General features: G+C 42.5%; 1 protein-coding gene across 1 annotated transcript; it reads right to left on the minus strand.

The window, feature by feature from the left end:
• Nucleotides 1–3,268: 3,268 nt before the first annotated feature.
• Myh13 (myosin, heavy chain 13, skeletal muscle) lies at nt 3,269–56,444 on the minus strand. The gene is made up of 39 exons (XM_013013159.1): nt 56,241–56,444; nt 53,587–53,730; nt 53,340–53,496; nt 52,201–52,228; nt 51,751–51,862; nt 49,842–49,934; nt 49,084–49,147; nt 48,896–48,994; nt 48,691–48,794; nt 45,544–45,682; nt 43,632–43,750; nt 42,801–42,950; nt 42,519–42,689; nt 41,214–41,523; nt 39,353–39,426; nt 39,167–39,254; nt 37,761–37,878; nt 36,903–37,026; nt 35,822–35,958; nt 34,234–34,489; nt 31,955–32,197; nt 31,248–31,424; nt 30,005–30,150; nt 29,804–29,894; nt 28,351–28,740; nt 26,438–26,564; nt 26,229–26,347; nt 24,147–24,343; nt 23,371–23,554; nt 22,442–22,607; nt 21,686–21,810; nt 20,367–20,675; nt 20,067–20,270; nt 15,523–15,648; nt 15,051–15,221; nt 5,836–5,940; nt 5,612–5,707; nt 3,751–3,885; nt 3,269–3,283 (listed from the first exon to the last, which is right to left on the minus strand). Exons 1-39 carry the CDS (start codon nt 56,442–56,444, stop codon nt 3,269–3,271), a joined length of 5,817 nt encoding a protein of 1,938 aa, XP_012868613.1.
• Nucleotides 56,445–67,474: the final 11,030 nt, after the last annotated feature.

Here is a 67,474-nt window from a genome sequence, read left to right on the forward strand (position 1 = left end):
ACTCGTACATATACTAGATATTGCAAATAAGGGAAACCATGGGACCTATGTTTCTTTGGGCCTGGCTTACTTCACTTAATATAATTTTTTCCATTCTCATTGATTCATTTAATCATCAGGCTAATGATGTAGTATACAATACTGTGATGATATTACAGGGTATGATACTACACCACATATGATACAAGGAAGGACTCAGGAATGTTTTCTTCTCTTTTAATTCAGAGACTGGGGGGCCAAGAACTACTTGGGAAAAGTGAAGAGATACTAAGGGGTGAGTTTTTCTTAAGATCTCCATGTGAATTGAAGAATATTTGAGGAGATGGAATGGGGATAATCTGGTTCTTTGGGAGTATCATGAAGGAGTGAGCCCATATTGGTCCTTTTATGAACCCTAGCATAGTCCTCATGACAGAGCAAACCCTTGAGAGACCCCAGACTGAAGTCCAGCTAGATTGCTGTCTTGTCTTTCACTCAGCCCTGGGGGCCATGCCTCAACCCTCCCCTTCATTATAAAAGATTATTGCTGTGTGGTAGGCTGTAGACCAAAGGAACTTCCTTCATGTTCTCATTTACTTCTCAGCTCCACCCCCTTCCCCATATAAAGTAATTTGCTATGCTTTATTTAACCTGTGAGGAAATGGAGGGTTAAGTCATAAAGTGATTGGTCCCTGGGTAGTGAGAGGAAGCAAGGGCAGGTTGGGGATGCTGGTAGAGAGGGACTCAGGGCTCTTAAAGCCACAGTGCAGGGGCTGGGAAGGTGGCTCAGTGGTAGAGTGCTTGCCTTGCATGCATGAGGCTCTGGGTTCGATTCCTCAGCACCACATAAGCAAAAAGAAAAAAGCCAAAAGTGGCGTTGTGGCTCAAGCGGTAGAGCATTAGCCTTGAGCTGCAGAGCTGAGGGACAGCGCCCAAGCCCAGAGTTCAGGCCCCACAACTGGACCCCCCCGCCAAAAAAGCCACAGTGCATCCTCAGGCAGAGAAACAGCCAAACACTGAGGTTCTGTATTGTGTGGGGAGGTGAAACACCGCAGGCTCATCTCCTCCATGAATTACCAGGCAGATCATGAACTCCAGAACCTGGAGGCATTGTATCTTCCTGGTCTCCTGACAGGCTTCCAGGATACTGGGATTGTAAAGCGAAAAACGAGTGCACAAATAGCATCATTTGAAATTGTTCCGTGTTTTCAAAAAGAAAATAATATAATTGCTCTTATTGGGTGCACCATGGAATTCGCAGGAGCGTGGATTAGAGTGGGAAACAGCAAGAATGTGGCTTTTCCCTTTTGGCCTTCTTGTCTATGAGACTGAAATTCAGAATTTTCTCTGTATCATCATCAAAGTCTCTCCTTAAGTTCTCTCAGACAAAAAACAGTCATTTCTAATGGCCTTTCAACAAGGATCATGAGACTATTGATAGTGGCGATGATGATGATGAAGATGGTGGTGGTGAGGATGTGGTCATGATGGTGATGAAGATTGTGATGGCCGTGATGGTGATGCTGATGCTGGTGGTGGTTATGGTAACTGTAATAATAATGATGGTGGTGGTGGTAATGATGGTGATGATAATGAAAATCATAGACTTGATGATGATGGTAATGGCGATAAAGAATGGTGATGATGATGATAGTGGTGGTCATGTTAGGGGCAGGTAATATCAGGATGGTTTTCTGCTACTACTACAGCTCTAATCCTCCTCAACTACCAACTTATGGGGTCAAAGGCATTTGGGGGTGGGTTGGTGATGAGATGAAAAGGAGAATCTAGAAAGCCTGAAAGAGGGCTGATGATGATGGACGTTAGGTGGTTTGGGCGTTAGTGGTCTTATTCCAGTGTCTGGCATGTAGTAAGCCAGTTCTTACTACTAGGTTGTGGAAACTATGAATTTTAAAAACAGTTTCATCAAGATGGTATGCACACACTATTTAATTGATCCAAAGCCTCTGTCTGCCTAGGGTGAGTGAGCATGAGTGTACCCGCTAATTGCTCAGATGTTCTTTAAAAAACTGTGTGTGAGCATGACAGAGTTGTGTAACACAGCTCTCCAGAGGGATGCATGGAGTCTGGGATGTCGGAGGCCTATTTACTCTGCCCTGCATAATTAAAGTCAGAGCGCTTCATCTATCTGGATCTCAGTGTCCCTCTCTCTAACTTTAGGGAGAAAATGGGGAACTGAATTTGCAAAAGTTATGGAAAATGGGGCATCATTATGCAAAAGGATCCTTCTTTCCTCTTTGAACTTCCCAGCATGTAATCCTTTTTTCAGTTTTACTGAAGTATTATTGACAAACAGGTGATATACATGTGTAAGGTCTACCACGTGATTGGTGTATGTGTGTGTTTATACTGGGAATTGAACCCAGAGCTCCAGAGCTTCATGTATACAGTGCCTCATAACCACCATGCTGAACATCAGGTCTCCAGTGACTACCTTGCATAACTGAAACTCCATACCCTTGGCCAACTTCTCTCCATTTCCCTCAACTCCTAGCCACTGGCAACCATCATTTTTATCCTTGCTTCTGTGAGACCTATTTTAGATTCCACGAATAAACCGTACAAAATGTCTACTTCTGCATCTGTTTTATTTTACTTAGCATGATGTTTGTAAATCCCTGTTGCCTTAAACAGCAGAATTTATTTTATTTGTTTTTTAAAGTTAAACTTCTATGCCAGTGCTTGAACTCAGGGCCAAGATGCTGTCCTTTAGCTTTTGGGCTTATGGTTAGTGCTCTACTCCTTGAGCAACTTTTGGCATTTTTGGTGGTTAATTGGAGATAAGAATCTCACAGACTTTCCTGCCCTGGCTGACTTCAAACCATGATCCTCAGATCTCCTCAACCTCCTTTGAGTAGCTAAGATTACAGGCATGAGCTACCAGCACCCAGCTATTTTTATTTTTTATTGTATTTGTTGTGCTCAAAACCAGGGCCTGTTGCAAGCCCAGTATAAGTTCTACCACTGAACTCTATCTCAGCTCAGTGATTATTTTCACAGTGTTAATGGAAATGTGATTTACCCGGCCATGAGTTGGATTTCACCTCTTTTACTTGGGGCATGGAGACTCCCATTTCACATGCCTTACTTCCTAAACATTTACCACACTGCAAGTAAGACTTTAAGAAGCAAGTCCATGAAACATGAGCAGATCATGATCACAAACACAGCAGAGCCAGGAATCTGAGTATGGAGGAGGCTTTATTTCTCACACATTTCCCCACTATTCTCCTGGTGGTGTCCGGTAGCAACCAGCCTCAGGAGAGTCTCATTCTTCCATCTTCTGTGGGGAGAAAAAAAAATTGTACACAGGAAATGAGTCAAACTTGATGGGAGGCTGAAGATTACTTTGAAGTGGAGCAGATGGAAAGTTTGGAGCTTCAGGAAAGTGACATTAAAGAATGGCTTTGTTTCTCTTTGCATATTGTGAAAAGATGAACCGGTGAAGTTACTGAAAATAGAACAGGTCCTCTTAAAGGCAGGGGCTTCCTGAGCGGTGTGCCTTTCCTCCTGCACCTCATTGCTTGTTCTTGTGAGAATCTGGGACACGGGAATCTGTGTGTGTGTGTGACAGACAGACAGACAGAGAGAGAGAGAGAGAGAGAGAGAGAGAGAGAGAGAGAAAGAGAGAGAGAGAGAGAGAGAGAGAGAGATCCAGTAGCAGGAATAAAGAGATCAAACTCTTCCTGGGTAGTTCCTAGGCTCCCCTGGATCTCTGGGGGAAAGCCACCTCGAGGTATTCACTCTTACCTGGCCCCCTACATCACGGCTCTTGGCCCTCAGCTTGTTGACTTGGGACTCAGCAATGTCTGCCCTCTCCTCAGCCTCCTCCAGCTCATGCTGGACCCTCCGGCACCTGGACAGCTGTGTGTTGGCTTGCTCTTCCTGTGTAGAAGATGGGGGGGGGGTATGAAGCTGTGGAGCTTCTCAGTAGAGTTCTGGGAGGTTGGAGGACCAGGAAAATATGGACTCTAGATTCTCTGCCAGCAAGTAGGGAAGATGGGTGGAGTTCTCCGGAGTGTGAGGACAGGCAGCTCATGTAGATGGCCTGGGGTCACCTGGCAGGTGCTGCTGCCTCTCCAAGGACCACTCACCCTCCCTGGAGCCCTCTTCCATATGACTCCTAGAGCTCTTTGGAGGATATTCAAGTCCAGAGCTCTCCCAAGGCACCTGACATATCAAACACCAGTGAATGGCTCAGGTGCTCCTTGTCCAATGTCTCTGCCCATTACTTGTGTGGAACCAAGTCACTGTATGGGCCTATTTAAAGCTCATCTAATGTTTCCTTTTTTTTTTGTCAGTCGTGGAGCTTGAACTCTGGGCATCTAATGATTCTTGGGTGGCCTGCTGCCTTCCCTCATCCCCTTGCCCAGCCAATCCTGGACTAAGCCAGCATGCATAGTCCCTTCCTCCACTTAACCAGCTCAAATGTGCTTGCTGGAGGTTAGGATGGAAGTGACCAGACTCTTGGGCAGGGGCAGTCAAGAGTACTGGGAGGAGCCAAGTGCTAGTCATTTGTCTGGGGCAGGGCCTCCTAAATTTTTGTTGCTCAGAGTACTAGTCCTGAGATTCTCCCAAGGCCAGCTGAGTGCAGAAAGTGCTACTTTCTAGCATGCTTCTTCCACCTTGGAGAGCTAATTGAGAAATTCTTGAATTAAAGCAACCAATTTAACTTTATGTAATTCAATTTTCCCTTCCCCTCCTCCCTCTCTCCCTCCCTCCCTCCCTCCCTCCCTCCTTCCCTCCCTTCCTCCCTCCCTCCTTTCCTTCCTTCTTTCCTTCCTTCCTTCCTTCTTTTCCTCCTTCCTTCCCTCCCTCCTTCCCTCCTTCCTTCCCTCCCTCCTTCCCTCCAGCCTTCCCTCTCTTCCTGCCTTCCTTCTTTATTCCTTTCTTTCTTTTTGAGAATGTAACCTAGGCTAGTCTTCTGCCTCTGAGTGCTTCTGAGTACTGGGATTTTGGGCTTGTCCCAACCCACCCAGCACAATTTCTTTCCAATAAAGGAAAAAGCCACTCCTTCTCTCAACCCCAGCTTTCTGCTATCCATAACCCTCAGACCTAGAGCCCCAAGAGAAGACACTTTGTAAACCACCCTAAAAGGTGAAAAGGAAGAGTAGGATACTGGCTTTAGCTTATTCCTTTTTTTCTCTTGTTGATTTCACAGATATAAGGGGGGGTAAGAGGCAAGGGGAGGGGGTTAGGAGGAAAGGAAGGGCTTCTGGAGGCTGGAGGTGATGGGGACCAGGGAGAACAGAGGGTGGAGGGATGGTGTGCAGGCTAGGAGGCAGGAGCCTCGTGGATAGGCTTGGGTGGTTCGAGGCCCATAGGGTGGTCTAAGCTGCTCTGGGGTGGGTAGAGTGAGTGGGGATGGGGGTAGGATAGACTGAGGTGGACAGATTGAAAAGGGATGGAGGCGTGTGGGAATGTGAGGCAAGATAAGAGGGCACAGAGGTGGGAGAGCTGGCAGGGACTGAGGGCAGGTATCTGTGTTTACACCTACAAAGGCAAATTAAGGATGAGGCTTCCTGGCTGGTCCTCACCCAATACCCATTTCACCTCTGCCCCATAGGATACCCAGGTGGGTGAGAGTGTCCTGGCGACCTGTTATACTCACCGCTTCCTCTGCCTGCCTTTTATAAGACTTCACTTTGGCCTGCAACTTGTCCACTAGATCCTGGAGCCGGAGGATATTCTTACGGTCCTCCTCAGCCTATAAACAGAGCCTCTGTGTCAGGGGGACCCTCCAAATCCCCCAGCCCTACCCACCCTCCACTAGTCCATGGCTGCTATCCATGAGATTTGGAGCCCATGCATTCACTGCAGTTGAGAGACATGTACCTGGTAACTCATTTCCTTGACTTTTCGTTCATATTTGTGGGCCCCCTTCAGAGCTTCAGCTCCTCTCTTCTGTTCAGCATCCAGCTCATTCTCCAACTCCCGCACCTGAGTAAAGCAGAGAGAAGACAGAAGTCAAGTCACATCTCCAAGCCTTCATTCATGATCATGGTCACCCACTGTGGTCCCAATGGCCACAACCCATGGTGGGGAGACACCTGCCCCTCTCCCCAGGGAGTCCCAGTGGTTACAGCGAAGGTGATGCTGGCCTTAGACAGTTAGGATAGGTTCACTGTGAACACTGTTCTTAAAAAGAGTCCCACCTTCTTCATGGATCAGGAAACTCTCCTAGCAGGCCTTATAACACTCTTTCCCCTGTGATTGTTGTCTTGATCTCTGGAAAGGTTGTAGAGCTCAGAGAACTGGGTGTGTGTGACTGGATGACATGTTTCCAGGAAGAAGGCGGCAGAGGGCTCCCAGCCAACCCAGGAAACAAAGAACCCTTGATAGGAGTAGGGGATCCAGAGGACAGATGTGTCTAAGCCCCTTTTAATGGCATAGAAACTGGGAATAATGGAAAATAAGCACTACTTTTTGGAGAAGTTCTAACTTTCCTACAGTTTCTTTTGATAATCACATGTCTATGATCTTGTTTTTAATCCTGCCCCCAAAAAACCCCAAAACTCTTTTTGTATTTATAGGAACCCTGAGCCTGGTGACTAAAACTAATGTCTGGGAACTTTCCTGCTGGGAAATTATTCCTCTCCTCTCCTCCTTCTTCTCTTCCACCCCCTTTCCACCCACTCTTGTCTTTGCTCCCCCCAGGACAACAGAAACATTCTAATCACCTCCTCTTCCTCTAAATGCCAAATGCTCATGATTGAAATAAACTATCAGAGGGAAATGAAGAAACCACTAGCAAAGTAACAGAACAAATAGGAAATATGTATGCTTCCAGATGAAGAAAAAAAGCAGGACTTCTGGTGTTGGGGGAATCCATCTTTTCTGGTATTTGGATTTGAAAGAAGAAAACACAAGCTTCTTCCTTTCTTCCAGGATGGAGGGGGAAATACATCAGAATGGCAGGCCTTAGGTGGAGATCAGAAAAGCTAAGGAGGGATGAGACCTGAAAAGGGCAGCCATGGAAAAGTGAAAGATTTTATGCAGGATGGGCCTTTGCTTTTCAAAACAAAGCTTGCTTCTAGAAGCAAATCACATGGAAACATTTAGTTTTGATGATAACTAGTATTTTCACCACTTACGTGTGTAGACAGGAATATCCATGGAACACAGAAAGTGAACCTTAAAAAGTCAAGATTAAAAAGTCACTTTAGGGACCAGAGAAAGATGGTGGAGATGTAGCTGGGTTACATGTGAGCTCTGTCCAAGAAACCAATTTTCCCAGTTCAGGGAATAACTCACTATGGGAAAATCACACCAAGTGAGCCGTAATAGTATTGAGATTCTGCCTAGCAAGGAAAAACTCAGTCAGTTTGCACCAGAAGACAGATTTGAGCACAAGTGGCTGTCACAGCTGCCACCAGCTGCTGTGACTGGCCAGACAAAGCTGGAACAAATGCTCCAGAGACTGAGGGCCGCATCTCTTCACCCACCTCCAGCGTGGACAGGAATTCCACATCCTGCTGACCACCAGTGCAGATCAGGAGGGGCCAAAAAGCCAAGGGAAATGGTGAGTATCCCCACTCCTACTCACAGAACAGCTCAGGGAAGGCAGCCCTACACTCTCTGCCACCAGAGAAGAACGCCGTATTTGATACTGGCATAGACTCCACCATAACAGCTAGCAGAGAACTGGGAACACAAAAGCAGCAGGGGGTACCGTTTCTGTCCAGGGCAAGGATTTGGATCTGTGAGAGTCGGCTCTGCCCAGGGGAAGGCTGCCCCATCCAGGAGGAGTGAACTCCTCACAGGGCCAGGGTAGAACAACCTTCACTACCTGGTGAGCCCAGACAGGCAGCCATGACCCACTGCAAGCAACAAAGGAATTCCACCTATACCTCAGCCAAACCAGCACGTTAGCCGGCTGCAGGAATCTTATAGCAATTCATTAAAAATAATAAATAAAAACTGGACAGGCTAAAAAAACAAGAGAGGATCCAGGATAATCACCCAAAGGGAGCTCCCCACTTTGGGAAAGACCGCTGACATGCACAAGCTAAGTCCCAGCAGCTCCAGACACCTCTTCCCAGCAGCTCAAAGAAAAAAAACAAAAGCAGATCCTGCTTTTTAGTCTGGGAAGAAGGTCAAAAATCCCTAAGCCTGTGAAGCAGAACTTTTTTCTGTGCACCCAAACAAGCTGCTTTGAGAAACCAACCAAGCAACAGGGAAAACCGATCACTAAAAGCAAATTTAAGATGCCATCAAGGAACTGGAAAGTGGACTTAGGGGAGACATAAGAGCCCCCAAATAAATAGAAGATACCTTTTTTCTCTTTCCTTTTCCCCTAATTATAATTTTTTAAATTTTTCTTCATTTTTTAATCCAGGTGTGGATTTTGTCTTAAAACTGTGCTCAGTGTTGGTATTGGGCCTACTTACATATCCAATAGGGGAGAGATAGAGTGTATTACCTATTTGCATTGTGTACCTCCAAAGTTTGCACAATCACAGGGCTCTGAGTTGGTGCTTATCTGGTGAGTGACTAGATATACTTTGAACTCCCCAAAAGGAGAGATATAGGGAAAACATCTATCTTTGGGTGAGAACCTCCAAAGTCTGTGCAACTGAAGGGCTTTGGGTCAGACTTGCCATAAAATTGTGTTCTGGTGGTGAAATGGAAATATTTTCAATTCCAAAAAGGAGAAATAGAATGAAAATACCCATTTTGAGTGTGAACCTCCAATTCCTTTCTAACTACAGGGCTCTGGGTGGGGGCTTGTATTAGAATTGTGATTTAATGTATTACCTGGTATACTCTCACTCCCCCAAAAGGTAAGATACTATGAAAACTCCAATTGTTGATTGTAACCCCAAAAGTCTGTGTTATTACAGTGCTCTGGGTAAGTGCTAGTCTTAGACATGTGTTCTGGTGTGTAATAGGATATAATCACACTCCCAAAAAGGTGAGACAGAGTGAAAATACACATCGCTGACTGTAAACTCCCAGTCTGTGCAACTACAGGGTTCTGGGTAGGTGCTTGTCTTAGAATTGTATTCTGGTGTGTAATTGATATACACTCACTCCCAAAAAAGGAGAGATCGAGTGAAAACACCCATTGCTAATTGTAAACCTCCAAAATCTGTGTAACCACAGGGCTCTGGGTTGGTACTTGTGTTTTAGTGAGGAATTGGATTTGCTTTCATTCCCAAATGGGAAGAACAAGGACAGAAAAACAAGAAAAATGGCAAGTCAAGGAATTTCAAATCCCACCCAGGACAAACAGGCAATAGAGCAGTTAATAAAAAATCCAGAGAATACCCCTCAAAATGCTTTACAAACACTACTGGTAAACATGCTGATTGAAAAAATTGAAAGTCTACATAAGGCTATGCATGAGCATGATAAGGCAAACAAAAGATTAACAGATGAATTCATGGAATCCACAACCAGAAAGCTGAATGAATTCCAACAAAAGGAACAGGAGTCCAGTGAAAGAATAGCCACTTAACTAAAGGATTTGAGAGTGAACATGGAAAACCAAATTAAGGAGGAAAAGAAATCCATACAAGATCTAAAACAAAGCTTCAACAAAGAAATTGAAGCCATTAAAACTGAGCAATTATAAGGAAAGGAAGTAAAAAAAAACACAAAGTAGAAAGCCTGGAGAGTAGGCTAGACCATGCAGAAGACTTTATCTCTGGGATAGAAGACAGCTTAGATATTATAGAGAAAGAACAGACAAGTATTCAAAACAAATCCAAAAAATATGATAGATCTATTCAGCATATAGAAGATACCACCAGAAGGCCTAATTTAAGGCTAATGGGTACAGAAGAGGGCCTAGAAACAGAAGCCAAAGGTTTAGGACATTTATTTAACAGAATCATAACAGAGAACTTCCTAAACATGCAAAAAGATAGGCCCATTTAGATACAAGAATCTTTTGGAATCCCAAATAGACCAGAACAGAACAGGACATCCCACCACCACATTGTAATCCACACAGGATCAATAGAAACCAAAGAAAGGATTCTTAAAGCTTCCAGGGAGAAAAGATCAATCATTTATAAAGGAAAACCAATCAGGAGAACCACAGATTTCTCAGCAGAGACAAGAAAGCAAGAAGAGCCTGGAATGAAGTATGCCACACCCTAAAGACAAACAATTATCAACCAAGAATAGTGTACCCAGCTAAACTCTCCTTCATAAATGAGGGAAAAATAAAAATCTTCCACAATAACAACAAAAAAACCTTAAACAATATATCTCCACCAAACCAGCACTACAAAAGATACTTAAAGATGTCCTACACATAGAGAACCAACTAAAACATGTTGAAGGCGGAGAAACAGCCCCCAAGCAAAGAATCAGATAAACTTAGACAGAACCCCTAATATAGTCACAGCCTCTAAGAAGGTGGGTAACATGACAGGAATTACCAAACACCTCTCAATCCTAACTCTCAATATTAATGGACTTAAATCTCCAATCAAATGACATAGAATCTCTAGTTGGATCAAAAACAGGATCTGTCTGTCTGCTGTCTTCAAGAGACGCACCTTTTCTACAAAAACAAACATATTCTTGAAGTGAAAGGCTGGAATAAAATCTACCAAGCAAACGACCCTCACAAACAGGCTGGAGTAGTAATAGTAATATCAGATAAAATAGACTTCAATTTAAAATTAGTGAGAAGAGATAAAGAAGGACACTACACACTAATGAAAGGATCTCTCCTATAGGAGGATATAACAGTTCTAAATATCTATTCATCAAGTACAAGAGCACCCAAATTTACCCAAGAAACACTACTTTCCCTAAAATCACACATAGATCCAAAGATGTTGATTTTTGGTGACTTTAACACACTGCTTTCCCTGCTGGATAGATCAAGTTGGCAAAAACTCAACAGAAAACAGCAGATCTAAACAAGTGCATAGACCAACTAGACTTAACAGCTCTCTATAGACTATTTCACCCATCAGCAACAGAATATACATTCTTCCCAGCAGCACATGGAACATTCTCCAAAATATACCACATTTTAGGTCACAAAGCAAATCTGTCCAAAGACAGAAACATTGAAGTTATTCCCTGCATTCTCTCAGACCACAAGGGAATAAAATTAGAATTCCACTCCAAAAGTCACCAAAGAAAATCCTATAACACATGAAGGCTGAACAACACACTGTTGAACCACCAGTGGGTCATGGAAGAGATTAGAAAGGAAACTTAAATGTTTATGATAGTTAACAAAAATGAACTTACTAATTACTGGCTCCTCTGGGACACAGCAAAGGCAGTACTCAGAGGCAAGTTTATAGCTCTGAGTTCCTACATCAACAAATTGGAGAGATCTGAAACCAACAAGTTAACGAGACACCTGAAATTCCTTGAAAAAGAGCAATAAGCCAAACCCCAATCCAGTAGACAGAAACAAATAATTAAAATTAAATCAGAATTAAATGAATTAGAATCCAAAAACCCCCATAGAATCAACAAAACAAAGAGTTGGTGCTTCAAAAAAAACCATAGAAGGAATTAACAAAAGAAAGAGTTGATTCTTCAAAAAAAATTAACAAAATTGACAGACCCTTAGCAAATCTTACCAGAAAAAGAAGAGAACAAACTCATAGATGAGAATGGAAACACCACCACAGAAACAACCAAGATTCAGAACATTATAAGGGAATATTCCTCATTCTGGTTTGAGACTCTGGATGAAATGGAAGAATTTCTAGCAAATATTGATATGTCCAAACTAAACCAGATGAGCTAAACCAACTTAACAGCATTGAAATAGAAACAGCAATAAGACCAACTTAACAGCATTGAAATAGAAACAGCAATAAGAGACCTCCCATCCAAGAAAATCCCAGGATCAGATGGGCTCACTGCTAAATTCTACAAGGCCTTCAAAGCAGAACTCACACCAATACTCCTCCAATTCTTCAATGAAATTGAAAGTGAAAGTTAACTACCAAACTCCTTCTATGAAGCCATCCTAACCTCATCCAAAAACCAGACAGAGACTCATCAAAGAAAGAGAACTATAGACCCATTTCTTTGATGAACATCGATGTAAAACTTCTCAACAAAAATCTGGCCAATAGACTTCAACAACTCATCAAAAAAATCATATGCCATGATAAACAGATTCATTTCAAGAATCTGGAGAAGCTAGGAATCTAGAGAACATTTCTCAATACAATAAAGACCACGTATAACAAACCTACAGCCAGAATAATACTTGATGGCAACAAAGCTAAAGACATTTCCTCTAAACTCAGGAACAATGTCCACTCTTTCCACTCCTCTTCAATATAGTATTAGAATGTCTAGCCAGAGCAATAAGACAAGCTGCAAACATAAAGAGGATTCAAATAGGGAAAGATGAAGTAAAACTCTCCCTCTTTGCAGATGATATGATCTTGTACTTAAAGCACTCCACTCCCAAGTTACTTGAGCTGATTTGAACCTTTGGCAAAGTAGCAGGGTATAAAATTAACCCCCCCCCCCAATCAATGGCTTTCCTGTATGCCAACAATGAAAAGAACGCACCTGAAATCAGGAAAGCAACTCCTTTTGTAATAGCCCCATAAAAAATAAAATACCTAGGAATTAACTAAAGAGGTGAAGGACCTTTATGATGAAAAAGTTAAAAACTTGGAAAAGAAAATTAAAGCAGAACTAATGAAGTGGAAAAACTTCCCATGCTCCTGGGTAGGGAGGATTAACATTGTGAAAATGTCAATACTGCCAAAGGCTATCTACAAATTCAGTGCAATACCTATCAATATTACAACCTCATTCTTCAATGAAATAGAAGAAGCAATCCAAAAATTCATATGGAACAATAAAAGACACTGAAGAGCAAAAATAATCTTTAGCAGAAAGGACAGTGATGGAGGAATAACATTACCAGACTTCAAACTCTACTATAAGGCCATAATAATAAAAACAGCTTGGTACTGGCACAAGAACAGACCCAAAAATCAATGGAGTAAAACCAAAGACCCCAAAATGAACCCGCAGTTCTATAGCCACCTAATCTTTGATAAGGGTGCCAAAAAATAATATAGAAGAAAGACAGCCTCTTCAGTAAGTGGTACTGGCAAAATTGGTTAAACACCTGTAGAAAACTAAAGCTATATCCTTAACTATCACCCTGCACCAGAATCAACTCTAAATGGATCAAAGACCTTGAAGTCAAAGCAGACACCCTGAAAACATTACAGGAAGAATAGGAGAAAATCTAGGCTCCTTGGCAGAGGCCAAATTTTCTTAATAAAGACCCAGAAACACAACAAATCAAAGAAAGGTTGGACAAATGGGATTGCATGAAATTTCAGAGCTTCTGCATGGCAAAGGACATAGCTAGCAAGATCAATAGAAAGCCCAAGCCATACAATCAACAAGGATCTCATATCTAAAATATACCTGGAACTCAAAAAATTAAATCCTCCAATAACAAATCCTCAAAGAAATAACTGCCTGATTAATAAGCTGGCTAAAGACTTAAAGAGAGACTTCTCTGAAGAGGAAATAAGAATGGCCAATAGACACATGAAGAAATGCTCAACTTCTCTGGCCATAAAAGAAATGCAAATCAAGACAACATTGAGATTTCACATCACCCCAGTTAGAATGGCTATATTCAAGAACTCTACTAACACCAGATGCTGGAGGGGATGTGGACAGAAGGGAACCTTCTGCATTGTTGGTGGGAGTGTAAACTTGTTCAACCACTTTGGAAAGCAGTATGGAGGTTCCTCAAAAGACTCCACATAGAGCTCCCCTATGACCCAGGAATCCCACTTTTGGGCAGTTAACCAAATGAAAACAAACAAGGCCATACTTATGCTACCAGCACAACTATATTTATCGTAGCATTATTCACCATAGCTAAGATATGGAACCAACCAAGATGAGGGCAGTACTATTAAGGGCAGTAGATGAGTGGATCAGGAAAATGTGTTTATATATATATATATATATAGATAGATAGATAGATAGATAGATAGATAGATAGATAGATAGATAGATGGAATTCTATGCTTCCATCATAAAGAATGACACTGCCTCATTTGTTAGGAAATGGAAAGACTTGGAAAAAAATCATATTAAGTGAAGTAAGCCAGTCCAAAAGAAATTTAGGTCCCATGGTTTCCCTTATTTGCAATAATTAGTATACATTTAGAATAATCTTATCAGATGAGCTGAAAAGCTCAAAAGCGATGTACATGTGTCCATATAAGATGATGCTAAGTGAAATGAACCCCAAGATATGGACACAAGAGGTCTGCCTTTATTGTTATTGTTTAAAATGTACTATGTGATTTCTTTTTTTGGTTGTTTCCTTTGTATGTTCTTCCCCCTATGGCATATCCCCTGTTGTCACTGTACTTGATTTTGGTACCCTGCATCTTGTATATACATTTGTCTAATCTGGGGAGGGGAAGGGGAATAACTAAATGCTGAAACAGCGACACAGGATGACCCATTGCAACAATGATACCCACAGGAAACATACTTTACAACTTCGGGTGCAGGGATGGGGTGGGGTGGGCAGGAGTGTGGGAGGTGGGGGAGGAGATAGTGGGACAACAACAAGGAAAGGAAGGGGTAACAATGACTGACACGTAATGTACTCATTGCCTTACTCATGTAACTAACCCCTCTGTACAACATCTTAACAGTAAAATAAAATTAAAAAAGAAGAAACTTCTTTTTTTTTAAGTCACTAAAGGACTGGGATTATGGCTTAGCAGTAGAGTATTTGCCTAGCATGCTTGAGGCCCTGGGTTCCACATCAATAAAAAAGTCATTCAATAAATACTAAAAACGATAAAATAAAATATTAAGAAAAAGTCACTTCAAGTATTAGCATATCAAGATGGATTTGTGGGTGGTGGGGCGTAGTGACAGGTGGAAAAGAGATAGGTGGACATTTGGCCCCCAGTGATTTTGGCAAGTGATCTAAAGCTACTTTTGCATGGACTTGATCAGCAGCCACTCTCCACCCCTCCCTACATTTCTAGATGTGACTCTGCCTGAGGGGGCCCTTGGAGAGCCAGAACCTTCTCAAACTATCCTACCCTGGCCTCCAGTTTCTGGATCTGCTTCTTGCCACCCTTCAGTGCTAGCTGCTCAGCCTCATCCAGACGGTGCTGCAGGTCCTTCACTGTCTGTTCCAGGTTCTTCTTCATCCTCTCCAGGTGGGCGCTGGTGTCCTGTTCCTTCTTCAGCTCTTCAGCCATCATGGCAGCCTAGTTAGGGTCACAGGATAATCGGTGGAGCCTCTGTTCACACCCACCCATGGCAAAGGGAAGATGCGGGTAAGGTTGGTTGTGTGCACCATACTGAGCCTCACACTGCCTCCACCTCCCCCACCGTAGGTCAGCCACCACATCCCACTTTGCTTTACAATGACTCCCTTCTCTCATGGCATCCCTCCAGGATGCCACTGTAAGCTCTCAAGGGATCTTTCCCCCTCTTTCTGGGCCCTAGTCCAAAAGCCATTTCTGATCTGCAGTCACCATCTCTGCAAAATAAGAAGAGGGCGCTTACATCGGTGATGGCCTTCTTGGCCTTCTCCTCTGCGTTCCTGGACTCCTGGATGGAGTTCTCCACCTCGGCCTGACACTGAGCCAAGTCAGCCTCCAGTTTTTTCTTGGTATTTATCAAGCTTGTATTCTACAAGAAAAATTAGATATCGGGGTAAAGGTTCCATTTGGGCAATCCAAACAACAGGAAGACAGCAAGTGGAGTGGGGAATTAGGTAAATCATAATCAAGTTCCTTTTCTTATTTCTCCCAAGGGTGATCACATTAGACACTATGTCATTTTTTTTTTTTTTTGGGTCAGGTCGTGGGGCCTGTACTCTGGGCCTGGGCGCTGTCCCTCAGCTCTTCAGCTCAAGGCTAGCGCTCTGCCACTTGAGCTACAGCGGCCACTTCCGGCTTTTTTTCTTTTTGCTTATGTGGTGCTGAGGAATCAGGGCCTCAGGCATGCAAGACAAGCACTTTACCACTGAGCCACCTCCCAGCCCACCACTGTGTCATTTTTGACTGAACACCAAGTCCTGAAGCAGAAAAACTGAAGCCAGGCATTTGGTGATTCATGCCTGAAATACGAGCTCTTTGGGAGACAGAGATATGGAGGATCCAGGTTTATGGACACCCCAGAAAAAAAATAAAAGTTCACAAGGCTTCCATCTCAACCAACAGCTGGGGGTGGTGGTATGCACCTGTCATTCCAATTACATGAGAGGTGGAAATCAGGAGTTTCTCAGCCAGCCTAAACTAGAAGGCTTGTGAAACCTTATCTCAACAGTTAGTATATCAACTACTTTGAGAAGTGTGAATACAAAGATTGAGGTTCAGGCAGGCTCAGGTAAAAATGCAAGACCCTTATCTCAAAAATAACCAGAGCTGAAAGAGGCTAGAGGCAAGCATTAAGTGGAAGAAGACCTTCCCAGCAAGTGTAAGGTCCTAAGTTCAAATCTCAGTATCACAAATAAATAATTGAACAAATGATAAATCTCAAATATGAGTATAGTTAGGTTATTCAGCAAAACAGTATTGGAACACAGAAGTGACTGATAGAAATAACTATGTAACACAAAAAATAATTTTAACAATCAAAATAAACTATACCTAGGACAAACTGGACAACATTTGCAATGTATATCATGGGGAAAATTCTCTTTCATATACATAAGATAAATCAATGAGAAAAAAGGTAAGAAGTATAAATAGGTTAAACACATCATATACATATACATATACATAAGATAAATCAATGAGAAAAAAGGTAAGAAGTATAAATAGGTTAAACACATCAGAAAACAAATACAAATGGGCTGGTTGCTGGTGACTCATGTCTGTAATCCTAGCTACTCAGGAGGCTGAGATCTGAGGAGCATCAAAGCCAGCCCAGGCAAGAGAGTTTGTGAAAACATGCTTATTAATAATTAATTAATCACCAAAAATCTGGAAACAGAACTGTGGTTCAAAGTAGTAGAGAACTAGCCTTAAGCACAAAAGCTGAAGGACAGTACCTAAGCCCTGAGTTCAAGCTCCAGGACAGGCACATAAAAAGAAATACAAATGGACAAAATAATGATGAGAATCCAATTCCTTAGTAACAATGATAAAAAAACCGATGAAGTGTATTCAACATAAAGTTGACAATAATAATAATAATGATAATAATAGTGACAATAATAAATCAGTCTTCACACAGTTTCCCAATGAGAAAAAATAAGGATGGCCTTGTTAAATAGTAATTTACAATATAATTACATACATCTTCACTGTTTCTACCTGAAATTTTACATCTAGAAAAGTGCTTCTAGAGATAGTAAGACAATAGTAATCATATCAGATATTTGTGAAGATATTTATTATGACTCTTTTTGTAATATAATTTTTTATTGGGAACAATCTAATCCACTCACAAAGCCCTGATTAAAGCTCTTTATATATAACTAGACATTTTGCTTTTTGGCCATTAGTATTACATCATAGAAGATCATTTAAAGAGATAGAAATATGTTCGCCAGATACTGTTAAATGACACTAGTAGCTTGCAAAAGGTTGATTATATATATATATATATCATATATATTTTACTTGTAAAAGGTTGATATATGTGTATCAAAATGTTGATATATATATTTATATAATATTAGGGGAAGGGAGGAAAAAGGGTTGAGATTGATTAGAATGTGTTGTAAACATGTGGAAATGCAACAATAAAATCTCCCCCTCTATGATGTAAGTGAATAAAAATATAATTCTAACAATCTAAGAAGAGGGACCCTTAAATAGTAACAATATAGTTTTGCTTATTTCCTCCTCCTCTTCCTCCTCCTCCTCCTCCTTTTCCTCCTCCTCCCCCTCGTCTTAATTTTTCTTCAATAAGCAACTTTTAGCTGGTTTCAGGGCCTCATACCCATAGCCCTAGTTACTCAGGAAGCTGAGATTGTGAGGATCAAGTTTCTGGGTCAGCCTAGGCAGAGAAACCCATGAGACTCTTTACCTTCATGAATGAAGTTGGGAATGTCAGGTTCATGCTTGTCAATGAGTTATGATAGGAAACAAAATCTAGGTTAATTGTGGTCTAGGTATGTAAGAAAGGAAGTGAGGCACTATCTCAAAAACAGCCAGTGCAAAAAAAAAGTTGTGTGGCATCATGGCTTAGTATTGGTAGAGTGTCTGCTCCAGCAAGCACAAGGCCCTGAGTTCAAACTCCAGTACTTCCAAAAAACAAATACATAAAAAAATAAAACCCAACTTTCATAAAAGCAATACAAATAATTATTTTGAAAGAAAATCCTAAGATTCTAACATTTCATTTTAGATGGCCCAGGCTGAGCATCCTAGTGTGAATGCCTGAAATCTGAAAATCTTCTCAAATCTCTAAGTTTCTGAATATCAACTTCGACCACAAGTAGAAATGGTCACAGCTGACCTCATGTGGCTGTTCTCAGTGACAATGCCAGCATAGAATTAGGGATGTAGCTCAAGGCCTTGAGTTGATCCCTAGCACCACAAGGGAACAAAATCTACCACCACCAACAAAAAAAGCTGGGCACAATGTTGCATGCCTGAATTCTCAGCACTGAAGTCTGAGGCAGAAGGATCACAGGTTCAAGGCCAGCCTGAGCCACATAGCAAGACCCTGTCTCAAAAAAAATAAAAATGCACCAGGAAACAGATAATTGAAAGGAATGGGATGGGGTTAAGGGAGAGGGATAGGCAAATCACAGAAGAAGGGGGAGGAGAGATGCAGTCAAAATTAAATGCATTTCCTACAAAATTAAGAAAAGTGAGGGGACCGGTGGGTTGAATGGGACAGGTGAAATTGTTAAAAGGGGTAAAACTGATCAAGACACATTGTATCCATAAACTGTTTTGTTGAATGGCAACTCCTTAAAGATAATAAACAACTTAAAGATAATAAAAATATATTTAAAAAATTCCCCAAACCAAAATCCCAAACAACAACAACAAAAAAACCCTTCAGGTAAAAAATATTATATAACATTCATTTTAGGTTCTGACTATCACATTTATACAAAGCAAATGAATTTCACGTTTGGCTTTGGATCTCATCCCTAATAGATCTCATTTTGTATATGTAAATATTCCTAAATCAAAAATCTAACCTGAACTCTGAAACATGTCTGGTCCCAAGTATTCCTTTCCTTCCTTCCCACTTGTAAGTATTTGGGATAAGGAATTCTTAACATGTACACCTTCTGTGAAGCAGCCTTTAGTGCTTTAAGCTACAACTAATTTTTTCTCATCCTGATTCTCCCAAAACGTGTGTGTGTGTGTGTGTGTGTGTGTGTGTGTGTGCAGTTCTGGGCCTTGAACAAATGGTCCAGGCTCTATCTCTTAGTTTTTTCTTTGCTCAAGGCTAGCACTCTATCACTTGAGCCACACTCCCAGATATTTTTTTTTTTGGATAGTTTTTGGAGATAAAGAGTCTCACAGGCTTTCCTGCCAGGTCTGGTTTCAAACTATGATCCTCATATCTCATCCTCTTGAGTAACTAGGATTATAGGCATCAGCTACCAGCACCCAGCTTCATATATGATTTTTAAAAAAAATTTTTTTGGTACGGTTGAGGGGCCTGAACTCTGGGCCTGGGCGCTGTCCCTCAGCTCTTCAGCTCAAGGCTAGCGCTCTACCACTTGAGCCACAGCGCCACTTCTGGCTTTTTTCTTTTTTGCTTATGTGGTGCTGAGGAATCGAACTCAGGGCCTGTGCATGCAAGGCAATCGCTCTACCACTGAGCCATCTTCCCAGCCCCCCCATATATGTTTTTTTTTTTAAATCTGCTTCTTTAGGATAACAGGAAACTTAAAAAAAAAAAAAGGATCTGTCAAGAGTCTGAGTTTTCCTGGCAAGGGGTTGGTCTTGACTGCTAGAATGGAGGAATGGAAAACTCTCTGACAACTCCCTACCTAGGCTCTCGCTACCCCTGGGGTGGGACCTGAGAGGAAGGATAGAGGAAGGGGGTGTTCCTTGGACATGAGGAAGACAGGAAAAGGGGGGGCTCTCCCTGCCTCAGGCAGATGAAAGCCAAAGGAGAGTGAGCACCTGGGAGTGTAGCAGCTGGACTCTGTCACTGGCGTCCAGCAGCTCCTGCTCTGATAGCTTGCGGGTCCGCTCTGTCTGCTCCAGGGCCACCTTCATCTCTTCCAGCTCCTCCTGGAGGAGGCCGTTCCTGCGCTCCACAATGGCCAGCTGCTCCTTGAGGTCCTCATTGCTCCTTAGGGCATCATCCAGGTGCAGCTGGGAATCCTTTCGGGTCGGGGGTGGGGGAAAACCAGAAGTGAAGCTAGAGCTGCTGGGTGGGCTGGGGGACCCTGGGTTCCACGGGAGGCGGCTGGGGCTCACCTTGAGCTGGCCCTGGATGGTGCGCAGGTGTTTCTGGGTCTCAGCCACCTGGCGGTTGGAATGGCCCAGCTGGATCTCCATCTCATTGAGATCGCCCTCCATCTTCTTCTTCAGCCGCAGGGCATCATTCCGGCTGCGGATCTCGGCATCCAGCACGCTCTGCATGGCCTCTGTGGCTCGTTGGCTGTTTCTTTTCAGCTGCTCGATTTCCTCATCCTTCTCAGTGACCTTGCGGTCCAGCTCGGACTTCACCTGGTTTAGCTCTAGCTGGATGCGCAGGATCTTGCTCTCCTCGTGTTCCAAGGAACCCTGATTAGAGCAAAGGAGCTATTGGGAGTACTGTGAATAATTCGATCCCAATACAAATAGCATAAGAATAACCCATTATACAGATGGAGAGAATGATCCTCAGAGATTTGAGCATTTGACCTGTTCCCGAAAGTCCCAAACAGTGATGAAACTGCAACACATTGTGTCTGTTAATAACAAGGAATCCATCTTGAGTTGGGAATTGGCAAAAAGTTTAGGATCCAGGATGCTGGTGGCTCACACCTGTAATTCTAGCTACTCAGAAGGCTGAGACCTGAGGATCAAAGTTTGACCCCAGCCCACACATGAAAGTCTATGAAACTCTTATCTCCCATTAGTCACCAAAAACCCAGAAACAGAGGTGTGGCTCAAGTGGCAGAGCACCAGCCTTGAGCAGAAAACACTGAAGAGACAGTGCTCAGGCCCTGAGTTTAAGTCCCTGTACCTGTGCATGCACACACACACACACACACACATGCACGCACGCATGCACACACACACACACACACACACACACACACCACAGTTTGCGGAGGATGTGATGTGTCACCCAGCAGTGTTTTTGACAGAACATCTGTTCCCTTGTTATTCTGCACCAGTTTAAATTTCCTGAGACATGTTTCAACCAATGGTCTTGCGTGGCCATGGATGACACTAGGTCTATTTTGCTTCTGCAGTATTCTTGACAGCACAAAGTGCTCTGTTCTAGGTGATTCTGTGCTACAACAGCCACTGACGGCTAGGGAACCATTTTCAGGATTGATGATTTCAGGAGCCATTTCACGTGATTGCTGTTTTGCTTTCAGAGAGGAAGCTACTGAGGATGCATGTATTCTCAAGAGGCGATGTGTGTGAGCGGACACCAGAGCAGAGCCTTTTCAGATCCCAGAGGTAATCATCTTCCCCTTGGAGGAAGTGTCTGCCTCCAGGCAGGAAGGAACTCCCCCCAGGGATGGACAAGCACACCCTCTTTCAGCTTCCAAATTCTGAATCCCAGACATGACACTTGCCTCCACTTCTTCTAAGGCAGCCTGGAGATCAGACTTTTCCTGCTCCATTTGCTTCTTGGTCTTTTCCACTTCTTGAAGGTTCTTGACAGTTTCTGCAATGTGCTCCGTTAAGTCAGAAATCTCTTCTGCAAAGAACGGGTTTGATTTAGGATCTCTGTCAACGGGCTCTGGTTTCACAGCAGAGGTATTTGCCAGGCGATGTAGGGGCTGGTGGTTCACTGATGACATTTATATAGGGGAGAATGTGGGGAAGTGGTTTCTTGGAGGTGTCAGCAGACACAGCTGTGTCACTCCACCTGAACTACGCAGAGAAAGTAGCAACAGGGAGACAACACAATTACCCTAAGACCTCAAAAGGGTCACAGAGAGGAACCAGAAAAAAAAATGTATGGAATCATCATCACCTAGAATGCATGGGGGCTTTAGAGAGGTCTTGTCTGGTTTTCTAATTTTCTGCAGCCTAAGGAATTTATTGACAAACACAAGGTTGCAAAGACATTTAGAGACAGACTCCCTGAAAGGTCTTGTTCTCTAACAACTGTTGTTAGAGGAGCAGACTCCTGCTCCTCAAAAATGAGAAAGCTGCCACCTTACATGAAGAGGAGTTGGGCCTTGGAGCAAATTGGTAGATGCAAGGCATGATGGGTGAGGGTTTTGAAAGGCAGTGGGAGGGAGGAGATGGTTGACTGGGGAAGGGGCTGGAAGGAGGAGAGGAAGAAACAGACTTTGCACACTGGTGGTGCTGACAGTGCTCACCTTGCAGATTTTTGTTCTCCCGCCTCAGCGTCTCTACCTGATCTACCACCTCTTCATAGGCATTCCTCATCTTGAAGATCTCGGTACTGAGAGACCTGGATTCTTTCTGAGCAGCTTCCAGCTCAGCTTGACTTTCATCCAGCTTTTGCTTCCACTCTGCAAGGACCTGAGACATGACAAAGAGACATGTAAGAAGGAGAAAGCCCTGCGGTGAGGGTGGGGGGTGGAAAGTGGGATGGGGTATGGGGAGGAGGGTGGGGCTGGATAGAGACCACTCAGACAAGAGCTGGAAGCCATACCAAAGTGTAGCTCTTTCCTTCTTATGGACCAGAGAAAGAGGTTGGCTTCCAACTGGTGGCCCTACAATGTTCATCCAGGTTCTTTAAGATACAAGTTGGGAATCCCTGATCTGAGATGACTGGGGACTAGAAATGTTTCAGATCTGTGATCCCTCACCCTGCCCTCCTCCTGGTTAGATTTTTGAACTTTTGTGTAGGCATAAAATACTTGGAGATGGGCTCACTCATGTTTCAGATACATCTTCTACACCTAGCCTGAAGGTAATGTCATACAGTTTTGGCATGCCCGTGTTTTGATTTGCCACATGGTGCATGAGGTCGGGTGTGGAATTTTCCACTTGATACATCATGCCTCTCCAGTATTCAGATTTGGGATTTATTTTTCTGGATTAGAGACACTTGACTTATATTCCATGCTCACTGTAATTAGAATTAGCTTTGACTAATGAGAAGACTCCCTTTGGAGGAGGGTCTGTCATGAGAGTAAAGAGAGACTCAGGATCTTTCCAACTGGAGGTTGAGGCTGCATCTGCAGGGCCTCTCATGCACCCAGCAATGAGAGACTCTCCCTTGGACCACCCCTCCATGAAGCCATGCAGGGGGATGAGGTGAGGGAAGGGAGGACAGGACCTTGTCGAAGTTTCTCTGCTTCTTGTCCAGAGTGGCGCAGGCAGTGTGGGCCCGCTCCAAGTCCAGCATCAAATCATCCACTTCCCCCTGGAGCCTCTGCTTGGTTTTCTCCAAGGAAGCACACTTAGAATTGGCCGTCTCTGTGTTTTCTTCTGCCTCCTGGAGCCTCTGGGCCAGTTTCTTCCTAAGAGAACCAGATGTTGTTTGCGTCTTGGCAAGAGTGGGATTATTTTGGAAAATGACTGTTAGGGTAAAATAGAAAGGAACAGTCTGGGAAGGAATCAGCAGGCGCTGGTGTGTTGAGAGGAGAGGATCCTAGCACAGCCATGTGCTATACAATAACATGTTACAGGCAACATACCCCATGGTGGGCCCACAAAATTACAGTGGTGCTGGAAAGTACTTGAAGAAGCCACATAGATTGATTGAGGTATGTGCACATACACTCTAGAACGTTCCCACAATGGCAACATCTCCTAAAGATGTGCTTCTCAGAACATACCCCATGCATGGTTAAGTGACATGACTGTATTGCTTGAATAATCTCAAAATGGTTGGTGGCAAGGAAGGGATCTCCAAGGAGTCCTCAAGACAGCCAGGTGGATAGGTCATTTCACAGGGAGGGAGACCCCTCCAAGAGGTGATAAGATGCCACTGGATGCTTAAGGAACTAAGAAGGAGGGAAGAGAGATTCTGGCCAGGCAGGAGCAAGCACTTCCCTGTCTCTTAGCTTCTGTCATAAAGCCACCGTGCCTGTTGTAACCCTGGAATCATACTTGGCCTCCTCCAGCTCCTCCGTGCGCTGGATGGCGTCCGTTTCATATTTGGTTCTCCACTGGGCAACCTCACTGTTGGCCTTGGACAGCGCCCTCTGCAGCTCGGCTTTGCCTTCCTGCTCCTCCTCATACTGCTCCCGAAGGAGGTCACAGTCATGGCGGGAGGATTGCAGGGCGTGGGCCAGGGCGTTCTTAGCCTGGAGAATTGCAGCGGTGACAAATCGTAAAATGATGAGACCCTTTTTCAAGTTAAGGTGATTTTTTTTTAAAGTTTACACTTGAAGCATTCCCATGAAGTATAAATGTGGCCATGTTTGCTTATCACTTACTTAAAATTTTTAGGTTCTCTCCTTCATTAGAATGTATTTAAATATATTAAAATTATATATCTAAATCTCTTTATTAAAAAAACAACACAATTCATGACACCATGTTGGAGAGAATACCATGAACATTTGCTAACAGCCAAACAGTAGGTAGCCATAAAAGTAAACACACTGAGAATAAAGCAATGTAATCTCTGTCTGGTTGGTTACCCACTGTGACTCTGGGCCTGTGGTCTATCCTCTGCTGATATCATAGTTAGGTAAATAAATAATGCTAAAGAGCCGTTGTTCAAATGGAGACCTCTTTCACGAATATAATTAGAATTATGGAAATGGAATTAAAAAGGCACTGACTGTCTTGCTTCTTGGTCTGGAATGATAAAGGATTGTAGCTATGAGAAACATAGAGCATATTTTGGTGTCATGAATGAGCTGTCCTCATACTAGGATGGAGCTGTGCTGTTCCAGGGCTCAGCCTCCTCTTCCTAAGCAAGAGAGGACCCCTCCAGAGCACCCCTGTCTTTCATTCCTCTCTGGACAGTGTAAAAGTTCAGTTCTAGCTATAGTGGTCACAAAGCACCCTCTGATGCCACCATCAAGGAAAAGAGTTCTTTTTCCCCAGTGTAGTCAGGTATACATCTTCATCCTTGAAAAAACAAACACATGTAAGGCTGGGAATAGTAGTATATGCCTGTAATCTAGTTACACAGTAGACATAGGTATGAGGGTGTGGGCCAAGGCCAGCCTGGGGGGGAAAATGCAGGATCCTATCTGAAAAATGGCTAAAGCAAAAAGCATTGGAGGTATGTCTCAAGTGATAGGGCATCTGCCTAGCAAGCACAAAGCCCCAAGTTCAAGCCTCAGTACTACCAAAACAGAGGAGACCACCTCAATACTTGTTCAAGCACTGGTTCTTACCTACTTTCCCTGATTCCAGTTCTATCAAAATGCCTTACTATAGAAGAGAAAGATGGACAGTGAACATGAACCTCGTTTTTTTTTTTTTGGAAGATTGTCTTGTAACTCATAGCCAGTGTACAGCAACCACAGAATTCCATTCATGCATTTTTTTTTTTGTCTGTCATGGGACCTGAACTCTGGGCCTAGGCACTGTCCCTCAACTCTTCGGCTCAAGGCTAGTGCTCTACCACTTGAGCCACAGCACCACTTCCTGCTTTTTTCTGCTTATGTGGTGCTGAGGAATCAAAACCAGGGCCTTGTGCATAGAAGGCAAGCACTCTACCACTGAGCCACCTTCCCAGCCCCCCACTCATGCAGTTTTGAGAACCCTTAAATTCCTATTCCAATGATTGAATATATATTCTTGGCATTTCCTGAGTTTTTATGGTGTGTGCTGGTGCTATACCTGCTAGGTGCTACTACAGTGGGCCGACATAATTTCTGGATACAAACATCTGATTTCATAAAGAAGAAAGAGGAAAGCATTCCAAGTTGTGGGGCTGGTTGGCTTGACTGAGATGGACAGTCTAGTACTTTGATGGGGAAGAGAGGCTCTGAGCTGAAGAGCAAACTTCTCAGACCATCTTGTAAGGACAGAGGTACCAAGAGGAAAGGCACCCTGGTGGATTCCTAGTCCTGAGAAAGAAGATCCAGTGCCAAGGGCCTCTATGTACAGGCTCTTCCCGCTCTACGAGGCCTAGACAGGAAGCTCCAGACTTCTCCATGTGTCCAATTGCATTATTTGGCCTCTCATATTCTCTCTAACTCTACCATTTCCCCAAAGAGGCATCCTCACCTTGGTCTCTTCCTCTAGTTGCCTCTTAAGCTCCTCCAGTTGCTGGGTGAGGGCCTGCTTGCTTTTAGTTAGCTGTGAGATCAGAGACTCCTTCTCTTCCACTTGGTGGCTCAGTTCCCCTACCAAAAATTTATGGTCCATCAGCCTTGCTGGTCTACAACCTCCTGGACCAGCCTGGCTGGACCTTAGACCCTGGCCCATATCCTTACCATTTTGGGTCTGGAGTCTTGCCTTCTGCATGTTCAAATCATGGATTATCTGGGTCTGTTGGTCATCCTTAGCTTTGATTTCATTAAACTGATCTTCCACAGACCGGCACATTCTTTCTATATTACTCTTAAAAGAAAAAAAAGAAAATGTCTTCATGAATGGGAAAAATGGGTTCCCGGAGTACAATATGGAACTGGACAGTTTGACAGTGTGGCTTTTTGTTAGGTTGGCTTAAAAAATCATAACCAGCTGGGTGCCAGTGGCTCATGTCTGTAACCCTAGCTACTCAGGAGGCTGAGATCTGAGGATCACAGTTTGAAGCCAGCCTGGGCAGAAAAGCCCTTGAGAGACTCTTATCTCCAATTAAGCACTTAAAACCCAGAAGTGGAGCACTAGCCTTGAGCAAAAGCGCTCAGGGACAGTTCCCAGGCCCTGAGTTCAAGCCCCAAAAATGACAAGAATAAAAGTTATAACCATACATAACTTGAGGATAGGAATGAGATGGGGAAAGAAAAGTCAAGAACGACATTGATCAAGATGCATTGGACTCATAAGTTGACTACTGGAATTGAAGTGCAACTACTTAATAAAAAATTGTAATCATTTCGGATTTGTTTTATTTTGATTTGTGATTGCTACTTAATTATGAATAGCTTAGAGCAACAGCTTGTGGTTGGTTAAGTATTTAATATTTGTAAACAAACCTCTGAAGAGATACCACTCAAAAGAACCCTAGTGAGCCAGGGACTGGTGGCTCACACCTGTAAATCTAGCTATTCAGGAGGCTGAGATCTGAGGATCACAGTTCAAAGTCATCCCAGGCAGGAAAGTTCATGAGACTCTTATCTCCAATAAACCACTCAGAAAACTGGAAGTAGTGTGGTGGCTCAAGTGGTAGAACGCTAACCTTGAGCTGAAGAACTGAGGGACAGTGCCCAGGCCCAGAGTTCAAGCCCCACAACCAAAAAAAAAAAAAAAGAAAAGAAAAAGAAAAAGAAATGTACTCGTTACCTGACTTATAAAAGGGTAACCTCTCTGTACCATACCTTAATAATAACAATACATTCATATTTTAAAAATAATCAAGAAAAGAAAACAGAGCAGAAAGCAATGTTGGAGGTGGAGAGGCTGTGAGGAGGGCTGGCTAGAGACTTAACTGGGTGAGTGATGCTGGAATTTCTTCTAACTCAACCAACCCTGAGACATAGTAGAGAGAGAGGAAGAAAGAGAGGGCTGAGCAGTGGTAGGCGCCTCAGTGGGAGGCTACTAAGTCATGATGGTACCACCTCAGGAAAGGATGAATCTGGTCTCTTGAGGCTGAGTTAATTGTTGCAGGAATGAATTGTGGGCTAAGAAGATCATCCATGGATAGAATTCGCTCTGGTATATTCCAGATAGACTGGAAGCTTTTTCTGTAATGCAACCTAGAGTGGCAGCATGTCATTGTCTGAGCTTGCACGGTAAGGGTCTCAACGTGTGTGTCACCTCAAAATGCTTGCGATGACACGATATCCCCAGTGAAATGCTGGGAAGTGGGGGCTTGGGGAGGTGATTAGGTCTTGACGATTCAGCCTTTGCAGAGAGTCACAGTCTGTACAGAAGATGGGCACTAGCCCCCTACCCCTGATGCTATGGGCAGACATAGCATCAAGCTGCCATCTTGGAAGCACAGTTTGGGTCCCTCAGCAGACACAAAATCTAGATCCTGGATTTCCCAGCCTCCCAGACTGTTGTTTGGAATTTACCCAGTCTTAAAGTCTTTTGCTACTGCATCTCCCCAAGATGGATAAGATGAATGTGAGGACTTGGGAGGGAGGAGGGGCTCAGTGCAGACCATGCAATGAGTGTAGAAGCATCAAGTTCCACACGCTCAGGGGCTCCCCATGGCCAACAGAAAGGGGTGAGTCTGTACCTTGGACTTGGAGACTGTTTCAATGTTGCTGGCCATGTCGTCGATCTCCATCTTCAGCTCGCTCTTCTCCTTCTCCAGCTTTTGCTTGACCCTCTGCAGGTTGTCGATCTGCTCCCCAAGCTCGGCCATACTGTCTGCATGCTTCTTCCTCAGGGTGGCGGCTGTGGCTTCATGCTGCAGGGTGGCCTCCTCCAGGTCCCTGCGCATTTTCTGGAACTCAGCCTCCCGCTTCTTGTTCATCTCGATCTGGGCAGAAGTGGCTCCACTGGCTTCTTCTAGCCGATCGCTGATCTCCTCCAGTTCCCTGGCCAGGTCAGAGCGCTGCTTCTCAATCTTGGCTCGGAGCGTGTGTTCTGCTTCAATTTCTTCTTCCAGCTCTTCTGTGCGAGCCTGAAAGGTCAATGGATCAGGGAGGTCATCAAGCAAAGAGCAGCCCACTTGTGGAGGGACTAGGTGATGAGGGCTGGGGGGCAGGCAGCACAAGGTTAAGAGTAACATTGAATCAGTGAGAAAACTCTTAGGTTGGAAATAATCTGTGTCCATCATGGGGGAATGGTCAAGTCAACTGGATGGAGGACTTGCTCTAGAAATCCATGAAGCAGTTTCATTCTGATGCATAACTCCCTGGCATAGCTCTGCAGATGTGTTGATAAATTAAAGGAACAAAGTGTACAATGATATGTTTAGTATGGTAATATTTATGCTAACATACGAAGAAACAAGAACAAAATTATCTATCTATCTATATCTACCTATCTATCTATCATCTATCACCTGTATTTTCTTTGAGTCTTAAATGTACTTGTAAATACATAGCAAAAGTTCTGGAAGGATCCATAAACAGGGGAAATTGATTGTTCTTTCTGAGAAGACTAGAAGGGTATTAGGCTTAGGGATAGTGGTCAGTCACCTTTATTGACAATATTTAGCCTTACTGATAGTATTTTGTCTCTTTTCAAGGAGATATGTTTATGTGTTACCAATAAAGTTAGTGTATTATTTTTTAAAGAGAGGGAAAAGCCAGGCATGATGCTTGTCTATGGTGCCAGCTACTGTGGTAGGTGAGGCAGAAAGATTTTCTGGAGCCCAGGAGTTCAAAATCCAGGCAGAGCAGCACAGTGAGACCCTGTCTCAAAAACCAAGCCAAGCAACAAAACCAACCAAAAAAGCAAAAAGCATAGAGAAAAGGATAGGACATTCTCTCTAGCTCCAATAGATGGAATAGAAATGTTCAAGAAACAAAGGGAGAGTTGGGTATGGTGGTTCATGAGTGTCATCCAAGGACTTGGGAAGGATGAGTCAGGAAGATCAAGAGTTTGAAGCCAGCCTGAGCTATGAAGGGGGACTTTGTCTACAAACATGTAGACACATAAACCAGACAAGAGAGAGCCAGAGAAGAGCAAGCAGTATACTGGCACACAGACGTCCCTCACTAGGCAGGGCTGGCACTTGCCTGTAATTCTTTAATCTTCTTCTGCAACTGCAAACTCTGAACTTGTTCATCGTCGATTTTAGTTTGCAATTGACTGATTTCAAACTCCTTCCTGAAAAGAGATTAACCACCAAAAATCAAAGGACACAAACTATCACCCTTTGAAGTGCAAACAAGATGGCTTCCGGGCTCAAAGGGAGAGGCAGAAAACGCAACACCCACTTCTTTAATTTCTCTTCCACTTGCTGCTTGTCATTTTCTAGGTCCATTATGGATTCCTGGGAGATTTTCAAGTCTCCTTCCAGCTTCCTCTTCACCCTTTCCAGATCGGCCCGAAGTTTTTTCTCCTGCTCCAAGCTTCCCTCCAGCTGGAAAGACATGGGCAATAAGACATGGGAACCCATTGGGAAAGCAAGCTGGACCCCCTTCAGCCCTTAGAGCCATACACCTGCCCAAGGCTTCAGGGCTACATAGTCAGAGGTTATCCCTGGAAGGAAGCAAGTCTTCCCTTCTTTGCCTTCTTCTCTTTTCTAGCAAAGCCCCTGGAGAGTGGGGAGTCTAGATCCCTTGGGTGTCTCCTGGTGCCTCTTTTGGCTGATTCCTAGTTGGCCTGTCCAGGTCACATTTCTGGTGGTGGAAGGTCAACACCCATAGACTAGTGCTTTTACCCAGACAGGAATACACAGTGGGAAGGGCAATGCCAACAGGTCTACCTTCCCTGCCATCACTCTTCCCTTCTCACAGTAGAAACCATGGGGAGATTTAGGCAAGGAGTTGTTCACATGTCAGTGTGTGTCCATGTGAGCACAGGGAAAGCAAAGTGTGTGAACGAAGCATACCTACTCTGGCCTCAGGAAGATTAGAGATGTAGAAAAATTCTAGCCACAGTAACGCATAAAATCAGATTACCTCCAACAAGGATCTTACACCAAGAATGAGAGTGTACCACGATGGAGACACAAGGCCACATATGAAGTATTATTATTATTCTTGTATTGCATTATATTATATTGTTTTGTTTTGGCAACACCCAACATCAAACCCAGAGCCTTGTACACGCTGCTCAAGCATTCTACCACTGAACTGGAGCCAGATCTTCATTGTATTAGAACACAGTAGGAGATTTGGGAATCCCCATAACCTGCAGGCATATGTTAATTATAATAATGATGATGCTATATTTTACTGAAAATGTCAATTGATCTGTGGTGAATATGTATTGGTGTGTTGTGTGCCTGTTGTTTTAGGGTGCATAACTGCTGCCCACTGGGTGTTGAGTGTCCCTTGGAACCCTCTCCTCCCCCCCCCCCTACAGGTAGAGCTGCTTGCATCCCTTTTTCTCAGGTGGAAGCTGAGATTTTAAAAATCAGTCACCCTGCTTATCACCACATTTGGGATCGGGGATTGGCTGAGATCTGAACTCTGGACTCTGGTTCCAGAATCGGAACTCTTCAGCTCTCCTTACATCATCTGTTTGCTGTTCGAGCTTGACGTTGATTTTGATTAGGCCATTGACTTTGTCTTCTTCAACCTGCAGGTCATCTAGGGTCTGCTGATGGGCTTCCTGCAGGGCTTTCTTCTCCTTGGTCAGTTTGGAAATGTTTTCCTCAAGGGCTGTCATTTCTTCAGAAAGGTTCTTTACCTGGGAGGACATCAGCACCAATGTTATATTGAAACATTTAGGCCAGGAACTTCCAACAACAAAATAATATTTCTTTTTTTTCTTTTTTCTTTTTTTTTGGTTGGTTGTGGGGCTTGGACTCTGGGCTTGGGCGCTGTCCCTGTGTTCTTCAGCTCAAGGCTAGTGTTCTACCACTTGAGCCACAGCGCCACTTCTGGTTTTCTAGTGGTTTATTGGAAATAAGAGTCTCACAGACTTTCCTGCCAGGGCTGGCTTTGAACCACGATCTTTAGATCTCAGCCTCCTGAGTAGCTAGGATTACAGGTGTGAGCTACTGGCGCCTGGCTCAAAATATTTCTATCTTGCTCTATTAGATCTTTACTTTGGAATTGGTAACCTCTAAAGTTTTCCTTCTTCCTTTTTATCTTTTCCTCCCTCCCTCCTTCCCTTCTGCTTTCTTTCTGCCTCTCACTTCTAGGTGGTGCTGGGTTGAGGAGGCTCCTGCACCCATCTTCCTTGGTACATAGCCTGTGGGATTCTCAAGTGCCCACCTTGTTTTCTGTGGCGTGCTTCTCCTTCTCCACTTTGGTCAGGGTCAGCTCCAGGTCATCAATATCTCTTTTGAGAGAGGAACACTTGTCTTCCAAATTCCTCTTCTTGGCCACCAGCTCAGAATTGATCTCTTCCTCCTCTTCCAGCCTCTCGTTCAGCTCCTTGACTTTTGCTTCCAGCTGGATCTTGCTCTTGATAAGCCCCTCACATCGCTCCTCGGCATCCATCAGATTTTCTGTTTCCTGCAAGAACCAGGATGCTGTACATTTCAATCAGCTCCTTAAGAAACCCCTAAAAGCCTATTGCCTGGACCTAACCCAAGAAGGACAAAAGTCCAGCATCTAAGCCTCCACCTTTGCTGAATTTGCCTATTGGATTATATCATTTTTCTGGTTCTACCACCAGCTAACAAACAAACCATTCACTCTGTGTCAAGCTAAACTGACTTGTATTTGCAAAACATGGCTACCTTATATAACTTTTAACAGAAAAAAGCTGCCTCAACCTTCAAAACAAGACATTATAAGCACACAAGAAGTCTGGTGCTGGACACTCACTCCTGTCATCCTAACTACTCAGGTAGCTGAGATCTGAGGATTGCAGTTTCAAGCCAGCCTGGGCAGAAAATCTGTGAAATTCTTATCTCCAATTAACCAGCAAAAAGCCAGAAGTGGAAGTGTGGCTCAAGTGCTAGAGCACTAGCCTTGAGTGAAAAAGCCCCATGACAGTGCAAGGCCCTGAGTTCAAGCCCCAGGACAGACACCAAACACACACAAACACACACACACTCACACACTCACACACACACACACACAGATGAACAAATGAGCAAGTAAATGAATTAGTGCCAGAAGAATTATAGTGAATCTCTAGGGCAAGACCAAAACTAGTAAATCCTTTTCTTTCAGTAAATCAAACCATCTTTCCCTGTTAAAAATATGTTCAGAACTGGCCATACCTTGCTGGGAAATTGCTGTGATGAGACTGGGTAAAACTTTTATAAACCTAAGCCATGTGCTAAAGATCAATATGCATTAAATCCTTTGATTCCCCAACACCCACATCAGTGAGTGCTATTGCTCTGCCCACTTTACAGATGAGAAAACCAAGACACAGAGGCAAGTGACTTGTCTTGTAGGCACACAGCTCCTATACGGAGGACCACACACCCAGCAATCTGGTTTCATATTTGTCCCCTTGCCCACCATGTCTGGAAAAGAGTGAAGTGAGGAGAAAATGTTTTGGGCATGTAGCAAAAAGGTAAGTAAATATGAAGAAGTTTATGTAGATGGGGAAATTAAAAATTCCTTAACTCCAAGAAATGAGAGGGTAGAAGAATGCTGTGCCCTGCTGGTGTAGTTTTGTTTCTCCTATTAATTAAGAAGTACATTCTTGCCTAGCGTTGGTGGCTCACACCTGTAATTCTAGCAACTCAGGAGACTGAGGTCTGAAGATCATGGTTCAAAGCCCACTTGTGTAGGAAGTCTGTGAGATGCTTATCTCCGATAAATACCAAGAAAGTTGAAAGTGGAGCTGTGGCTCAAGTTGTAGAGTGCTAACCTTGTACACAAAAGAAAAAAAACTCAAAAGCCAGATGCTGGTAGTTCATACTTGTAACCCTAACTACTCAGGAGGCTCAGATCTGAAGATCTAGTTCAAAGTCAGTCTGGGAAGAGAAGTCTATAAGACTCTTATCTTCAGTTAGCCACCAAAAAGCCAGTAGTGGCACTATGGCTCAAGTGGTAGAACACTAATCTTGATCATAAAAGCTCAGTTCAAGCCCCAGAACCAGCACACACAAAAACATTTTCAGAAACATTGTTGAGTATAATTATAGTATTGAACATCACATGGAAGAACTACTTTCTCTGTTTTTGGATTGGGTTATTTAATTTGAATGATTTATTTTTGTTGATAGAACTTATTTTTTAAAAAGACTTGGTGAACTTGTGACAGCTATGGATTAGGATAAAACACAGACATTTCTCATATCCACAGTAAAATATGTTTAACTCTGCTAGGGAAGACAGGGAGAAATGAAAGTCCACACAAGTTTACTCTGCAGATCTGATTTTGGTCCACTTAGTTTCAGGGAAGCCAGAGCCAGCCCTCCTTCTATGAAGAGGGTCATACTGCAATATGCTGTATAACCACATGGTGTCACCACTGTTGCTTGAATAGACACACCTTTGTGGGGGGTGGGGGGGGTCCTCTCTCTTCCTCATTTTTGGTCCTTTCAGAGTCTTAGGTTTTGTATCTTCAGAACAAAGGTACTTACAGACTGGACCTGCAACTGGAGATCATTCTTTTCCTGTAGCAGAGAGACCATTTTCTCTTCTAGCTCCTTCCGGCGAGCCTCAGATCTGGCCAGATCCTCCTTAGCCTTTTCGAAGTCTTCCTTCATGGTGGCCATCTCCTTCTCTGCCTCTGCACTCTTCAGCAAGGGCTTGATCTTGAAGAACAGGTTCATCCAGGGCCAGTGCTTGACGTTCATGAAAGAGCGGATGTTGTACTGGATGCAGAAGATGGACTCCCTGTGCACCCGTTAAGATTTGGATTAACAGACCACGGAAGGTTTAGCTAATCCCCCCAATCCCACCCCCATAGGTGCTGGAACCTTCCTTTCCAGCCTATGTTACTGCTTGCTCCCTTCCCAATACTACACAGAGTTCCACATTTATACAACTCATTACAAAATTTATGGGATACCTGAAACCTAGTTTCAATTTTCCCTAACCTAGCCCCTTCTTGGGGATTTCCTCCCCCACCAAGTTTGTGTTGGTTTCACCAAACACCATTGGCTTCGTGAAGCTAAAGGTTGGAGGTATTCCTAACCCTCAATGGGGGACCCCAGTTCTGCTTTCTTAGAAATCCCCACACATAACTAGTTGTCAATGTTGCTATTCCTTCTCCACCAAGAACTGGTGGTTTATGCCTGTAATCCCAGATGCTCAGGAACCTGAGATATGAGGATTATGGTTCATGGCCAGTTGGATGGAAGAATCCCTGAGACTCTAATCTCCAAATAACCAGCACAAGGCCATAAGGGGAGCTGAGACTCAAGTGGCAGAGCACTAGCCTTGAGTGAAAAAGCTAAGGCCATGAGTTCAAGTTCCAGTATGGGTGTGCATGTGCACACACACACCTACACACATACATACATGCACGCACACATACACACAGAGTCTTTGAGATTCCTCTATGCTACTCTGTTCTGTCTCATGCACGTTCTAATTTAGGTTCTTGTCACCTCTCATTTGCATTTCTGTTAGAAATCTTCTTCCTCCTCACCCCTCAAGTTAACTTTCCCCCAAGCTGCCAGAGTGACCTTATGCCATTACTGGTCTCTTACATGCTCCCCAGGGCTCCCCATTCACCAGAGACAGTCTGGGTTCCTCAAGATGATGCACAGAGTCTTCCAATGCCCACATTTTACCCCATACCACAAGTAACTGTGATCTTATTATCACCCTCACCTTCAGATCAGCTTGTTACAGATCATGCAAAGTTTCTTTCAGGAAGCTATTCTTGGCTGCTGACCCCTCCATCCCACCACTCAACCATCTGGGTTGAGGATTTGTTTGCCCCAGGCCTTTGTGCCTTTGACTGCAACCTTATCATTGCAGTTATTAAAATTTGCCATGTATGCAAATGTGAAGAGAGCTTTGTGAGCCACTTTAAGGTAGGGCTTATTTCTGTGTCCCTAATTTCAAGCAGATTATCCAGCACAGGACTTCGGCTCAATAAACATTAGAGGAATAAATGGATGAAGAATGAATGATAGGATCCCCAGACTAGAAGCAGGAAGTGACCACGGGCAGCTCAGTAAAGAGGGTGGGGGGGAGTGGGGGGAGATTCTGTATCACCTTCTCTCCATCATCTTCTTGAACTCCACCCGCATCAGGTAACCCCTGCACAAGGCCTGTGTGCGTGTCATCAGGGTCACCAGCTTCTCGTCCCTCATCTCCTCCAAAAGTCCCAGGAGCCCAGCTTTGAAGAACACCTGCGTGAAAGGAGAAATGGGTCCTGCTTGGTCCCCAGTAGGTGCTCCATCGGCTCTCACGGGAGCCTCTTTCTACCCAATCCTAGGTCAAGTCTCCAAGCACTGAATTGGACCAGCAGCAACCAAGCTCCCAGAATCCACTTCCCAGCTGATCTTCTCTTTGCACTTGCACATCTTGGACCGCAAGGCAGCCTGTGGTAAAGCAGGCTCTAGACCCATCTACCCATGTGGTTGAGTTCCTACAGACTCACATAGAAGGCAAAGACAAATCCCGATGATAACCACAGAGCAATTACGCCAGGTTAGGAGAAAGTCACAGATGCCTCCTTTTATCTCTGTCCCACCCTGAATCCCATTGTCTATGCTGTTCTGAGCAGCAGAACATCTCCCCTCTCCCCACCCATGACATCCAAGGAAACAGTCCTGCCTGGACTCTAGACTGGAAATCCTAGTTTGCCTCACTCTTGGGAGTCTGGCCAGGATTGGAACATGGCTTTTGGCACTCACTGGTCCTTACCTGATTTATGGACCTGCCTCGCCCAGGAACTCAGTTAGGTAGGGTCCGTCCTTACTACCATCATCCCTATGTCACCAGTGAGAAGATGATTAATTATATCTGGAAGGCTATTTTTGACAAGGGCATTCACATGCACTCAGGAACTGGTTGGTTTGGGTGGTTATGATTATTCTTCCTGTACTGTTCCTAGAGTCCCTTTTTAAAAAACCAAAACAAAACTTTGTTCTCTTCTCTAAAGAATCCTCTCTCTATGGATGTCTCTTCTGGAACACTCGAATTGCCCATTGCTTTCTTCTCAGCCACTTAAAGAGCCAGATCCCTCTCCACCCAGCTGTAGAGCTCCCTTTATCTGAGCTTCCAGATGAGGGATGGTCAGGTTGATGGAGGAGGAAGGAGCCCCTCATCTTCCTCTGACAAGCCTTCTCACCTTGGTGTGGCCAAAGCGGAACTGCTCTCGGTCCACGTCGATGGAGTTCAGCAGCTTCTCGGAAGCGTTCTTGCTGTCGATGAACTGCCCTTCTGGGATGGCACTGGCATTGAGGATCCGGTACCTGAGGAGAAGGGGTACCTTTTTTAAGTGGATTCAACCTCCCAGAATGTCCTGATATCAGCACCTTCTAGAAACTTCTCCTGCACTAGCCTTAGGAGGAAGCAGAATTCTGCACAGTACAGCTGGTCTGGATGCAATCCAAGGATGGGTTCTAGCTAGGCAAGGAGGCCTAGAGAGGAGAGATGCGAGAAGGAAGAAAGTCCAGCCAGTGTATACATACATGGTTGGGCTTTTGCTATTAGAGGAAATGGCTCTAATCTGACTTGGAAGAGCCCTGAAGTCAGCTGTGATTTATGCCTCTAGAGGGCACTCTCTCCTTCTACCCAGGTCAAGGCCGCAAGGACTCCTCACAAGATGGTATCTTAGAAGAGAGGTAGTCCAAGACAGCAGATCTCAACTTGGCTCCCATGGGGGACATAGGACACTGTCTGAGACATTCTTTTTAGCCTCTCAGCTTGGGGGTGAGTGGTATGGTTTGGTACCAGAATTATCCATTCCTACACATCCATCAAATCAGAACTGACACATCTTCATAGCTGGGCTACAGGGCTTGGCCACTGGCCTTGGAACCACACTGGGCTGGCTTAGCACTTACTTTGGACATGGGGTCATCCTTCCAGCAAATGAAGAAGTCTACAGAAACCCTGGGAGATAGGTGAGCCCACCAACCACCCAGGCCAGGTGAGCCTTGGCTGTCCTCAACAGGAGAAAGATGTTTAAGAGAAGGGGGCTCACCGTTGCTTGAAGTCTGCGTAGAGGATCCGACTGGGGAACCCCTTCCTGCAGATCCGGATGCCCTCGAGAACCCCGTTACAGCGCAGCTGGTGCATGACCAAATAGTGGTCCATTACACCTGGGGAGAGATGCCAGGAGTCCATGTCTCTGGCTTACCCAACTTTTTTATTTTTTATCATTGATGACTTGATGCATCAAAACCCCCGGATTTGAATGGAAAGAGTTAGTACCAGATGAAATCCCACAGAGGAAAGAATCCTAACCTCCTTAGGGAGGCTGAATCGCATTTAACTATAAGAATGAATGAAAGCCAGCATTTGGATCTTTACCCTACTGGTGGCCCTGGGTTCTAGCAAGGCTACAAGAGAGGGCAGACGGAATAGGCAGTAGGCATTATCCCGTTAGATAACCTGAGATGGCTTCCTGTTTCTTCTTAAGGATAGGGATACTTTAGTGCCTTTTGTGGAAAGCATCCTATTCTGGAAAGCAGAGGGTTATGGGAAGCTGGGTCTGGGTCTGAGACTCTTCTGTGTAAGGGAATAAGGGGAGGTACTGTGGTGATATGATGTCTTCTTCTTTGGGGATCCCTGTGTTTCTGAGGAGAGGGGCAAGTAAGGCTGGCTTTTGTCTTAACCTTGTGAAAACTTTGAGAATGCTCATGAGCTTCCCTGGTTGATGTGAGGGAAGCTCATCATATAACCATACAACGTTCAAAGCTTTGGCTTGCACTGTCCAATACAGCAACTTGGACCCACAGGAGGCTGCTTACATTTGAATTCATCAACAGTACAAATTCAATTTCTTTGTTTCCCTGGGTACATCTCATACAAACAGTGGCTACCATATAGAATAGGGTAGATGTATACCAGTTCCATCATTTGCCAGAGTTCTAGTGGATAGAAAGTCCCTGAAGAAAATCTGGTTAAGGCTAAGGAGAAAATGGACTAGAAACCCACAGAATGTTGTAGAGAGAACCTTCGAGGTCATCTGGATCCTCCTGCCTTCAAGACACTCTGGAAAGTTATAGACTGAACATGTCTCTGTATGTACACATATACTCTCTGTATCTTGGCTATGAGATCATTCTCATAGTGGGTCAGAGAGAATATAACACATTCAATTGCATTGTGATTTCAGAATAAACAATACAAATATGTTTTAGTGAACATATTTCAAACATTGCCTGATTGATATACTTACTGAGCAAGTTTTTTTCTGTTTTACCTAAAGATGTAATTTAACATGCATCTGGTATTTGTATTTGCTGAATCGAGCAACTAGATTTAGTAGATTAGTTTGAGAAATGATAGAGATCTTATTCCTTTCCGTACACCCATAGAATTTCACATACATTTCAGGGTATCCTTTTCTGTCCAAAATAATGGCAAGATTGGCTTGCTACTCACCAGGAGTTTTGGTCTCATTGGGAATCAGGCATCGTACAAAGTGAGGGTGTGTGCTCCTTAGGTTGGTCATCAATTTGTTTAAATTTTCCTGAGACACAAATCAAATCAAAACACCCTTGTCTAAGAATATGCCATGTCACAAGGGCAAACAAACAACTGAAAAGTAGAAACTGACAAGTCACAAACCCTGAACACAGCAGACACGGTCTGGAAAGAGGAACCCTTCTTCTTCCCGCCCTTCTTGCTTCCTCCGGAGTCACCTGGAAATGGACACAGAAGTGCCTGAAGGTCAAATGCTGCTCAGAGCACCCATGGTAAGGGTTCAGAACCACCTCTTCCATGCCCCAAGAAAGGCGAGTTTTTATTGCCTTTAGACTTTAGGACCAGAAGTACTGTTTGTCTGGTTGTTTGTGACATGCTTCTAAAATACTCTCATCGGGGAACATTTGACTTTACCACTGTGTTAATGGAGTGTCAGGTGGAATTTGGCTGGGAATCTAACTCATGCATTTAGATGAGGACAGAACTTTCCTTTAGGAGACAGATAGGAAAGTGAACTGATTAACTGGCAAGACTGAAGCATCCTTCTTAATGCCTATAGATTTTTTTCAGGACTTTATTTCTTTTCTATTATTTTTGTTTGGTTCTGGTTTTTATTATTATTATTAGGCCGGGCCTCACCATGTAGCCAAGGCTGGCCTTGAACTCTCAATACTCCTGACCCAGCCTCCTGACTGTTAGGTTACTGCATTACACAACGCACCTCATGGTGGTACACATCTGCTGAGGCAGGGAGAGAGAGTTTAAAGAGAGTGTGGGCTCTGTCGTGAAATTCCAGGCCACCTTGACCTACATAGTGAGATGCCACCTCACACCAAATGAACAGCCCACAGAAACCAGAACCTCTACCATTCTAATCTCCTTTTTGGTGATCATCTAAAGTTTACATATGCTAATAAACTTAAAAAGTGACATTAGCCACGCAACTACTTTGGAAAGAGAGTTTTATTCCTCAAAAGTTAACCATAGTTATCACTTGACACAGCAGTTCCATTCCTAGGTGCATGCCAAGAGAATAGACAACCAAGACCCACATGGACACATGGACACAAAGGCCTGTCCACATTAGCCAGAAAGCAGAGACAATCTGAGTGTCTGTCAACTGCTAAACGAGGAGACCATATTGGTCTGGTCATACAATCCAATATTATTTGCCTATAGAATGAAGCACTGAGACATGTTACAATGTGGACAGACCTTGAAACCATCATTGTGAGTGAAAAGATCCAAACACAGAGGCCCACATAATACTTCATTCAATTTTCATGGAATTTCTAGATTAGGGAAATTAAGAAGAGCCAGAGAGTAGAGTAGCAGTAGAGTAGCAGTTGTCAAAGACTGGGGAGAGACTACTCATTGATTACAGGGATATTACAGAAGTTCTTTATGTAGATAAAGGTGCTGACTGCCTATTATTGTGAATATAGGAAACATCATTGAATTTCTTTTTATTTTTTGAATACTAGTCCTGGGGCTTGAACTCAGGACCTTGTGCTCTTGCTTGGCTTTTTGTGCTCCAGGCTAATGCTCTACCATTCGAATCACAACTCCACTCCCGGTTATTTGCTGGTTAACTGGAAATAAGAGTCTCACAAACTTTACTTCTTGGTTTGGATTTGAATAAAAATTCTAGATCTCATCCTCCTGTGGAGCTAGGATTACGATTATGAGCCACTAGTGCCTGACAAACATCACTGAATATTTTAAAATATCACTTTTATTGTATATGAATTATATCTTAACTTTTGGGAAAAAACCCTAACAATATGGCATTGTCTTCTTTGTCCAGTGAGAGTCATTTACTCCACAGAATTTTTAAGGAAGAGGAGAAATGAGAGTAGAAGGAAGGAAAATGGAGAGGGAAGGCAGACTAATAAATCCAGCTTAATCTGAAGCTCATGTTTGATTCCTGGCTCAGTGAGTAGCTTTAGGATATGGGTACTTATATCGAACTGTCCACAGTGGAAAGGAAAGAATGGAATTTCACCTGTTTCTGCACCAGCATAGTTGGAGAAAAGGAAGGAAAGCAGCTTCAGTGAAGACTTCTGGTAGAGCCCCACCACCGTCTCATTCAGGGGGTCCTTGTTCTTGTCCAGCCAGCCGGCAATGTTGTAGTCTACAGTGCCCGCATAGTGCACCAGCGAGAAGTGGGCCTCAGCCTTGCCTTTGGCAGGCTTGGGCTTCTGGAAGTTGTTGGACTTGCCCAGGTGTTGGTCGTACAGCTTGTTCTTGAAGGAGGTGTCTGTTGCTTTGGGAAACATGCACTCCTCTTCCAGGATGGAGAAGATGCCCATTGGCTGGAAGGCAGGCAACAGAGGCTGGATGTTAACAAATCACAGTGCATTACAATGGCTCCCTGGCGGAGAAGCCAATGACACTTTCTATGGTGACATCACCATAGTGCTAAGAGCACGAGAATGTGAGCATGGTGAAGGCAAGGCTCCTAGTGTGTTTGGTGCAACACCTATACAGTGGTGGATAAAGGGAATGTGCTTAATACTTGTTGGATAAAAGAACATGGGTGGAGTTTATACACACTATACACATATACATGTAGCACTTGTAGCTATATTTCAAACATGAAGTTACATAGAGAACTATGAATTCATTTGAGTCATAGGTTAAACAACATCAGGACTTTCTATTGCTAGTTTGGGAAGACATTGATTAGTGCCTAAAATGTTAATGCTATCACTTGTTTTCATGATAATGTCCTACCAAGAACCCCACTATTTCTAGTCCCTCCTCCTTGGGACTGGGAAAGTTAAATAGATAAGAAATGTCATGGTTCTTGCTGAGTTTTCACTCACATTCTCTGTGTGTGTGTGTGTGTGTGTGTGAGAGAGAGAGAGACGAGGGCTTGAACTCAGAGTGCTGAGTTAAGCTTTTCTGCTTAAGGCTAGCACACAACTATTTTAGCCACAGCTCCACTTTCAGATTTTTGCTGGTTAATTGGAGAGAAAAGTCTCTCGGACATTCCTGCCTGGGCTGGCTTTGAACTGCAATCCTCAGATCTCAGCTTTTTGAGTAGTTAGGATTACAGGCATGAATACCAGTGCCCAGCTTGCTCACATATTAAGGATAGCTGAGCCTTAGAATTTGACCTTCCATGGATCTCTTTAGCTGCAAGAACAGACATCTGGGTGCTTTCCACACGCTTCCCTTCTGTATGAGGAGATTCAGTGCTCTGAAGGCTCACAGCCTTGGGGAAGGAGATTAGGGACAGCAATGGACTAGCAGAGGAGAGGAAAAAGGTGAGGGTTCCAACCCAGGAACACCTGAAATTTCCTACCTTCTCGATGAGCTCGATGCAGGCAGCCAGGTCCATCCCAAAGTCAATGAACTCCCAGTCAATGCCTTCCTTCTTGTACTCCTCCTGCTCCAGCACGAACATGTGGTGGTTGAAAAACTGTTGCAGTTTCTCGTTGGTGAAATTGATACACAGCTGCTCCAGACTGTTGAACTGGGTTGTTTTAAATACCAAGCCATTTGAGAAAGTTTGGGAAAAAAGTTCCCTGGAAATCTAGCCAAGGCAAACACAAAGTACGCCCACCACTTGCTTCAACTAACTCACATCAAAGATCTCAAAGCCAGCGATGTCCAAGACCCCAATGAAGTACTGCCTGGGTTGCTTGGTGTCCAGCTGCTGGTTGATGCGGGTGACCATCCACAGGAACATCTTCTCGTAGACGGCCTTGGCCAGGGCACCCACTGAGTTGGTCACCTTGAAGAGGGAGCAACCATTTAATACTCAAAGCATTGCACATGCAATGGAAACACACAGAATTGATGTCTTATAGATGATTAACTGTTGATGCTGTCAGTTTCACACGGTGAAGCATTATATAGTAAACATTTCTTGTGACAATTTTCCTAACTTGTGACCTTTCCTTTCTGTGAGAACGAATCCACTGCTGAAGACAGTTTCCTAAGAACCATGATGATACTATGGGTCTCCATAGCCCTGGGTACACTTCATCAAAATTGGAGGACCATTGACCCACATTGGGTAATTAAGTGTCTCTCCTGAGAATCTGGAACTAGATTCAAGACACTGGAATTGCAGGAGGAGAATAAAAATACAAAAAATATACTTGAAATGTCTGAGGGGGTTGTGTGCAGGAAAAGTAAAGAAAGCTTATCTAGCTAAGGTCCAACAGGAAATAGAGGATAGCCCATAATGCTCCAGCAAAGCTGGTCCTAGGCCCTCATGGCATCTAGGGGGCACTATTTAATTTGCATATTTTGGCTTCCCCGGAGAATAAGCTCCCCATGAATCCCAAGGCACAGCTTCATATGTATTTCTGAGTGCTACAAAAGGAAGAACATTGAAAAGATGGTTAACAGATGACAAAAAAAAAAAAACCAAAACCTTACCCCACTGGATTCAGAGCATCTCTATTACCTGCTGGACATTTTGTCCTTTTGTGACGTATTCATTTCCAACCTTCACCCTTGGGCAGCACAAGCCTTTCAGCATTTCTGCAGAATTCAGTCCCATCAGGTATCCCGCCTTGTCAGCCACTGGAGAAAGAGGCGAGATGATGGGATAAGCACCAGGCCTAGACTTTTCCTGCAAACTACCCACCCGTTGAACTTCTCCAGGCCTGTGGATCTCAAAAAACTTCCACTTCCCCTTTCTAGAGGTGAATTTTACCCATGACAAGCTTTTTTTTTTTTGGTTGTGGGGCCTGAACTCTGGGCCTGAGTGCTATGCCTCAGCTCTTCAGCTCAAGGCTAGCGCTCTACCATTTGAGCCATAGCGCCACTTTCAGCTTTTTCTGCTTATGTGGTGCTGAGGAATCAAATCCAGGGCCTCATGCATGCAAGGCAAGCGCTCTACCACTGAGCCACCTTCCCAGCCCCCATGACAAGCTTTTTGATTGCTCTTGACTTACTGCTTTTTCAGCTTCATAAAGGATATTAATTATGTAATGATATTAAAATCTAATAATGCCTACAAAGGTAAATAAGTAAAGGAGGCACAATTGGACAGTTAACAACCTATATCAGGCAAATGTATGCAAATTTATGCCAAGTTCTATGCTAATCACTGAAAGAAAATATAAAGCCTATATCTTGCTTTCAATTGTTTGGAGGTGTCAAAAGCAGAGGAACGCTGGCGATTTCATATAGCTTATGGAGTACAGTTAACCCTGGTTATCCATTGCTTCCTCTCACAGAATCTGTAGATTCTATGAATTATGAATGGAAAAATATTGGATCTATACTAAATGCATACAGACTTCTTTTTCTTGTTGTTAGTGTCTAAATAATACAGTACAGCGATTATTTATATGGCATTTACATCGCATTAGGTATTATAAGAGACCTAGAGACAACTTAATATTATATTAGAGGATGTGTATAGATTATATGCGAATTTGACTCCATTTTATTTTATTTAATTATTTGAGACAAGGGCTTGCTGTGTAGCCTAGAACTCATGATCCCTTCTGCCTTAGCGTTCTGAGTTGCTAGGTTTGTAAAAGTATGCCACTAAACTTGGCATCTCCACCTTTTTATATATGGGATGTTAGCATGAAAAGCTTTTGGTATTTGAAGAGGAAGATGATCTCAGGTATGGCTAACCAAATCATGAGACCTATGGTACAAGAAAAAATGAATGTAGATTTTCCCAACTTGTAACCCATGGCTACAGTTCTTTCTAATTACCTGAGAATTTAAAACACATTGTGGGGATATAATCAAAAGGTAGAGAGGTATTAGAGACCCATGTTGTCAGCTGTTTACTCAAGGAATTTGTAGGGTGTTTTATAAAAGATGATAAATCCAATGAGTAACACTGCTTAATTCTTCCTCCCTCCTGCAGATCTATTACCAGATTACTTGGGAATAAGGCAGAGAGGGGTGATCATAGTACCAGCCAGATGAGAGAAGAAGAGTTGTATTTTTTCCCAGTTCTTGAATGAGATTCAAGTTCACAGATGTCAGGGTAGGAGTGAAAGAAGGAAGAAAATCTGACTCCTACTTTACCAGTCTTTGGGTTTAAATGATGAGGACAGTATTTTTCAATGAGTGATGATGTGCAAGACAGGAGTTCATCTGCTAGAGTTTGCCTTAAAGAGGGGGCAAACTTTGATGTGAGAGTGAATGGAGATTCAGCAGGGTAGAGTCCTTGACCAAGTGAATTGATTTACCTAGTTCACATTCAGTGAGACTCAGACAACTCAAAGGCAGTTTATGCCACTTTAGAAGAGTAGGTCTTAAGCTGAATGTCACTTAGCTCATGTGGACTACACTATACATGAACACTGGTGGAGAGTCAGACCAGCCCTCTTCTTGGAGGTGATTACCTTCAGTGCCGTCTGGCTCTGCCTGCTCTTCTCGCTGCTTCTGCTTGAACTTCATGTTCCCATAATGCATCACTGCGCCTGTCAGCTTGTAGATCCCAACTTTCTCTTCTGAACTGAAACCCAAGATGTCAATGGCATTCTGGGAGAAAAACAAGGACAGTTGTTTCCGTAGGAGTCAGGGGCCTGTATGCAGCTTTCTCTTAGCAGAGTTCTTACCTCATTTTGATATAGTACATGACACAATGTTTACCTAAGTAAGTGGGTGGCAGTAAATTAAAGATCAAAAATCATTTAAAAAACATGCTTGCTTTGGTGGCCAAACATTATGGGAAGAACGTGTGACTTCCTGTTTTATTCCATCAGGTAAGAAATCAGCACAATCCTTTTCCTATATATAAATTGTTTTCTGAGTAAGGCTTTTCAGAGCCAGTGTGATCTTTTTTTTGGGAGGGGGGGTCTGGTCGTGGGGCCTGAACTCTGGGCCTGGGCGCTGTCCCTCAGCTCTTTAGCTCAAGGCTAGCGCTCTACCACTTGAGCCACAGTGCCACTTCCGGCTTTTTTCTTTTTGCTTATGTGGTGCTGAGGAATCGAACCCAGGGCCTCAAGCATGCAAGGCAAGCTCTCTACCACTGAGCCACCTTCCCAGCCCCACCAGTGTGATCTTGAGAGAATAAATATGTATAAAGAGTGATGGAGAAATAGTGTTTGAAAGCTGAGTGTTGGTCATTGTAATCTAGAAATTCCCATGTTGTTCAGAAACAAGCAAATTGATTAAAGAATGTTAGGTCTGGAAGTGGAAACCATCAAAAAGTAATACTTTCATTCTCCACATGAGAAAGGGGTAGACTTTGCAGATCCCTCCTTTTTTCAGGAGCTCCAAATTTTCCTGGTAATGCACTGGTTCTATGCTATCAGATTTACATGAAAAACTTGCTGTTACATAGATTTTTCAAGAGTTCAAAGTTAAGATAAAGCAATGGTGAGAGCTAGGCTGGATCACTGCTTAGTTAGAGCCTATAATAGTTATTGGCTTAGTGTCATAGCCTCTTTACCCATCTTCTATCAGAAAGCTTTCAACTGGAAAAATCCTACTCTGGGGTACACACACACACACACACACACACACACACACACACACACACACACACACACACACACACACACACACACAGAATATGTAATAGGGGTTGCAGCATGAGCCTACCCAATGTCTACCAGAGGGGCTGAAACATGTCTGGTGGACCAGTAGACCAAGTAAGTCAATAGGATAATATCAAAGAGTGAGACACTCTTGGGATGACATGAAAAAGTGACCATATCAGAAGCTAACAGAAAAGAAGAGATTATAGGGCCATGATGGCCATCCTTTTAATCTATATCTTATTTGAGGAATGTCTGTCTGTCTGTCTATCTATCTATCTATCTATCTATCTATCTATCTATCTATCTATCTATCTTATCATCTTTCAGTAAGTGAAAAGAACCAAAGAAAGCATTACTACTTAAGGATCCTCATGGAAAATATAATCCCAAGAAGTTTTTTCCTCCTAGGTCATAAACTCAGAACATTAAGGAGAAATACCAGGAGTGGGAGGGGAATGGAGCCCCTGGCAGTAAGAGAGCTATGGGGTGCATGTGAGAAACCTTGGTGACTTTTAGAATTATAGTTGGTGTTCAGTATCTCTAGATCCTTCATCTGTGGGTTCAACCATCTATAAATTAAAAGAAAGGAGTAAAAAAATGCATTTGTGCTAAACTTATGCAGGCTTTTATCCTGTCATTATTGTCAAAACAATGTTGTCTCACAGCTATTGACATAGTATTTCCATTGTATTAGGTATTGTTTTAGAGATGATTTGCAGTCTACAGAAGAATGTGTAATTATATGAAAATACAGTGTCAGTGTATGTGAAATACTTGAGCATCTGTGATTTTTGGTATCTAAAGGATATCCCAGAACAAATTCCCTACAGATGCCATGAAATCTGTGACTGTACTTCAGAGGTCCCTTCTCTGGGCCTGGAGGCTGACCTTTTATGGTTCTGATAAGTTAGTAATGACTGAGGAAGCCTTGTTAAAACTATATAACAGCTAGACTGTAGTTTTCTTTCTTTAGTCATGAAAATTTTCTATTTTCCTAAAACAAATAACACCACCTGGAAATGACACAAAATAAAGGTTAAGAAGGTAAGCACTTGGGCAGTGTCCCTAGGATAAAGGGTAAGACCTCTTTCCATAGCTCTTGAACTTCTGTGAAGGTGGAGCAAGCAGAGGAGGGAATGAACTCTAGTTCTAGGTTCGCATATTGCATGTGAACACTTAGTCTTCTACGGATGTTGTGTCTTCAGGAAAATTATGTATCTTCTTCTAAGACCCAGTTTTCACATTGTTGAAATGGGGTAATAGTCCTACCTATGTCAAAAGTGATTTTTGGCAGTACTAGGGTTGAATTCAGGGCTTTGTGCTTGCTAGGCAAGTGCTCTACCATGTGAGCCATGCTACTAGCCAAAAGTATTTTTTAAGACTTAAATGATATAAGGCAGATAGAGCCACTTGTCCCAGTGCCATATCAGTGCCAACCACATTTAGTTATTACGGTTATGATTATTAACCTTGCAGATGCTCCCCAAAGATACAAACCACAGTACTGAAGAGGAAAGGGACTGAGGGATTGAGATAACAGAGAGGAGGAAAAATGTAGTGGCCATTTCAGAGTGAGATTTTCTTTTCTTACTTTGTACTTTTTTGTATTTTTCTAACTTTTTTTGAGTTGTAGATGGTTTTGGAACTTGAAAACTTCCAACAAATGTTATATTACAAATATCGTAAACTGACTATTTTATTAGAACTAAAATGACCTGGAATACAGCTGAAAGGTTCCTGGGAGTAGTCTATAGCTATTCTCTGAGTTCTTGGTCTCTCTGAGATCTCGAGTCTAATCATTTAGTGTCCTTTGATTAAAAAAATATTGTAAAGGTGATATACAGAGGGGTTACAGTTACATAAGTCAGGATTGAGTACATTTCTTTTTGAACACTGTCACCCTCTCCCTCATTTGCTCTGTATTCCTATTATCCCTTGAGTTTTCAAAGATGCCTTTTGCTTAATAAACATCTTAATTCTCGACAAACAAATAAATATACTTACGTCTGTTGCTAGCAGTTCCTCGCTGTCATCAATGCTGGCCACAGTGACCTCTCCTTGGCTCACGAAGGGGAAGTCAAAGGGGTTGGTTGAAATCAGAAGCAGATCTGAAGGAGACAATCCCTTTAACATCCATATGTAACTTACTTGGGTCATTGTTCCAAGGTTGCTTGTTTGGAAGCTAAACAAACACATCCTGGGAACTTACCAATTAGTTCTGGTTTCTTGTTTGACATGATTTGGTAAAAAATGTGATAGCTTCTCTCACTGGATAGCTGAAATGTCACTCTGGATTTCTCCAGCAGATCTAAGGTAACAACACATCATGTCATTTCAGATTGCTGAGAGATGCCTTTGACTAACTGCCAAGATTATTTGTAGAGCATTTTGACTCACAGGTTTCAATGTCTGCTGATGCCAGCTTCCCTGTGGCTCCAAAGTGAATCCGGATGAACTTCCCCTATCCAGTGCAGGTGGGAAAACACCACAGACATTTGATTTATATGATTCGTTGCTGGCCTCTAATAAGTGCTACCACTGAGAGGTGAGGAGCACATCCTGGGAGATGTGAAGCCAGAAGCAGGAACACTTTCTTGCTTTCTATTTGCCTGGTACTCAGAGTCCTCAAAGGCTGGGTTACCTAATGCTCAGGTAATTTTATCCAGAGGACCTGGTCTTTTTCCTACAGCTCAGAAGAGCTACACATACATATTCCTATACACATGTATTATTCCTGTAATTAATAAGGCAACACTTTCTTCAAGGTGTACTAAGATATTCTATTTTAACAGATTGATCTGAATTTATTTATTTATTTATTTATTTTGGGTCTGGTCGTGGGGCCTGAACTCTGGGCCTGGGCGCTGTCCCTCAGCTCTTTAGCTCAAGGCTAGCGCTCTACCACTTGAGCCACAGTGCCACTTCCGGCTTTTTTCTTTTTGCTTATGTGGTGTTGAGGAATCGAACCCAGGGCCTCAGGCATGCAAGGCAAGCGCTCAACCACTGAGCCACCTTCCCAGCCCCTGATCTGAATTTCTTGAGGGTAGAACGAGATCCACCATACTTGAATTTCTGTGGAATTTTTTCTAAAGCTAACATTTAGAGGTTGGTGTGGTTGCAGGGGAAACAATAACTGAAATTGTTCTGGGTCTTACAAATCTGGAGGAGTTGTCATTCCTCACAGTCTTGGCATTTCCAAAGGCCTCCAATAGAGGGTTGGCCTGAATTATTTGGTCCTCCAAGGTTCCCTAAGGATGAACAGAGAGAGAGAGAGAGGGAGGACACTTTGGACTTACTTCTGAAGTAGACTATTGGCAACTAGAAGGTAGTGTGGGTGCTTTGAGCAGGGTCCAGGAGTGTGTCTGGTCAACACTACCTGGTGGCCAGGGCACACTTACGGAGGAACACACAGTTCCCATACTGGAAGAGTCTTAGATCCTCCCCTAGGGAAGTTCTTATTAGGTAGGACAACACTAAAATAACATCTAGTCATGTTAAATATAGTCTGGAGCACTCTCTGTCTCCATCATTTTGACATGCATACTACCTTTCATTTCTGGTCCCATTTCATTATATACCATAGATTTTCTTGAACAGGATGTTCAAGGAAATTGTAACCTTTTGGTTACAGTGTGTCATGATCCACCTAAGATCATAGACATTGGTGTTCAGAAGGCAGAAGAACGTTAGCAATATAATTAACCCAAGAGAGCCCACTGCAGAAACCAAGGCTTGCAAAAATGTTCAAGTAGCAATATTTTCATGAGAATGAATGCCCAGAAGTCTGCCACAGCCAGAAGGGTTTTTGTTCTGATTCTCATGATTACTTTGCCTGGACGTTTTAAAGCAGTTTGAAACCTGTTCTCAAAGTCTGGTCCCTGGATCAGCAGTATGAACTTTTCCTAGGAATATGTTAGAAATGAAGACTAAGAAGTCCTGCCCAACTCCTATTCAACTAGAAGTTCTTGGGTGGGATCCCACAATTCCTTGTTAACAGCTCTTTGGCTGATTCTGATGTGTACTACAGTGTGGAAACCCCTGATGGTACCATTTCTTCTCCAGAGGAGGATGTGGAATTGGTGAGGATCCCTGAATTACTGCTGATAGAAGTAAAGTTAGTCCCCAAGTGGACATCGGTAGGACCAACTCCTGACTTGTTCCACTGAGTTCTTGTGATAGAATAAGAAATGTGCATCCAGTTTCCAAGCATAAATATTTTAAACCTCTTAGGATCTCTGAAGTGAAAAGTGTCTTTCCTAATTCTAATAACTGAATGGCAGCTAGGGGCTGCAGAATGGTGGTGGGCTGGTGGCTGGTGGCAGCGGGAGCCAATCAAGTGATTAGAGAATTTGAGATGTCAGAAGAGATAAGCTGAAGGCAGAGCTGATCGTCAGTGGCCAATGATTCAGTCCGTTATGCCAACCAAATGAGCTCTCCATAAGAATCCTTAAGCAAAGGGTTTTGGAGAGCTTTCAGACTGATGCACCATGGAGATATTGGGAGGTAGCATGCACAGAAAATACATGGAAGTTCTATACCCTTCTCTCATACATTATCCTATATCTCTTCTCTATGACTGTGCTTGAGTTTATATCCAGTGAATATGTCATATTTCTCTAAATGTTGTGAACTATTCTAGCAAATAATTGAGCCTGAGGTGGGGGGGCGGGGTTGTAGGAACTTTCAATTTAGTCAGAAGGATAGATAGAACAAACTGGGGCTCATGACTGTCATCTGAAGTGAGGACAATCATGTGTGACTGTACCCTGATGCTGTTGGATCTCATGCTATCTCTAGCTAATTAGTGTTACAATTGAATCCAGTTGAATTGCAGGATCCTGAGTGGTATCTGCAGAGAATTAGAGAATTGTCTGATGTGGAGAAAAAATCCAGGACTTTTTTTTTTTAAAGTCAAACAGTTGTTCTATATAAGGATACAGGGAAGACAAGAAGTATGACCCATTTACCCATCTCTGCTGAGCATATACCCTGCAAATTCTTGGTGCTCACCCAGTATTTCGGGTATATGTATTCTGACAAATCTGAGGGCACACCACTGCTTACCTGCATTTTTCCAGGCTGCTGCTCTTTCTTTTTATCCCCAGTGACTGCAATTGTTGCAAAGTACTGGATGACACGTTTGGTGTTCACAGTCTTCCCAGCACCAGATTCTCCACTGTGGATTTATAAGTAAATGGGATGGATAAGGTCACAGAGTGCTGGTGTCTCATGCTTGTAATCCTAGCTACACAGGAGGTAGAGACCTGGAAGATCATGGTTCCAAGCAATTCCAAGCAGAAAAAAGATCTGAGATACTTCATCTTCAATTAACTGGAAAAAAAAAGCCAGGCTGGAGAAATGGTCCAAGTAGTAGAGCACTGGCCGTGAGCAAGTAAAAAAATGCACGAGGCTCTGAATTCAAGCCCAAGTAATCAGGACAAAATGTAAAGGGTATAAGGAAAGGTGAAGGAGCAGTATTAGCTTGTAAGTCATCATGGCGTAAATATTACTCACGTGATGAGGATGGACTGGTTGTCTCGATCTAGAAACAGAACAAATGAACAAACCAGACAGGATTACAAAAACAGGGTAGCACTGGGGAAAAGTTAGCTATCACAGACAGCTATCACAGATTTTGACTTTGGCACAAATTAGGGGTGAGATATGGGCACATTTAATCTTCCTGGAGAGAATTCATGCAGATTTCCTAAATGGGGGAACTGTATCACAGATCTCCTTGGAGGTGAATAAGGTAAGTTATTCATGTTGTAGATCTTCAGTTACCTTCTAACATGTTCTCATTTCTCTTCTAAACAAACAAAGCAAGTCTCATACTCAGAGCTGGTGAGAGACCATCGTTTTGCAAAATTTGCATCACTGCATTTGTGGGGGGGAGGGGCATGATGCTAGGAATGAAATCAGGACCTTGCAAATGCCAGGCAAGCACTCTATCACCAAGCTATAGCTCTTCAATAACTTTCTTTTCTACTTCTGGGAAGTAATACTTGTTTTACATTGATAGAATGTATGGACTGAATTGTATCTCTCTATACTTTATATATTGAAGTCCCAACCCCTCCTATTTCAGGATATGACCTTATTTGAAAATGAGATGGAAATAGGATGCAGATGTAATTAGTCCAAAGGAGGCCAACCTGAAGCAGAATGAGCCCCTGATTAGCTCTGCCTGTAGTCTTCATAATATAAGAGCATTTAAAGACAGACAGAAAGACAGAACATTATATGAGATGAAGAGAGCTTCAAGGAGCACCAAAGATTGCAGGCAAACCACCAAAGCCTAGTGAAAGGCCTCAAACAGATTCACCTTCACAGTCCCCAGCAAGAACCAACTTCAATGACATCTTTTCCTCAGTAGTTACTAATGCAGTTTCTTTTCTAGATATCCTACACAGTGAGTGCCTAGGGAGCAGGGGGAGGGCATGCCACAATCACCTCTTAAGTAGCTATAAGTTTAGTATGGCTCCAGCTATGACCCTGAATGGCCTGCCACACACCCTGACTGGTCATGAAAGACATTGTGCTTTTGACTTTTTCATCTCCAAATTCTGTACGTTTTTCATATCATGCTGATCACTGTAATATTTAGATGACCAGAGCCTATTCATTTCAAATAAGAATCAGAGACCACTCACCCGTCAGCATGAACTGATAGGCATTGTCAGAGATGGAGAAGATGTGGGGCGGGGCCTCCTGACGCTTTTTGCCTCTGTAGGCAGCCACCACCTCGGGGTTGTACACCGGCAGCCACTTGTAGGGGTTGACGGTGACGCAGAAGAGGCCAGAGTAGGTCTGTGGGGAAATCAGACTAAATGCCATATTTGGATCTTGTTTTTAACTCAGAGAGATGAATGCCATAGGAACAAATCAAAGCACACTCACGTAGATCATCCAGGCTGCATAGCGCTCTTTGAGGTTGTACAGCACAGCAGGCTCGTGCAGGTGAGTCATCATGGCCATGTCCTCGATCTTGTCAAACTTGGGAGGGTTCATGGGGAAAACCTGGTCACTGTTCAGAGTGAGAACCTAAGCATAGAGAGAAAAAGTAGGTGATGGTTGCTGACTGGAGGGAATGAAGTTGTGAGCTACTGTGGCAAGTATCTCGTTGTTATGGTAACTTTATGGAGCATTTCCATGTCTAGCAATGATCCAAGAGTAACTGGCCTTGATGAACCTGATTCTGTAAAACTGTATAAACCAGTTCTTGCCTGAGACCTTCCCTGAGTCATCCTGCCATTGTGTGTACTGGAAGAGGGCTACAGGTATGCAGAGGTATACAACACTTGGGCCTCCAGGTGGCCAGAAGGATTTTAGGGTAGTCAATGTCAAGGCAGATTGCCTTGGTTTACCCTATGTGCTGTGAACATGGGGATGATAACAAATTGTAAAATCGGAATGCACTGCTCCAATGTGTTTGCTGCATTTCCACTTCAATAGTCCTGCTGTTGGGGATTCCGTTGTCTAGTATATCTTCATTGAAATTGTGTCTAGACAACATAAAAGCTCAGCTCACCCCTTTCTTGTATAACCCACTGTTTCTCTCCTCAGTCTCTTCAAGGCTCCAAATTACTCTTCATAACTTTGCTTTCATAGTTAAAACATTTGGAATTGCCTCATGACAGGATAATATTTTGAGACAATTACTGAATCCCTCCCCCCCACTATAATTTTTTCACCTTTTTCTCACATTCTAGCCTGCAATAGCATCTTCCTTTGTTTAGGAGATATAGAAACAAAGACAGAAAAGGGAATATGCCTGTACAGTTTTCTATATTTTTCCTTCCCCTAAACCTAGGTTCATAGAAAAGCTTTGAAGGTTTTACCAAAAAAGTAAAAGGATTGAAACTTGGTGGTATAGACTAAATTTCTCCAGGAAGAGAGATCTTCCTCTCCCACTGCTCTAGATTTCAGAGTAGCCAAGAGTAGTCAATCTTTAAGTATTGACACTTATTTCTCATTTTTTTTCATTAAAATAGTATCTTCAATGAGCCAGGCATTGGTACGTCACACCTGTAATCCTAGCTACTCAGGAGACTGAGATCTGAGGATCGAAGTTGGAGCCTGCCTGAGCAGTAACATTTGTGACACTCTTATTTCTAATTAAGCACCAGATAAGCTGGAAGTGGAGTTGTAGCTCAGGTGGTAGAGAGCTTAGCCTTGAGCAAAAGAGCTCAGAGGTAGCACCCGGGCCCTGAGTTCAAGCCACAAAATCAACACCAAAAACGTTTTTAAGTAGTTGTACAAAGGAAGCTGAACAAATTGAACAAAGCAATTTATGAACACAATGCATCTTGCTCAATGCCACCCACCTCATTATTCTTCCCTCTCTCTTCACCTTATCCCTTCCCTTGATCATCTTATTTTGTAGGATCTGCATTGAGTTTTATGACTGTACTCTTCCCTTCCTCCTCCTCTCCTCATCTGTCTACCCACCTCCTCTTGATCCCACTCTTTTTGAGAGCCCATTTCCTAGTGTTTATTTTGTTGGATGGTGACTCAACCTCTCTAAGGAATTATACCATTTGAGTGTCCCTTGACACATTTCTTTTTATTTTTTTGTCGGTGGTGGGGCTTGAACTCTGGGCCTGGGCGCTGTCCCTCAGCTCTTCAGCTCAAGGCGAGCGCTCTACCACTTGAGCTACAGCGCCACTTCCGGTTTTCTGGTGGTTTATTGGAGATAGGAGTCTCACGGTCTCTCCTGCCCAGGCTGGCTTTGAACTGCGATCCTCAGATCTCAGCCTCCTGAGTAGCTAGGATTACAGGCGTGAGCCACCAGTGCCTGGCTGACACATTTCTTAATAGATCCTCCAGGGAGGCAGTGAAGCCTCAATGTCATACGGTATAAAGTTCCAAAGTTGTGACACTGTTCTCAAGCGGGGGCCAGTGAGACTCCAAGAGTGATAAAAGACATTTTTTTCCTAGCGCAGTGAAAAGTGGCTGGCAATAAGGTCAAGTTCAATCATCATAATAATAGAAATACATAAATGCCAGGTTTTTCTCCTATGCATGAGTTTGTGAACTGAGATGATCTTTCATATACACAATGCTCTGCAAGATGGCAACTTTTGGGAAAGTAAGGTGCTTGAGAGTACTGGCTTAGATTTTGCAAAATGACCCCCATGCTCCAATAGGAGATCTGATGGAAGGATGCTGATTTTCCACATTGAGATAGTCTCATCCTTCTGAGCTTCCCCTGTAAGACCAGTGTGGCTCAGAGACTGCATTTGGTTTCCCCAGCTTACAATGAGCAGCAATTTCTCCTTAAATAATCCACCCTGTTCCAACTCTTCTGCCTTTCTCCTTTCCTCCAAGGCAAACACCACGAAATCCCACAGAGCCAAAATTCTGGAGTGAGAAAGGCAAGACTGAAGGTATACATAATAGCAGCTTTCCCCTACCCTCTCTCCCCAGAACAGTACATGTAAGTTTATTTGATCCTCAGATTCCTATGGACCAGCCTGTGATTCTTATATTCTACTCCCAAGGCAGCCAAGGGACCCCTTCCCCTTATCAATGACATCGGAGCTCAACATTACCCGGTCATCCAGGGTCTTGACGGTGACTTTGTCATTCTCCCTACTCTGGATCGTGCCTTTCACGTACATCTCCTTATCATCCACTGCGAAGCAGGCTTTCTTAGAATCGAAGGGACGATTCTGAGCTTCGATTCTCTCCTTCTCTGGCTTCCGGAGGTAGGGAGCTGCTTCTCCAAAAATGGCCATCTCTGCGTCAGTGCTCATGATGACAACGGGCTGGGAAGAGCAAGGGGACACTGCTGGGTCTTGTGCGTGGATGACTGTTCCATCTGCAGGACCATCCACCCCACCCGTGATTTCCATCCAAATACAGGGCCTGGTTGTAAAGATTCCTGAGATGAACCTATAGACCAAGGTATCTATAACGAAGTCTAAAGCACAGAGTGGGCATATGCAGGTAAATGAGAAGGAATGATTTACTTTAAGGGAGGGAAAAAGGCATAAAAGCTGGGTATTATTTTGGAGAATGCCTTAGTTTGGTTCCTCAATTAGTTTGGCATATACCATTTCGAACCAACTAGATGAAGCCAGCGTGAATGGAGAAAAGGAAGCAGCAGGAAGCATTTCTTGTCAAGTGGACATCTGGTTTGAGCCTGCTGCCCTCAGCACTACTCCCAAATTTTCTATAAGTCTGAAAATATTTATCACAATGGCAGTAATTCCTAATAGAAATTTCAGATAGACCAGCAACAAGTAAATGATGTGGGCATCGTTTATTTGGTAACGAAACAAGACTTTTATCATCGTCATCATCATCATCATTATTTTGTGCTAGTTCTAGGGTTTGAACTCAGGTCCTGGACACTGTTCCCGAGCTTTTTCCACTCAAGGATAGTACTCTACCACTTGAGCCATACCTCCACTACCTGCAGAGTGGAAAGAATTAATCACTAATAATTAATTTGTACCTTTCATTTTCCTAAGGGCAGTCAGTCTCTAGTGTGATGGCTTAAGTGGTTTTTATTACATTAGTAGTTATCCAACTCTGTGATGTCAGAACCCTGCCTAACTGCTTAATGTTCTTCTTCTTCTTCTTTTTTTTTGGAAACAGAGTCTTGCTATGTACCTCAGGTTGGCCCAAGCTGATCATCTTCCTGCTTCTCTTTCCTGAATGCTGGGATTATAGGTGTGCACCCTTTACATTTTTTAAAGTAAATTATAAGAAACTAAGGAGTTTTTGTTTATGTCAGTCATATCTAGTAAAATGTAAATTGAGACAAGGTACTGATTCTTAAAATTTTACTACCCAATTCCTTACAGATTAGCATGAATAATATATTTTTCCTTTACAAATGATATTCTCCAAATACTGCTGAGAAAGAATAACACTGTTTTTCATTTTTGTGAATGTCTACTGTCTGCCTCACAGAAAGACAGGTGGATTTTCATGTCTGCTTCTGTATTTAGTCTATTGGCATACATTTTTATTGGTGAAAGTGAATATAAAAATAGCCCAGATCTTTACATAGTAAAGTAACTAGGAAAAGGAAAGATTATGTTAATCATGTTTTCACATAGTAGCTTTTTTTCCGATGCTGTATCCAAACTTAACAAGTGGTAGATTTGCAACATGAACTCTGAAAATAGATCCACAATTATAACCCAATTAACCAAATGCACTAAAATTAAGCTGAAGAGGGAGAAGGCAGATTCTGGATAAGGTAAAACCTTAGGTGTAAGAATTGGGGCTGGGAAGGTGGCTCAGTGGTAGAGTGCTTGCCTTGCATGCATGAGGCCCTGGGTTCGATTCCCCAGCATCACATAAGCAAAAAGAAAAAAGCCGGAAGTGGCGCTATGGCTCAAGTGGTAGAGTGCTAGCCTTGAGCTGAAGAGCTGAGGGACAGCACCCAGGCCCAGAGTTCAGGCCCCACAACGGGACCACCCCCAAAAAAGGAATTGTAGACCCATATTAGAGTACCAGTGTGTGTAAGTGTGTTTGTGCCACAGGAATCCATGGCCGGAGGTATTCCCACTGCTGTCCTGCCTGCCTTTAGGAATAACACAGGGTTCTTCTCCAGGTAGAGAGGATGCCCACCTTTCTCAATATCCAAGCCCACAACTTGGATATGGTATCTTTTTTTGTGCCCGTACTGAGACTTGAACTCAATGACCTGCACTGTCCCTTGGCTTTTTCCACTCAAGTCTGCCAGTTTATCATTTGATCTCCACCTCTACTTCCTAGACATTACACTTTAATCCATTGCATTTTTAATTTTTTAATTCTTGGAGTCAAAGTCTTAATATGTAACCTGGGCAGGCCTCCAATTTATAATCTTTCTGACCCTGTCTTTCAGGTACTGGGGTTACAGACATGTGTTATCAATACTGTCTTCCATGTTGCATTTTAAATATATCTTCTTTAGTAAACATGTGTATTGTACAGTGGCCATTTGGAAAGTATTATCTCTCTGACTTACGTTGAACTTCCAGCTGTGTACATATTTTATTGTACAATATAAAAAACTCACAACCACGGGTATCATCACCAAGATAGTGATAAAAATGAAGTACTAGGGTTCTGCCAAGAGAATGGTGATAGGATATATGTTTTCTTATATTCCACTTCTTGCTTGAAGGCTCAAATGTATCATTTACAAGTATATTGTCAGTTTTTTTCCTCAAAATGATAATCATACTTTCTACCTTTTGAGAATTTGCTGCCAAATATCCAAGTTTGAATAATCATTATCTGCTTGTTAGTTGATCTTCCGAGTGAAAATGGTACTTTATTAATGAAGTGGCCATTTCAGCTCTTAATTCTTACAACTGCACGTGTGCTTTCCCCTGAAATGATCACCAGACTGCAGTATTCTTTCAATTTTATCAAAAAGATGCACATTTAAGAATTGAGATTTTCCAGGTGCTGGTGGCTTATGCATACAATCTAGGTACTGAGATTTAAGGATCATACTTTTAAATCAGCCTGGGGAGGAAAGTCTTTGAAACCTTATCTCCAGTTAACCACCAGAGATCTGAAAGTAGAGCCATGACTCAGATGGTAGAGTGCCAACCTTGAGCAAAAAAGCTCAGCAACAGCCCCGACCCCCCGAGTTCAAGCCCCAGAACCAGCACAGAAAAACATGAGATTAAATCAAATTAGCAATTTTGTTAAAATTTTAAGTCATTCTTGGTGCCAATCTATAGAAGTCAAGAATATCACAACTCCTGGCTGAGAATGTGGTTAGTGGTAGAGTGCTTGCCTAGCATGCATAAAGCCCTGGGTTTGATTCCTCAGTACCACATAAACAGAAAAAGCTGGAAGTATCACTGTGGCTCAAGTGGTAGAGTGCTTACCTTGAGCAAAGGAAGCTCAGGGACAGCACCCCCAGGACAGGCATTAAAAAAAAAAAAGGAATATCACTTGATTTGTAGTAGGTCACCAATGGAGTTATCCATATCTACTTTTGTTTTTGGATCATTCTCATGGTAAAATTGACAAATAGCTGGGTGTTATTGTAAAATTGTTTTAATTTCAAGTATCTCTTGAGTTACCTTTAAGGGTTCATGGGGCACAATTTGAGAATGACCATATTATAGCATGTTGGAATCTTGGCAGAATACATGTTATCAGCCTTCTGTTATTTAGTTAGACTTAGAGATGTGCACCACACTCAAAAATGATGTCAGAAGATAGCACATATCAAATCCATCTGCAGCAGAATCTGCTTCTAAGCCCATGGAATTGGATTCTTTCACAAGAGCCTCAGAATCATACCTGAGAGTTACGTATTTTAAATACTATTTGAATTTTCTCAGGCTACTTTCCTTTTTCTTCATTGCTTTCTCTGTCTCCTTCCTTCTCCCTTTCTTCCTTTTTCTCCTTTCTTTCTTTTTGTTGGTACTAGGGGTTGAACTCAGAGCCTTGAACTTGCTAAGTAGGTGCTCTGCCACTTGAGCAATGCTCATGGTCCTTTTTGAATTAGATATTTTGAAGATATGGTTTTATGCTTATTCCTGGGTCCAAACTGGTCCAAGATCCTCCTATATATGCTCCTTAAACAACTGAGATTATCGGTAGCTGCCACCATGACCGATGACTTCATTTTTTAAAAGCCAAGATCACAGTATAGTCTCACCGGTTGTGCACAAAATGATTGTAGGTGAATATTTCTTAATTCAGTAACTAGACACTTACTTTAAATTCTGCTAACATTTTATTAAAATGTAGGATGGCATCAAGTTGCATATTCCATAAACAAAGAAAAATGTAGCTATTTTGAACTAGAATATTCAGTTCACAGATATGTATCTCAATTTCAGAGGTAACATTTTGTTAAAACTGATAAAACAAGATAGCTGGGCATAGTTGAGTGAGGGCAGACTGGGCTACATAGACCTGGTCTCAAAGAAAAACTGGCTGATTTACGAAGTATATTAGATTTGTCTTTACTAGTGATATGAAGCAGTAATCTTTAAACTTTAATTTACATAGGAATCCATCTGGAATCTTCAGTTGCAGTAATTGTGTGTGTGTGTGTGTGTGTGTGTGTGTGTGTATGTGTGTGTGTGTGGTGTGAGTCTTGGGGCTTGAACTCAAGGCCTACGTGCTGTCCCTGAGCTTTTATTCTCAAGGTTAGTGCTCTACTACTTGAGCCACACCTCTACTTCCAGCATTTTGGTGATTTATTTGGAGATAAGAGTTTCATGGACTTTCCTGCCTGGGCTGGTTTCAAACCATGACCTCAGATCTCAGCCTCTTGAGTAGCTGGAATTACAGGTATGAGCCACCGGTACCTGGCTCAGCAGCAGTAATTCGTAAACTTTAATGTACTTATAAATCCAATCATATTCTTCAGAGATGGAGCTTGAAACTTTGAACATCTTGTATAAATTTCTCAGATGATATTGATATAGCTGGTCCACACTTTCACAGCAAGAATACAAGGGAAAGTTACAAAACCAAAGGAAAAAAAGAATCCATGTAAATTCAATTATTAAGTGAATTTATAGTACTAATTTAATACTAGTACTATAAATTCACTTAATAATTGAATTAAATTAGTATTAAATTAGATATTGTAAAATTTGTAATGGTAACATAAGAATCAAGCCTAAAGTTGGGGAAAGACTATAATACTTGATGGTTAGTTGTATTTCTTTCTTCGCATTTTTCTTTTATCTCCTTTCTTTCTCTCCTTTTTCTTTCTTTCTTTCTCTCTTTTTTCTTTCCTTTCTCTTTCTCTTTTTCTCTATTTCTCCCTTTTTCTATCTTTCCCTCCTTTCTCTTTTTCTTTCTTTCTCTCTTATAGTACTGGAATTTACACACAAGGCCTTGTGATTATTAGACAGTTGCTATACCAATTGAGCCACACATCCAGCTTTATTTTCAGTCTTTCTTAAAAGCTGAACTTTTTTTGACCAGGGTGCTGGTGGCTCATGCCTGTAATACTGGTTATTAAGGAGGCTGAGATCTGAGAATCACAGTTCAAAGCCAGCCCAAGTAGGAAAGTTTATGAGGCTCTTATGTCCAATTTACCACAAGAACACTGGAAGTGGCACTGTGGCTCAAGTATTAGAGTGCTCTTCTTGAGCTGAAGAGCTCAGGGGCAGCACACAGGCCCAGAGTTCAAGCCCCACAACCAAAAAGAAACCACCACCATCACCACCAACAACAACCCAAAACAAAAACCAAACCCAACAACAACAACAATAAAAAAAACCTTGAACTTTTCTATCTGGGACTCAAGTTATGATTAATTTTCAGGTAGAGATTTTTTCTCTCCTTCCACCTAGTGTGTTTTAGCTATGACACAGAGCCCAATGTCCGCCTCCTCAACATATTACCCAAGTGATGCTTGAGTTATCTCAGCATTGCACAGGTGATGGTCAGTCTAGTTGAAAGCCTCCATGCACAATTCCCTTCCAGTTGGAGTAGGCTTGATAAACTCAAGACAATTCTTGCTTAGTTTACAGTCTAGCTCTCTGGAACCTTCAGATGATCAGTCCTCATCATAGTTCTTGATTCCAAAAGGACACACTTAGCTCTTCCTAGGGGACAACTCTTCATCCATCTGATGGCTGTTCTTCACACTAAATAGCACCAGTACTATATTCATCTGCTTCTTCTGAATCACCTTTACTGTCCTGGCCACTCTACCCTGAATCTGCTCCTGCTAATCTCTTTAAGTACGATATCCAAAGCACATGTTGTCCCCTGTTAGAGGGTATCCTCACCTCTGTTGACCTAGGTGTAATGGCCAAGGTGGTGACCGCCCACTGGCAGCCATGTCACTCTGCTGACTCACTCTACCATTCACTGGGCAGCAAAGCCCCTCAATCCTCTTAGTGCATGCGGTTGCTAGGGCACAAGTCTTCTCCATATACTTAGGCAGCTAGGTGTTGAAACCCCAGAGTCAAACCATTCATTCTTGGCTGGAGAACTTTACCTGAGTAGAGATTACTTAACTCTTTGGGCACAGGAAGCATGGTGACTACTGCATTCTACCATCTGAATCTCCCTTAATTGGCCTCACTTTTCTTTTATTGGCACAACCTGCACCCACACTACTTGTTCCTGTCACTAAGGACCTTCTAATTGACATAGCTGCTCATACCCACCTCACCTCCATTCCCCCTTTCCCTTGTGTTCCCAATATTGCTTGTGACTGTCTTCCTTCTCCTAGGAATTTCTCAGCCATCCCGTTGTGTCAGCAACAGTACGGTTACAACTCAAGGATATTTCGGTTTCTTTGGTTAAAATTCGCCTAGGATGACCTCTCTTTTAAATTTATTATTTTAAAAATTATCTTTAGTATTGGAACAGGAAGGTTTCCTGTCCACCTCTCAGTTTCAGCGTATAATGCATTTTGATCATTTTCATTACTTTCATAATTCTCTCCAACTCTCCCAGCCCCATTCACCTCCTCAAATTTTCTTAACTCCATTTTTACATATATACATTGAATATTATGACTGCATTCTCCTACCTTCCCTCTCTTCATTCATCTACTGCTTTCCTCCTCATCCTTCCCTTGGGAATGACAAATTCCAGCTTCATGACATTTACTTGTTAATTATTAAAGGAATTTACTTAATTGGAATCTTCCTCTGCACATACTACACTTTAGTTGATGGTTGCACATATATGCATACGATCCTGTATATGTTTACATATATACTAATGATTTAGACCAAACCTCCACATATGAGGGGAAATACATCCACTGTCTCTTTGAGGCTGACTCATTCCCTTACTTACTCACTTAACATCATTTTGTCCAGGTCCCTCTGTTTTAGAATTACTTCTAATAAATTCATTTTTTGAGGAAAAGTGTTTTCTTATCACATCATGGATAAGTTTGAACAATCTCTTACTCTTTCAGCATTGCTTGTGAGCAAAGTCATAGCTGCATGGATATGGGGATTACAGATCTGCCAAAGGTCAGCAACGTTAGCTAGTACATGAAAACTGACTCTTAGGCATCAGACCTGAGCCCTGAGCTTCTAAGTATAATTGACCTGGAGCTTGCATGTTAAAGTTCCACATTATATTTGATACATTTCAGTGCAAATCTAGGAAACTATTCTTCCTTTGGTAAAACTTGTATATTCTGTAATCTACCTTTAGAAAACTTCAGTAATTGGACTCAAATTCATAGTTTTCAGCTTCTTACAGATTTGGTAAGAATGAGATGTGTATGCTAATTTCACTGATCACATTTACAACTAAGATAAAAGTAATTCTTACCTTCTGGTTCCCAAAGTGATGGTTAGTGTCCTCCAAGAAGAAAATTGTCTTCTTGAGATTGGTTCAAAAAATCAGAAACAAACAGAAAGCAAATGAACGACAAAGATTTAAATATAGAAATTGTTTTTGTTATACCTTAACCATATTTTTATAGACACTCAATGGATAGTGTGGGATACAAATAAATTTTCCATTTTGCCTTTTGGTTCACATTAATTGTTTAATTACATTATTTTTAAAAAAGAAGCTAAATATGTATATAAAATACTGTGTGACTTCTTATAAAGTACATAAAAGAATAAGGTTCATATAAAAATTCAAGATTTAGAAAGTGCTAAGAGGACTGTTCCAATAAATAGAAACAAGGAAGAATCAGACACATTTTTTTAACAGTATAGTATTATGAGAACTTTCATCTTTTGGGGGAGCTGGGTGGGATCAGGGCAAAAGAAGAAGGGGAATGATCAGATTGTAATTTGGATATTTAGAGACCATCCAAAATTGTCAAATTCTTTTTCCTTTAGGAGAAGAGTCATGAATATGGACCAATAATTCTTTAAGAGGTCTAGGATGAATGTCCTTACATGTTCTAAATTCCCCAGGAGAAATTGAGGTAGGTAACTGGAAACTCATCTAAGACTAAATAACTTCATTAACTCCAGGAGCTTCTAAACTATGTCACTCTCTGAAGAAGTTATACATATCTGAAAAATTGTTAGTGCCAAAATTAAACAAACTTCCTATTTATTTCCTATAATACTTCTACAGAGCCTGGGAACATGCCACAGCAAACCATGTTTTATGATTTGTTTTATGATTCTGATTGCTTTCTTCTCTATCAGTCTACAAATTCTAATTATATTCTGAAATTTACATAAGTTTCTCAGAAGAAAATTAATGTATTTATGTAACTTGAGAGTAAGGACAGGAAGAGGAGAATGGGAGAGAACTATAGAAGCGGTAGCATTGACCAAGAAGCATCATACTTATAACCTGACTTATAGAATTGTAACCACTTTGCACAACTTCTTAATAACAACAACAATAATAAAATACATGAAAAATTAATGTATTAATGTCCACTTAGAATTTTTAGTTCAAGAGAAGTAAGATTTGAAGCTAAAGTTGCAGATTCCTAATACCAGTTCTGTTATATCGGCATTGTCATTTCTTTGGAGTTTAATTTTGTCCTATAAAATAAGACAGATAGACCAGAAAAGTCTCTAAAATTCCTTTTAGCCCTATGAGTCGATGATAGAAAGTTTTCCAATGGAAATGGTGTTCTGAAATCAAACATTCCAAGTCTCTGAATACCACACTCACTCTGATAACTGCTGTTTATTACACTGTCAGACATGACCCAGAAGTCACACCATGCAAGGCCATCATGAAGGTCCATCATTAGCAACCAGACTTTTAGGCATTAGGTAGTCAGAGATTTCCGCCATCACCAAACTTTTAAGTAATAGTTCAAGACAGCCATACAGGAGTCACCATAAATTAACATGCTAATTTGCTAATTGATTGAAAAGACATCCCTCTAGAAAATAAGAGAGGGAACTACAAATATTATTTAGTTTTATTCTACCATTGAATTCCTTTGGGCTAATATTTGCTCATATTCTTGACTTTTCATCCCTTGAAAAGAATCTTCTTGAAAGGCAGGTATTTTGTTTTGCCACCTGATGGCCCACATTGTCCTTAACATTAGATCTTACATTTAAGCGGCTCTGAGAAAGGCCACTGTGTTGTTTTTTCTTAATTGATAACCCAATCTGAGGACTTGTCAGTACACAGAGGGGAAAAAAGGAAACTTGTGAACACTTACCTGTAGATGCTGTAGTAGGAGCAATTTCAGGAGTGTGGCCCCCAGCTCTCTTTATACTTCCAAATCTGCTAACCCAGCACTCTAACTTGGCTATATTTGGGGGATCACCATTTACTCATTAGATGTAAATGCGTCGTAGTCCTGATCTCTCACTCTTGTTAAATTACTTGGATAAATGACCAGCGGAGGCTGCATAATGCCAAGTCAGCTGCGTAGGGATTTTGATGTTGGACACAGATCTTTGAGACTTAGAGAGTTCTAGGGGCTGAGTGGAACTGGGGCAGAGTGTGCTAAGAAGGTCAGTGAAGGGTAGAGCCCTTCACTAGCTGATTTGTTAAGCAAAGACCTATCAATAGCCTGGATAGCAAGCATCCCTCATTTGCCACGCCTTGGTATGTGGTGGTCTTCATGGCTAGCTTCTAAAGAATAATTCCTTCCTGTGGGCCATACACTTGCCTCTACTAGCCTGATGTGACTTTAAAAATTACATAATACATTGAGAAACAGATGGCAATGTGAATGTAAAAATAAATATGTTCTGGATGAAGTTCTTGAGGATTCTAATAAAACCATGTGTTGCTTGTGATGAGCCCCAAGAATTCTCATGGGAATTAAGCAATACATTAAAACCTAAGTGATTTTTTTTAAAAAAAATATGCAAGAACAGCCATACAAGTAGTTACAGCAATACAGTCTGAAGCAATCTGATATGTTTTAACTGACAGATGTTTATTGAATCAAAGATTCTCCTTTAAGCCTTCCAGTAGACCACTGTCAAAGGATGGGCTATGGGTGAAGCTACATTAGTAGAGGAAAAGATAGAAATAGGACTTCCACAAAAGCTTTTACAGAGTAGGTTTGATAGAATGCAGATTCGTAGAGCAATTGCAATAAATGTTTCCACAGTTAAATAATCTAAAAAAAGTGGCAAGCTGTCTCATAATTCTATGCTTTCTTGACTTTCATCCCTTGTAAAATCTTGAAAGGCAGGTATTTTACCTTGTCTCTTGTTATTGTGTCATAAATATTACTACAGTAAGGAATCTAAGAAGTCTTTTGTTAAAATATGAATACCCTTTCTCTTTGTGCAGGAGATGGAACTCAGAGCCTGTCTGTTCTAGCCAAACACTCTACCAGGTAGATACACCTTCATTCCTGAATAACATTTTTGGGGACTTGGATATTCTAAAGATGATTTGATATTGGAACACCCTCGTATTTATTCTCTGTTCTATAAAACAAGAGAAGGAAGCTCAAGGATACAACTCATGCAAAAATTTAGGACTAGAAGAAAGGAACAATCACACATGTATGTAATACATATGTTTATTCAAGGAACAGGGTTTTGAATGTAGTGTGTGCTTAGCAAATATCCTGGAAACAAACAAATAAAAAATAATTGATGGGGAAATCTGGGCTGAAAGATGCCTGAAGTAGAAAGGTTAAAAGAAATGAGATCAGATTCTTAGTTGTCTTTGATTGTATTATTTAAGGATTATTAAGATTTTACCACACATCAGACTATATCCTTATTTGCTCATTCCCATTTTACAGATAAGGAAACTAAGTTCCTGAAAGTTCAAGGAACTGCTTCCTAATCTCAAGGTCATACTAGTGAGCAGCAAACATGGGATTCAAATCCTCTCTGGGTTTAGAACCTATCACTCTAAACTATCTTGGAAGCACATAATTTTTTTTGTGTGTGGGGGGTCCCTTCGT

Source organism: Dipodomys ordii, unplaced genomic scaffold (assembly GCF_000151885.1).
Source record: "Dipodomys ordii isolate 6190 unplaced genomic scaffold, Dord_2.0 Scaffold19, whole genome shotgun sequence".
NCBI lineage: Eukaryota > Metazoa > Chordata > Mammalia > Rodentia > Heteromyidae > Dipodomys > Dipodomys ordii.

Coding starts and splice junctions, on each gene's coding strand:
- Myh13 (XM_013013159.1), bottom strand. CDS start 56,444: ATGAGCACTGACGCAGAGATGGCCATTTTTGGAGAAGCAGCTCCCTAC. Junction 48,795..48,895: donor CAAGAAACCAGAACTAATTG/GTAAGTTCCCAG, acceptor TGTCTCCTTCAG/ATCTGCTTCTGATTTCAACC. Junction 15,649..20,066: donor TCCAGCTGCTACACTCCCAG/GTGCTCACTCTC, acceptor TTTTTCTTGTAG/AATACAAGCTTGATAAATAC.